Here is a 72,089-nt window from a genome sequence, read left to right as displayed (position 1 = left end):
CAGATGCTTAAGTATGGGCTTACATGTTTCAAGGCAAGAAAAACTAAGACTATTGCAATTTTTAAATACTGGGAAATATATCTAGTTTCATGTGGTTACAGGGTAAGTGGTGCTTGTATAAAGGTTTACGAGTCAGTGATATACGATTGTGTACGCAGTGTATGTTCTTGCTAAATTGCTCCCAAAATGTATAATTATTATATCATAATAGTAGAATAAGTACCCCTTAGTTCTATAAAACACTCAGTATAAATCATTTTTAAATTATCCTGGTTGTTACCCCTTTATTCCCCAAACTTAAAATATTGTTCCCTTATATTGTAAGTACGTTATACTCAACTCAACTCAACTTTATTTATATAGCACTTTCAACACCACAAGTGGAACCAAAGTGCTGTACAGAAGGTATAAAAAATTAAATAAAAACAAAGACATAAAAACAATGCAAACATGACATACACCACTAACAAAGCATAATACACTATAATTACCGACGGTTACGGTGTAAAATCGCTTTAATTATGCAGTACTTTCCGGGCTGTAATCTAAAGCGTTACCGAACTCTGTATATTCGTGGCATTAATTTCTTATATTTTTAAATAATTTCTTTATAATTATTTTATTAACACTTTACAGTAAGGTTAATTAGTTAACATTAACTAATAATGAACAATACTTTATAGCATGTATTAATCTTAGTTAACATTAATTCAGCATTTACTAATACATTATTAAAATCAAAAGTTGCATTTGTTAACATTCGTCAATGCACTGTGAACTAACATGAACAAACAATGAACAGCTGGATTTTTATTAACTAACATTAACAAAGATTAGTTCATGCGGTTTCAAATGTATTGCTCAATGTTAGTTAATACATTAACTAATGATCCTTATTGTAAAGTGTTACCATTATTTTAAATGCATGCTCTATACTTGAAAAATCCTGTCTTTAGCTTAAGGTCACAATGTAAAACTGTCAAAGTGTTTAAAATGCAACAAATTCCAAAATATAGCCTATATTTAAATTGAAGGGCAGAGAAAAGTAATGTCGAACTACACTACCGTTCAAAAGTTTGGGGTCAGTGAGAATTTTATTTTTATTTTTTGGAGGAAAGAAATCAATACTTAATTTGATCGAAAGTGACAGTAAAGACATTTATAATGTTACAAAAGATTCTATTTCAAACAAATGCTGTTCTTTTGAACTTCCTATTCATCAAAGAATAAAAAAAAATAAAAAAAACTGTACAACTGACAGACCAACAACTGTTTCAACATTGATAATAATAATAAATGTTTCTTGAGCATCAAATCCTCATATTATACTGATTTGTGAAGGATCATTTGACACTGAAGACACTGACACTGGTGATGCTGAAAATTCAGCTTTGATCACAGGAATAAATTACACTTTACTATATATTCACACAGAAAACAGCTGATTTACACTGGAATAATATTTAATACTATAACTGATTTTTGTTGTATTTTTAATCAAATAAGCGCAGCCATGGTTAGCAGAAGAGAATTCTTTTAAAAGTATTTAAAATCGTACCGACCCCAAACTTTTGAACGGTAGTGTATATAAAAAGTAAATCTTGAAGTGCCTTTCAAAGTTGTGTCCTCACTTTGCATCAACTCCATCAGGATTTGTATCATCCTGAATAAATCAATGTCATGGGTATCTTTAACTCTGAGGACCTCTTTCCTATTTCCCGATCATGTGTTGATGCAACTGTAGGACACAGTCCTGGAAGTTTTATATATATTTTTATATTTTAAACAAACAATGTTGAAGTCTCTGAAGGCACAGCTTTAAAAAGTCAACTCCGTCACCCAGTGTAATAGTTTCTGTAAATAGTTGTGGGATAAATTTTGGCAGTTTTGTTTATTAAGGCAGCCACAACAGGAAAAAATAGCTATACTTTACAACACATGGATCAGAAAATATTACGTTTTGTGAACTCCATCAGACTTGTAAGCTGCTGAAGTTGACAAGTGCTCACAAAAGCTCTTTATAACATAATGCATATATATATTTGACCTTATATACATAACATATTTACTTCTACTGCACACACAAACACACACACACACTAGGTTTCGGTATCTTTGTGAGGACTCTCCATAGACATAATTATTTGTATACTGTACAAACTGTATTTTCTATCCTATAACCCTAAACCTACGCATAACAGAAACCTTTTTCCACTTTTATATTTTCAAATAATATGTTTATTAATCAATTTCCCTCATGGGGACCTCTGGCTGGTCCCCACAAAGTACTTTATTAGATACAGACTTTACACTTTTGTTGGATTGATCAAATTAAATTAACATGCTTTTTAGTGCATCTGACGTAGTCGAGACAAATTAAGTTATGAAGTGAATGAATGTACATTTTTAGAAAAAAACAAACATTTCTATACAAATTTGTTCCCTTACATGGTCCATTATCTGAGACCTTTTTCTACAAAATATCCATTTCTAATAATGTGGTATTAAACAAATAAAAACTAACATGTAAAACATGTTTTGTCCCTTATCTTAAGAATCAGTGTATGATATTCATATAACCACGTATCTATATGGGGTTGGGGTAAGATGACCCTCCACCTCATTCATTTATTATCCATTAATCACATACATCTCCATGGATGACACAATCTCATATCATCACTTTTGATGAATGGCTACACTATTTTTAATTTTGTCATTTCAACATTTGTGAGATTTAGTCAGTTGAAACCGTTTTCAGATGTTAATTGATGTCATTTTGTGTCTCGGCAATATAGTGATCTATGACATTGTACCATGTTGAATATCATTTATAAAGTTGGATGAAATTATTTGTGTCTATCTGTAAACGGCGGATTTGTGGAAACATTAATATCTTTGGATTTGTGGAGTACAAGTTATAGTTTTCATTTTGAAGTAAAAAGATCAAACTATATTTATATCCTTGATTTACATACGCATGTTAATTATACGCATTTTAAACTGGGGAGTTAGTTTTAAGATATGAAACTTGCAGTATGTTTTTATGTGAGGGTAACCGCTATATTGAACTTGTAGTATGTATTTGTTACCTCTTATACTTCTGTGTAAATATCTAAAACATTTTAATAATAATAAACAATACATCTCTGGTCGCAAATATAACAGATTTTGCTGCTGTAATCCAGGCTGATTGTTTGCCGGTGCAAGACACATAAATATTGATATGGTTATCACTAAGTGAGCAATCAGATATTTGATTCCTGTATCCGGTTGTCCCAAAACGTTGCAGTGTGTTCGTGTCCTATAGTGTCAGATTCCTGGTTTCCTCTTGTCAGTCAGTGGAGGGTATACAGTAGCGTTATGAATCACTGTGGTATATCTCTCCATTCTGGAGAACCAGTACATTATGTACAAGGGAATAAATACATACATGATATATCACTCTCTCACTCACTCACCCATATTGTTCGGTTTTGTCTCTGGTGCAATGTCAACCTACACAATAAGTGCAGAGTAGTATTTCTTAAGTCTCTAGTAAACTATTTTCTATCTATCTTTGACTCTAGAGAAAATGCATACAGTATATGAGTGGGAGTAAATTGTTGGTATTCTTAGATGTCAAATGAACCTGGTTCTTCAACTGTAGTGTTTGAAAACATGTCTACTTGTCAGCACTGTAGCTATGTTGAAAAAAAATGGTAAGAAGGACTTTTGATTGTCATGGATTTGTGATCTCTGTTCGCAATATGCTGGGAAATGGAAGGGATTTCTTCTCATTCTTGGATGGAAAGGCCACATGCACTATTACACAAGTGGTTTATGGGGATTTACTCTACATATGCTGCATGACAGATAACCTCTGCCTCTGCATCACAATGTATCATTTCAAAATACACACTGTTAACCAAATTGAACAACTGCGAACGGCGTTCCATGAGCAGACCCATTTGAATAGGAATTACCCTTCTAGAGTGTATTACTAGGGAAACAAAGTATTGTGCTAAAGCAATAGGCATTACATGCTAATATGAAATTCAACTCGAACAGTGCTCTAGATATTAGACGGAGGTGCTTATCGGTTGAAGAAACCAAGACTTAAGAGTTTGGCACTTTGCCAATGGTTATACTGTATGTCTCTGAGGGGAGAGGGCTGTTCTTTCTTAAGAAATGGTGGCAAAATTAGCCAAGGAAACAACGCAGATGCATATGCTGACTGAGCAGGAATAAATTGCAGTTGGTTATTATGGGACTTGCCAATGCCAATGCATACACAAAATGTGCTGTGTGCAAGTAAGACATGATGTTTCTGTACAAGCATAAAATAATCGCCTCGTAGAAGATTCATACAAGTGGAGCTGGGGAAGGTGGAGGGTTTCTCAAAACATGTAAGCAACAGCAAACGATAGGCAAGTATCAGCTGTACCCTATAGAAAACTATATGATTGTACGTAGATTGTGTTAAGACCCCAAGATTGGGTAAGCCTGCGCCATATGAAAATCCTCTCTCTCAATGTTTATTCAGTGAATGGATAAACATGAAGGCTTCAGTGAATGAATAATCATTGAGAGAGATGATTTTCAAATGGTGAACTTGTTCTTTAAAAATGTATGTGATGAAACAACTATTGGATGCTAAGATTACCCTGGGAACAATGTAGGGGAAATATCATATTCTCCCACTGTAATTCTAACAACCATTGTGCTGCTAATTCCATTGAGAATGTAAGAGACATTGTGTGCAAAACAGTACCATTAAAAATGTATTAGAAAAATATTGTTTTTGTGAGGTAATGAGTGCCCAAATCATTTGTGTTTTTAACAGCGTGAAGGATTGTGAAGTTAGCCAAATTACTGAACCTATTAATCAATTTAATTAAACATCAAGTTGTTTTATGTTATAATACCAGATTGGTTAGATTAGTTTGTTAAATTAGCTGATTGAGTCACCTAGATTTCAAACATATTATTTCATGATACAAACAGAAGCTTAGCAATGCAAGACATTGAAGCTGAATCAACTCTTTAGCATCGGAAATGTGCTTTGAATTTAAGAACATGGTTAATGTTTTTAAAGAATTTGTTCATATTACATACATTTTCCAGAATTAGAAAAGCTGTTTAGTCATGACATACATTTGTAAGCCAAACTGGAAGACTAATTTACCTTGAGATCCCTAGTTACATTTATATTCATACATTTGTATTATAGCGTGAGGGAGGGTCATCAAACCTTTTTTCTTTGGTTATTATGATGAGTTGTGTGTAGTCCAAGACAGGAGACAGAAGATTAACATTTGAACCCCATGAAAAAAAAAGAAGAAAATTAACAAAGTGATGCTAAAGGAACTTGGCATCTCACAGTGTTGGGAACACATCCATTACGTCAGTTTAAGGCTTCAATTGACTGTGGGATCTAATTAAATATAAAAACGAGTCTCTCTAGCTTTAAAAGTGGCATCTTAATTTCTTCATTTTAATTGAATATCTCTTAGGAGCTCTTGTGTTTTGAACTCGATTCAGTCCAATACATTGACAAGCCGAGTCTCCAGATTCTCTGGGAACTTTGGCAGAGATTCAGACCTTCGCCTTCTGTTCAAGAAACATTAAATAAAAAAATCTTAGACTTTTGTTGGTGCAGACCCGAATTTGTTTGATGTCAGAGTTTGATTTGTTTGGTTGGTGTGAAAACGGGACCAAAGGTCGTCTCGGGTTCGGTTCGTGTGAACTCACAATTGGTATGAAAGCATCTTAAAAGCACCTATAAAGACCTTATATGCTTTTAAGGGTGTGAAAAGGGCAGTGTCGGTGTGAAATAGAGCGGGAATACAGTAAATAGAGCTGCTGCAATGCATCTGTGAAAGACAAAAACAAGTTTCATTTGTTATATAGCAGCATACAGCTGCATTTAAAATGAGAGACTGAGGATCCCCCGTATGCAAAATGTATTGTTTTTTAAGTGAGAATATATTTTGTTTAAACCTTTAAATGACTAAATGCATGACAAAATGCACCACTGTTCAAATGTGAGGGCATTTTTTTCTAAATACATAAAAACATATAAAATACCTGTTTAATAAAATGTTATTTGTTCTGTGATGGCAAAGCTACATTTTCAGCATCATTACTCCAGTCTTCAGAGTCACATGATCCTTCAGAAACCATTCTAATATGCTGCTCCAGAAACATTTCTTATTATTATTATTAATGTTAAAAACATGTTGCGCTGCTTAATGTCTGTGTGAAAACCGTGATAATGTTTAATTTTCTTTCTTTCTGGATCTTCTTTTTCAGGAATCTTTTATGAAAAGAGAGTTCAAAGGAACATGATTTATTTGAATTGGAAATTCAATATTATAACATTATACATGTATTTAATGTCAATTACACATAAATCAATTTAAAATGTATGTTTATTTCAGAAAAAAATACTGCCCCAAACTTTTGAATGGAAGTGTATTTATGAAAATCTATATCCATACTGTAACGGTGAGTTCAAAGAATACGATGATGAAGGTAATAGAATGTTTATTAGATGCATACAAAGATATTAGCCAATATGTGAAACAGCATAATGGCCCCATGTTAATTGCCCAGATGGATGTCATGCAGGATTGCATATGCCACTAGGTGGGACACAAGTGGGCAACATGCACAAGACCCATCTCGGTCCCAGCTTTATGCCGCAGTAGCATTACATGCTCACAGCAGCTTATGTGTGTATCTATTGGCAGTAGCAAGTCCATATAAGGGCCAGATTTAAAGCTGCCGTCGGCAACATTTTTTTGATCATATTCAGTGAAATCGACACTATAATCCGACAGAACAACATAAATAAAGTGGTTTTAGAAAAAAACCAGAGCTTTTAACTCCACCTGGAGCGTGTTATTTGTTTAGCAAAAATCCACAGCTCCCGGATCATTGGGTCCAATCAGCGAAAGGGGGGTGTGAGATCTGACTGTCAATCACAGATCGGGCACACGCCACCCCTCGCGCACTTTACAATCACATGCACACGCCTGAAGTTCGCGCAGTAACGAAGAGTGATGGCGGATGTATCTCGCTTTCAAAACACTAACAAATCAAGTAAGCTCATTTAGAGTATAAATGACGTTAGCAATTGCAATCTATCGGTAGATTAGCCAGGGCAGCATACCTCCAAATACTCCATGGTGTTGATGGATGCTGATGAGACGGGTGTGTTCACAGATAACCTGGTGCACACGCACTGACGAGCACGAACTCGGTGGGAGGGTATCCGTGAGCCGTTGAGGCTGGGGGAGGGGCATGAGAGTTAGTCAACTCAATCTGCCAGACTTGCCGACTGCTGCTTTAATAAACGGGACAAATTAGCGTGCGAGCGTAAATCCAAAATAGCGCTGATGGGATTGGAAAGTTCTGTGTGATCTACTGACGACACGCAAATAAAAGAACACAGACACAGCTGGATCATTTCTATAATGACCAACACGATCTAGAGAGAGCAGCGAAAATTAGAGTCTGGTTTAAGACATGCTTTTTTTGGGCGGTAAATAATGGCGCAAATATCAGTAAACCTTAGTAAATCACCTTGCGTGATTCATTTAAATACTCTCCTCCCATAAATTTTGCGTCTGAAAGGGAAACTCCTACTAATGCATCTTCAATAATGTCAGCAGCAAAAATAACCATGTTCACGCCTTATCAGCGCAATTTTTCCACTGACTATCTTAGGCTATGCTAGTAGGCTAAATCCTGACAGTAGTTTTTGACGCCAAAAGAGGGTTTGCGCTGGCGCAAGGTGTTAGTAAATCTGGCCTGAAACCATTATGATTTATATATATTATAAATTATGTACAGCGATGAAATCACACACATACTGTGGTTGAGACCAAAATGTTTAATGTGAAAAGAGACCTGCAGGGCCCAGGATACATAAACAATGTCATGGTGTTCCCAAGACAATTGTACAGTAATAATGTTTCTCAGCAGAATTCGAAAAACGTGTAATGTAAGTGAGGTTTTGGGGGGAAAAACCCCCACTGAAAGAAAATGCAACCCCTCCCCAAGCTAACTTCATCAAGGCTATTGAAATAGACTCGCTGTGAAACGTATACATGAACCCAGCATGAGTTGAAAGAGACCGTTAAATAACTCAGTGGTGAGGCGCGCATGCGGCCCATGCAAGCGAGTCAACATTTGGACCAGATTCCTTTTGTGAAGTTATAGTCAAAGAGGGGAAGCACTCTCCAAGGAAGGCTGCCAAATATGTTTTCTTTCATTACATTTTAAATGCCTCCTTAGTTTTAATTCTGAGCTCAGCTGACAGAAACAATACTGCCTGTAACTTTAGTGAATCCATTAGGCAACAATCGTCTCCATTTGTGCACGCTGCCATCATGCAGCATTCAATGACATGTGAACATGTCTTTTCCCCGAAGGTTAGCTTTTCTAAAGTGCTCTTGGGGGTGGATTATATTTTCATGAAATTCCACGGACTCCCTTTAAACGTTTGTCATTTGAACATCGCCTTTGTTGTCCCTTCTGAGGAATGTCAGTCAGTCCAAAACAGGGTGGGATCTAAATATAAAATATTGACTATATTTAAGAAGGTCCTGGTCATGCATTATTCAAATGTTTTGCACTCAGAGTATCCTTATGTGTCTGATCAGAAGTCAAATAACTGTGACAGAATCCTTCAGCCTGTGGTAACATGCTTCTTTCCAGATTAAAGAAGAGAATTTTAAAGATTAAACACTGTTTCAGGCATTAAAATAAAATGCGTTTGCATAAATTCTTAAGGTGCCTCCATTGGGGGTATTATTTTTTGTAAAAAAAAAAAAAAAACTCACACCTACAGTTTTGAAGAGGAAAATCATGTGGATAAAAGAGTTCTTGAGATGCAAAATGTATGCAGATCACTTCTGCCGTGGAGGATGAACTGAAGTTAGGCTGAGATATTTTGCACACAAAAATAACAAGTGCTGACTGGTATCGATAGCTCCAATCTGATTGCCTGGGATGGGTTGGGGTGCACCAGAGTCTTTACATGGTTGATACAATGAGTGCTTTAAGGTTCAACAAGGTAGAGATGCACTGATATTAAGATTCTGTACAAGATGACAACATTTAATGTCCCTGACACGCCTCTACAGTCTCATTTAGACACTTCTTAGCAATTGCCTTTCTATTCATGAAACTTCTATTCTATTATATTAAATTGCTGGGTATTGGCTTAAAATAAAATGCATCATCCTGCAGCACTATATTGTAGCAAATACTCTCTTGAGTAGGTACTTATTTGGAATAAGGTGGTTGCTAACCATGGTACTAATGGTTGCAGCCACAGTCACTGTTCGCCACAAACAGTAGCCACCTTTTTGAAGTTCCATCTGAACAGAAACAACAAGCTTATGCTGCGTTCACGCCATAACGTAATTACCGTAATTATGAGATGGCAACCCGTGACTTTGTACTGAGCTGTTCGCCCTCAGACTTCGATTTATGTGTTTCTATGGCAACACTATCAATGCCGAAATTAATCTGGAGCGGTCAGATGAATGAACTGAAAGAAAAGGCAATGAGAATCTTCTACATGATTAAAAAATACAAGTCAATATGAAATTCCAATTCAAACCTGGTTGAAATTCCTAAAAGCAACAATCTGGCCCAATCCAAATCGCATAATAACAGAAACAAAATGACGTTGCCTATTGGAAAGATGCCACTAAATTACAAAAGAAGATGGGACTCTATTTACACCTGAAAAGAAATTACAAATCAGCAGAATATGATTTTTGTGAACCCAGACAGCAACATAGTGTCGGCCCAGATCTGGTACATGTGGATTCCACACATAACAGATGTGGGCCGGATCTGGGCCGATACCATTGGTGCCACCACAATGTCGTAAATACCAGTGGGGAGCTTGGGATTTTCTTTAAGCCCCGATCTGTACGAGTTGGGGGCGTGTCAGTGAGAAACATGGCGGAATCAATGGATGCAACGTCTGTAGTTGATATATCACAATACTTACAGCCAGGTATTTAGCAGTGACGTAAAACTTTTTCATTTATAACAAAGTAAGCTCTCTGCACAAAATATGATATCATTGTAATATAACAATTATATATAATAATTATATAATGATACAGTTTACATTTAGCCTGGATGCCAGCCCGAACCCCGCCCACAACATTTCTTGGTTGGGAAGTTCGGTCTGGACTCGATCCATTGAGGAGTAATTATGATCGGTTCAGAATTAGTCGGGCCAATCAAATTGCCAGGGCGGGGTTTATATGATGATGGACAGATGATCTGCAGTTACGTAATCATCACGTTATCAAAGAACGCTTGGGTTGAACTGGTTTCCCTCAAAGATGACTGCAGCTGGAGAATTGAGATGTATAGATTCCGCTATCGTGTCTGTTGTAAAAGAAATCGACAGCGCGCTAATTTTAAAAGACGAACAGAGAACTGCAATCAAGGCATTTGTCGATCGGAAAGATGTGTTTGCCGTCCTTCCTACGGGATTCGGCAAAAGTTTAATTTATCAGCTGGCCCCGATGGTCGCTAAGAAGATGGGACGCAATGAAAACCCTGTGGTCGTTGTGGTTTCTCCTTTGGTCGGACACTCGCACTCATGGAGGACCAAGTAAAAGAAGCAACAATCATTATTTTACTACTTCCAGCGTGCGTGCAGTTGAGTTCTGTTGAAACTAGGGCTGCAACAACTAATCGATAAAATCGATAATAATAGATTATGAAAATCGTTGTCAACGAATGTCATTATCGATTAGTTGGTCTGCTTACGTCACGGGGAGCGTTTACTGGTGATTGGTTGAAACAGGCCAATCAGGATGCTCTCTGTCTTACACGCGCTTCATGAGGCACACACGCAAGGTCTCTCTCCCTCCGTTGCTCTGCCGCGCGCTCGCGCTACACGGTTTGGAGCACAGTCTCTTCTGTCTCGCATGCGCGCTCTTGCTTGCGCGCTCAAATCCCGAGAGTTTGAACTAATTTGCGAGCATCAGGGAGCCGCTATCAATATGCGGGTGACTCCCAGAACTTCCGGGAGACTTGGGATGTCTGTATTTTGCGTCTCGAGCATCAGGTTGCGCAATCAGTTCGCTCGCAACATAAGTGGTGGATTAAAATAGTGCTACCGCAGAAATATTAAATTAAAACGGACTTTACAAAGCGAAGCACTAAATATAAAGGCAGTTAATAACAGCAGCAGTAAAATATTGTTTTTTAGTCACTGTACTCAGTGGGTTTCAGCGAATGTTTTTGCACTAATGCATCATTTTTCCTGTCTTTTTAATCAAGCCTGTTAGCTTGCTGCGTACCTCCATTACGTTGTCTTTATATAGCATTTGTCTACTATTAAGTTTTAATTGTTATTCAAACGCGATCTACTGCGGCTCTGTTCACACGCTTGTTTTCAGTCTTTCTATATATATTTTTTTTTTTTACAAATTATCCTTATAATTCAATTAATTTTAAATAAAAATTAAATGAATTATATATTTTAGATGTTTTTAGTTTATATCTTCACATCTGAACAACATGTGTGTAAATTTGTTTTAACAAAAATTGTGTTAAAACAATATGTTGGATATAAATGTTTTTTTTTTTTTTTTTTACATTAATCATGGTTGTCAACTTGCCATCAGCAATTATCATTAAAAACAATGCAAATATTGATATTTGTAAAACTCAATGTGTGGCTTTTGCACTTTTTAAAGTACACTTTTACACATAAATATCCTAATTTAGAGTTTTAGGTAACACTTTATTTTACGGTGTCCTTGTTACATATGTTACATGTACTTACTGTAGTAATAACAGTAAATTATGCATAATTACATGCAACTAACCCTCAACCCAGGGCCGTGCACAGACCTTTTGAGGGGCATGTGCTGAAACTGAAAAAGGGCACCCCCTCCCTTTTTTTATATCAAGATTATTTAGTAAGCCTACATTAAAGGAGGAAATGGTCTCATCTTCATGTCAAATTCAATAAAAAAAAAGAGTCTCAAAAGCTTTAGATTTATTCACTATTAATAACCGTAATAATAATAATAATATAGATAATAGATATACAGGGTTTCAGGGCTTCTTTAAACCTAATTACAACAGCAACCTTTTGTGAGCCATGCTTGAAGATGTTTATGACTTCACTGTGATCCACTGGGATGTCCCTCTCTATGGCTATGAGGAGAAGGTCTGAGAGTCTCTCCTCTGAGCAAGGCTTCGGATTAACCTTGGTTCTTGATTAACCTCATTTTGGAAAAGGATCTCTCCACAGTTGCAGTTGATGGCAAAAACCTGATACTGTGGAGGACCAATGTTGGTCTCTTGAAGGTCTCTTATTCACTACACTTCCCATAAAATAAGCCAGCAATGAAAGAAATTATAAAATAGTGTGAAAAGTACAGTTGCAGTGAAAAGCATTTCTGAAGGATCATGTGACACTGCAGAGTACTGAACTAAAGATGCTGAAAATTCAGCTTTGACCACAGAAATAAATTACATTTTAAAAATATATTCAAATAGAAAACAGTTATTTTAAATTGTAAAAATATTTCACAATATTACTGTTTTTGCTTATTTTGGATCAAATAAATTAAGCCTTGGAATGAATTAAATCATGAATTAGATTCTGCATGATAAAATATAAAGATTTCACAGTGATCTTCTGTAGTTTTTTTTTTTTTTTTTTTTTTAGTTACTACTACAACATTACTGTAGTAAAACCATGTTTTACTACATTTATACATGTGATGACGACCGGAGAGTAGGTATAATTACTGTAGATTCAAAAATTAGATAGCGAATACGTGCATATTAACAGACTTGAATTAACCATAATTTAATATTATTACCATAACATTAAATGTTAAATGATTAAATGTTAATAAATTAAGTATATCAGCAATCATAAATCAAGGAACACATTTCTTACAAATATATGTTACCTAGGTGGCGAGGATCACTCGTGCTTTGTGTAGTTCCAGTACGAACAGCGCGGGGGCGCGCATGTGGTTATGATTTTCCGATGGAAACGGCACCGGCGGCATCATTACATTTTCATCAACAGCTTACCAACTAGATTGTTATAGCTTAGGCGCTCTGTTTTTCCGGTTGTAAAATACATTTGGTCAAAATCGCATTTTATAAAATAAATAAATACTACTGTATGCACAAGCTGTTTAAGTGTAGGCTATGTATTGGCTATGACTATGGCAAATGTTAGCATATAGTCCTCTCTCTCAGGTCCCACATATCTTAGTCAGACATCAAATAAATAAAATATGCGCTTTTATAGACAACGTGTTTAGTACTTATTCAAACAACAAGATCTTTGTTTACCCATGCAAAACTTCGTTCAGCTGCTGTCTGCTGTGCGGCCGCTTCGGAGCTTCAGTTCATTCAGTCACGATAGAGGGGTCGGAGTTATCAGCTTCACTGACAGTTTAAGATTGAACAAGATTTAAACAAGCTCTTTTTAAGATCTTTCATTGGCTAAATATTTTTAAAACAGACAGATAGACTTAAAGGGTGACCAATAGCATTCATTTATAAAAATAAATAAAAACACCACCACCAAAAAAAAAGGGCACTTCGGCAAAAAGGGCATGTGCTCTGCACAGGTTGAGCCCTACCTGTGCACGTGCCTGCCTCAACCTAATCCTACCCTATTCCTATAGTAAGTACATGTAGTTACTTAATATTACTCTGTACTTAAATATATAATTACACTGTAACAAGGACACCTTAAAATAAAGTGTAACCGGGTTTTATTTAGTCATAATAAACAAAAAATCGAATTGAATTTTTTTTCAGATTAATCGATTAATCGAAAAAATAATCGTCCGATTAATCGATTATCAAAATAATCGTTAGTTGCAGCCCTAGTTGAAACTATGCTATGCAACTATAGCTGACTTACTGCGTTGCTCTGATTGGTTGTAGGTCTATCCAATTGAGTGCAGAGTTTTTTTTTCCTGGTTCGGTTAAGACACGCCTCATAATCAAAGCCCTATGGAGCAGTATCAGACTCACATTCTGACTAGAATATGAGTATGACGAAGTCAGGCTAGTTTACATTGGCTTCATAAGTTAAAAACATTAAAAAAACAACACACCTGATGCACATTCTTTGTTCTTTATTTTCTATAAGCAGAGTTAACAAACCTTGCTGTATTTTCGTGTAATTCATTTAAAGAAGGTACACCGCCATCTTGCTCCGACAAAACTGACTTGAACGCACCTCATGTCGTAAACACGACTTCCCACCTCGAACGTACGAACTTCCAAGGAGGACTTGAATGCACAATATGTTGCTGGAAAGAGCATAAAGTGAGAAAGACACTAACCAAATACAGACTGAGGGATCACTATCTGGCAATTAGAGAGAGGGCGGCAAAGAAAGAGATGGCAGTCTGCGAGAGCAGAGACTGTGCTCATGTTCTCTCAGAGAGAGAAAACAGAAGCACTGTAGATTTGAAAATCATTTCATGTAGTGGCAATGTTATATTGTGTAATGTTTATCAAAATAAAACTGATAAAAAATGTAGACCCCACTTCAACGATATTATAGGCGTATGTCGAACTTTATTCTCGTACAAACAGATGCTGTATTAAGCAGTAAGCCTAGTATAGAATGAAAATGTCTCTGAAACATCTGTGTATTTGACAAATATTACATTTATTTCACTTCAGCTGTGGTAAAGTATGCAAACACAGTGCGAGCGTCACTACGGGAACTCTGTTTTCAGCTCCTGCACGCGGACACTCTCGCCGATCGTTTACATCCAGTCGCAGCCGATGTCAAACACACCTCTTATGGTCTCATTGGTTGTTTTTGGTCATGTGCTAATCAGTTCGGTTCTGTCATTGGTTCATTGTCTTGATCATGCTCAACTGTTTTGTGTTACTCATTAGTCATTGTGTATAAATAGCCCTCATGGTTCATGTTCCCTGTACTACTGTTGGTGAGTTTATGTTTCATGGTTATGTAATTTCAAGTTGTGCCGTATTGTGTCGAGGCTTCGAAACCACCCGATAGCCATTTCCACGGGGACCCCTAGTGGTCAGAATAGTGTAAATGCCACAAAACCCCGGGCCAAACATACACCTTTTACAAATCTATTGCACATTTTTTATTAAAAATAAAGTCTTTCAAATGCAATTATCTAATCATCTAATAAGATTATCAAGTGTCTCTATATTCTTTTATTAATTGTCAGGGTTTGTTTATTTGTTCTATGAATGGCTCAGCTAAACAGACTATAACTTCCATTATTCATTTTAATTATACTAATGTCTAATTAAAACGTCAACAAATGTATAAAACCAATGCTATCTCATGACCAATTTGTACGAATACGTACGAGTGAGTAAAAGGTGGCTAATTCGTACGACCTCAGTTGTATGAATTCGCACAATTTGTCTAAACCCACGTGATGGGTAGGTTTAGGGGCGGGTCAGGGGTAAGTCATTCATACGAATCGGGCAACTCGTAAAATCTGTACGATTTAGCAGAAGTCGTACGAGTGAGGTCGTATGAATTCATACGAATTCGCCACCTCGTAAAATTCGTAAGACAATTACAGGTAAAACCCACAGACACTTGTTCATTGTTTCTCAGTGACTCATGATTCATGAGTTGACAGATTATCACCCCCACCGTTGAACAATTGAAATTTTGAAGTGTTTCAAAACCGTTTAGAAGCCCTGTTTACTGAAATCACATAACTCTGGCAGTTTGATACACGCTCCGAACCATTGATTCGGAACAAAAGATTCGTTAAGGTTTCGAAATTGCCATCACTAGGAATAAACTGCTCTTGGGTTCACTTCAACTTATTATCTCTAACAGACTCAGGTTATCGCATACTCTGTCTTTATCTCCCAAAATAATCTCAATACTATTCTAGTAAACCAATAACTTCACTAACGCAGCCCAAGTCGTCTTTGCATGGTTAAAGTGACATTTTTAGAATTAGTAACGGAGGCTTGCGTCTGTTTAACTGCATGTCTATCATAAAACCGAGACCAGATAGTGCCGCTTAACCCATAGACCTTTCAAAAGATGTATAATATAATTTGTCAACATGTCCAGTTTGTGGACAGTTGTTTATATAGTGAGTCAGCGGGGACCAGTCGTGCCAACTATGTGGTTACTGGTACAAATGTCTGTTCTTGATATCAACAATTGAATTTTTACTAGTAAAAATTTTCATTTGATATCAATAATTTGATTGTCACTAGTGACAATGTTAATTTCTGATATCATGAATGTGATTCTTACTAAGAGCCTTTTTAGGATATCAGATATTAGATATTTTAGAAATTACTCTCCAAATTATTGATATCAGAAATACTTTTTCAGATATTAGAAATAACAAATGTAACATGTTGAAATACATTTAAAGATATCAAGAAGTAAGATTTCAGCTAGTGAAAATTGAGTTTTTGATACCAGGGATTTATATTTTTTACTAGTAACCATGTAATTGATATCAAATTATGATTTTCACTAGTAAGAATTGTTTTTCAACTAGTAAGAAATCAATTATTTATATCAACAATTGAATTTGAATAGCAGCCTATGGTGACATTTAACTAGTGAAAAATACAATTACAGATATTAGATATTATAGTTTTTAATAGTTGAAATTTATTTAGTGAAATCGAGAATTCGTATTTCGTGTTGACGTCATTGTGGATATCAAGCATCAACATTTTAACAAGTCAAAATTGAATTGTTGATATCAAGAATTCATATCCTGGGAATGAATTAATCAAAACAGCTTGCCATTCGCCACAGATAATTCTGATTGTTTTATTAACTTGTGATATTGCTTATATGCAACAGTTTGACGGCACAAATAAATCAAACTATAAAAGAGTATCTCAGAAATTATACAGTAAATAACAAAACAATACTCAAGTTTGTCCTATAGTATTTCCTTTCATTATTTACTCGTAAATAGTATATTCACAATAATGGTTACATATTCAGATTAGTTTTGAGTTATGACTGTGAAAATAATCAGTATTTAGCACTTTCGGAAAGGCTGTAATTCAGATTACGGAGTCTACATACATATGTCTACTGATGTTTTTATTTTATTTAATTTTTTATTGCTATAGCCCCCATGGGATAATTGTTATAGTTATTATTTAAAAAGTGCTGTTGTAACTATTATTAATATATCACACAATATTTGTAATAGATAAGATTACAATACTTTGTGATTGTATTAAAGGTCCTATGATCAGTACCATAAAAAAAAAAAAATACATTTTGGTACATTAATGTATCTTTTTCCTTTCTTATCTTTTAGAATAATCAAACTTAGTACTTTTATTTATTGTTTGTTTTGAAAATGAGTACATTTTCTGTGAAAGAGGAGGGTTGCTGAAAGTAAGGTTGGACATGTTGTGCCAGAGCAGCTCAAATTTCAAGGTCAGACGTTTCGATTCTGATGTGAGGCCCGTCATATTCAGCTGTCAAAACACAACTTAGCACTCCAATCTTACATACTTGTTTGCCCGAATTTGTCGTGCTTCACTGCGTTCTGGTCCACCTGTTTTTATTTATTTATTCACTCATTTCACCCAAACCATGCTCCACAGTAGGGACAAATCCCTTCCATAGTAAGGACAAATCTATGTGGGAAAATCAGAGACTGTTTTTTTTTTTTTTTTTATAACTACATCCAATCCATTTTAAATGCAAAATAAGGAAATTTCCTAATTTCAGATGTTGTTGCACATCAGCGTTAGCAGTGATGTGCAAAAACTGTCAATCAGACCTCATACACCTGCCATCTCCAACAATACGGATGTTCTCCGAGGAACCAGGTAGCATATGTTTGTGAAGGAATATAAAAACACCTCTGCGGAATCTCCGTAACCTCTAAAACGGTTTCTCTTCTACGAGTATTTTATTTTGAATTGTTGCAGTGCATCATTTGTTTGGAGTTAAGGGTGTTAAGTCTAACATAGAAACCGGGTCCATAGTCTCATCGGAGACTGCAAATTGCAAGATAAATTTTGATTATATACAATATATTAAGGATTACATACCGAATGACTGCATACTTGCATTAATATACTGTGCAGTGGGGTTCAAAGACTGAGAGCACATTAAAATATAGGATTCAAAATATTTTTTTTTATGATGGCCATTCTACAGAATTGGTTGCAAACATCTTGAGCAAAAAAAATATTTTCCACAATTTTGTATGTATGCAAATTGTATAATATCCAAGTACACACTTTTAGTAATTGTGCAGTTATTTCTCATATTGTATTTTGAGAAAGTTTTGGGATATTTTTCCTCTATCCAAATTTGTCATTACCGAAACACAATAATATATAATTTAATAAGAAGGGTTATATTGGCCAATTAAGGTTTTGTTTAGATCTACCTTGTAAATATATTTTTTGCTATTTTATTAAAACGTTTTCACCGGTAAATAAATAACAATTACAATTTGAACAATATTTCAAGTGTAATTTGAGATTTGTTGAATTTTAAAATCCAATCTTTTTTTTGGAAAATGCATGAAGTTAATAATGATTTCAAAGTTAAGGATTCATTAGTTTCAATATACTGTATGTTGAACCAAACAATATCATAACATCTTAGTTGATAATTCAATATACATTATTTTTGACAAAACATCCGTTTCGGTCGTTGCCGTCCATCAGCAGCTGTTGCTTAAAGTCCCTACTGTTTTGGTAGCAACCACATCACATTACAGAATTATAACTCAACTTAACATACTTAAATACTAATGATTTTCATAACCGTTTTAAAATTGTTTATTTCCCACAAATAATTTATTTTGTGTCCCATTTGTCACTACCAAAACAACGATGTCACAACCAAAACGTCACCACGTTTGTCATGACTGTTTCGGTAGTGACAATTTTAGATACTTTTAAGTCTAGCTCAAAGATGCTAATTAGCACAAGGTTAGCTAGCACAGTTCTGATCAGTTGTAAACGCATACAAACTAAATTGTATCACATAACACCCAAAAGACGATGTCACAACCGAAAATTTACCACATGTTTCAGTCGTGACCGTTTCGGTAGTGACAATTTTAGATACTTTTAAGCCTAGCTCAAATAATGCTAATCAGCACAAGGTTAGCTAGCACCGTTCCGATCAGTTGTAAACACTACAATAACTGAAATGTATGGAATAACACCCAAAAAAACAATTATTTCACACCCGAAACCACATGTTTTGGTTGTGACAATTTTAGATACTTTTGAGCCTAGCTCAAATATGCTAATCAGTACATGGTTACCTAGCATAGTTCTGGTGTTTGGTGTTGACGTTCCTTAAAGTTGCACACAGATTTTCTTTTGAACACATTTACCCCAAAATGATGGGACCTATCTACTCACCATGTAGCTATGAGAGAGAGGGACACAGGAATGTAGGGGTGTAGTTAAAATCAGTCTCAGCCAATGGATTAAAACAGAATCTATACTTTCTTACACAAAATATACTTTTTTTTTTTAACTTCACTTTTTTTTTTACAAATATCAAAAAAATATGTTTAAAAACAACAATGATTTCTATATATTTTCCATAAGTTTAAAAAAATGTTGGTTTAGGGACAGCCACCACCCAATTGAAAGTACTCAATAGTGATGATTTTATATATAGTAAGCTTACGGATATTTTAAATATGTTTGTGGGTTTCAATAGATAACAGAATCATCTTTGTAAACATCTAAGATTTGAATACTTGTGAATGCTTTTTAAATGTGTTTTTTGGTTGTGGGACCCCAGTTTGCACCAATTCTGTAGAATGGCCCATATATGCAGTTGCTTGTTTCCAGCCACTAGAGGCCATTCAGCTGGAGCCCATCCTATTTTAATCCTTGTATGTTAAAATGGCATAAGCAAATTCTTCTTCTATGCTGTTCCACAGATGTCGCATGGTTTTGTGGTGTTTATTTTAAAGGACACATCACATGTGTCTTTCGGTATAGCATGGCTATGTTTAGCTTCAAGTGAAAGGGAGGCAGAGATATAGAACAGTTTGACATCTATTACCATCTGTTCTTTGAGGCAAACTCATGAATGCATGAATTTGTCCCACTGGCACCATTCTCTTCATAAGGGAGTGATTTCATCTGTTGTGTCTTGACTTGAATTATATCAGATGCTTCAGTAGTTTTGTGAGCTCTCCAAAATAATATCCGTTATTGTCCGAAGACACTAGGGTCCCTCCATTTCCGAAGACGTAATATTGTATAATGCAGAGTTTTCTTCAAAATGGCCAGAAGCATGCTTGAGGGAATAACTATATGATTATTACTTTATATTATCTATGAGATCCTAAAACATTATCTTGGGGCAGCTTTCTTACAGTAAAATAAAGAAGTTCATACCATTTAGAGGGTAATTGTAAATGCATAATAGGTCAAATACATAGTAACTTATGAGCTCAGTAGTTTAACTGTTGTTAATGGAGGCTATCAAGAAAGCAAAATGCCTAATTTTGAAGATTGTATCACTGAAATGGAAATAGAAAGGATATAGTGTTTGAGGTTGCTGTGGCATGATCCAAATCCATTGCCATTTAAAACATTACCATAGATCGATGGCTTTTGCCGCCTTTCATGAATATTACATTCTAGAATTGTTTTATGTGGCTCAGCATGTGTCATCTAACATTCTTCAATTTTCAATGAAACCGCACACTATTACTCTAAGTAATGGCCCTATGTATTGAAGGGGGCATTCTGTGTGAGTAATATAAACAATTTATTAAACATTCTCATGTAAATACTGCCACAGAGAAGGCACTTGCAAACAATATTTTTGACCTAAGCTTTCAGAGCTTTATAACAAATACAAAAAATCCTTCCTCCACCTGATCAATTTGCATAAATAACAGAAGAAAATATAAATTCATACAGGAGATGATTTTTACTTTATATGTAGCCTTTTGACATCACGACGAAAGAGTGAAATTATGGAGCGAGTCGTGGGATAACGGCAGGCAGGGACATTTTCTAATACATCACGGTCGCGTAATAGAGATATACTGTTAAATGGTCACATATATGAACAGATGGTGCCGTCAACAACTCGGCTGACACTTGCAATAGAGGCCTGACCTTCGAGTTATGTGCATTAAGCAAAACACTTAATCTTGCATTCCATTTCCTTATTGAATCAAATTGATTGCAATCAGCATTATAGCTTTCCCAGAGTTTATAGCAAGAGACTTGGTGAGCTGGGTTATGGCTGTTAGTGTGTTTATGAGTGTAATAGAAGGGGCAGAAAGCGCAATAAAGAGTGCATAAAAAGTTTAAGATGTTTTCAGATTGCTTATGGTGTGTTTCTAATATTCTACTGCTAAGGGCAGATTTCTGAGTGTAAAATGTCAGTCTTTGCAGCAAAGGCCAAGCAACTGCTTTTGTCTTCACAGTATGACTTCATCAGAAAATGTGTGTTCCAGATTGAAATCATGATGAAATATAGCAAACATAAACGAGATCAAATGATACAGGCATTGTTAGCATACTCATGGACGCACAATATTTCTGTGTAGTATTCTTGAAATAGAGCTATACACCCATGATCCAGCTACACAAGCAATTTGATTTTCAAGAGCATTTCCAAAGTACAATAAGTGCCTTCAACATATGTGGCACAATTAACTGTACCTTTGAAAGGTTTAATTTATGCTACTAATGCCAGCAGCAAATGCCAAGTACATCCCTACAACATAAAAAAAAATTTGTTTAAGTGTGTTCTGAAGCAAGCAATGTGGCTTACATGTATAAATGATTTTTACTCTAGTGCCAAATATCTAGATGCCTAAACTGAGGAATATTTATGGTGTGGTGAGGAATATTGGATTGGTAACTGAAGGTTAAAAAAAAAATATATATATGGGGCTGTCAGTTAAACGTGTTATTAACGGCGTTAACGCAAACCCATTTTAACGTGATTAATTTTTTTATCGCGAGATTAACAGTCTTTTTAGCCAAGCAAACTTTGTAGTTTTTTTCACATGCTTTTGCAACAGGACGCGGCATGCGCAGCGCTGTGCTATAAAACCCATTCATTTCAATGGCTTTCAATGGCAGCGGCGCGCACACTGCGGTCAAAATTCAAAATAGTTCAACTTTTGGTGCTCTGACGATTACCAGCGCGGCCAACAGAAACTTTTTGGCACCAAAAAGTTTTGAAAACTGGCGTAGCGCCGCGCATTCCGCGCCCTGTCTGAAAGCACCGGCTCTAGCTAGACCGGAAACACACTTGTTGTGAGCCGGCCAAATAGGTTAACGTTACGTTTTGAGTGGATGACGAGTGCGAGACGGCGAAATGGATGCCAATAAGATAAGATTCTGAATTGAAAGTTTACTTATAAAAAGTTGCCGAATGATTTTTTTTGAGGTTGTGAACTGAGCTATCATTGCAGCACGTCCAGTTTAAAATACCACTTGATGGCCAAGCACACACACACAGCTGATGCAAATTCTCCGCCCCGCCCCTCGTCAATATCAGGACCTCGTCCGTATTTCTTTCACCCTTTTATTGATGGACAGTGTTACATTGTGTGAGAGATTATTTGCTCCAAGTGAGAATGTTTTAGTGTGAAATTGAACACAGTATTGTGAATGTTTTTTTCAATAAAAAACGTTTGCACAAAGCAAGCCGATCCACTTTTTCACGTTGATGAGCATTAAAATTAGAAAAAATAATGGGACAAAAAGAAATCAAGAGACATTTAGAATAGATAAAAATGTGCGATTAATTGTGATTAATCGCGAGTTAACTATGACAATGTGATTAATCGCGATTAAATATTTGAATCGTTTGACAGCACTAATATATATATATATATATATATATATATATATATATTAGGGGTGTAACGGTTCACAAAATTCACGGTTCGGTTCGATACGATACACTTGTGTCACGGTTCGGTTCGGTACGATTCGGTACGTTTCCGATACAGCAAAAAGAAAGAAATGCCAGAGAAATTTCCTTGATTTAATCTTTTTAATTATATTTTTATTAAAACTAACATCATAAAGTATGATATTTTTTAACTTTGAGCAATGATGGAGCTATACTTGACTTTTCTTAGGAGCTTATAAAACAAAACAGCTCCTTGGACAAAATTAAATGTAATATTGTAGTAGTTATAAACAAAGGTTTATTTTAGTTCAGATTAACATTTGAGGGCAGCAATTGTATTCATAATGTCAAAATAAAACCGACGTGATGTTACTTGAAAGCATTATAGCCTACTATTCCTGCCAAACTTCCATGGTTACAGTTAGTAGTGTTACTACAGTAAACCCATGGTGAATGTTGCTGATCTGTGGACACTGGATAGTTCATTCATGGCACAATGTTTCTTCCTGGTTTCCACGTCAGCGCTGTTTGATCCGTTAATAACCGAGAAATGCGAATGTTTCTCACTAGATCTTGCAGCGATGTTATTACTTCAGTGGCGAATTCAAATGCTTTCTTTACTGGATTTGGCTGTGTAGTAACGGTGCTGATGATTAAGATCGGCTCGCGCTGTATTTGTCCAAACTGATAAACGGTCCTTCAACCACACAATAACGAGTGGTTTCGTTCCGCTTACATTACATTTGCCATTTGATGTTGGGCAATGTTGTGGTCACGCACATTATGAGCGCGCTTGCCACGCGTGACGCGCCTTCATTTGAAATAACGAAATTTTGGTCGGCAGGAAAAATGGTCCAACGAACCGTTCGGTTCAAAAATGCGTACCGAAAACCGAACCGAAAGCCTCGTACCGAACGGTTCAATACGAATACGTGTATCGTTACACCCCTAATATATATATATATATATACACTCACCTAAAGGATTATTAGGAACACCATACTAATACTGTGTTTGACCGACTTTCGCCTTCAGAACTGCCTTAATTCTACGTGGCATTGATTCAACAATGTGCTGAAAGCATTCTTTAGAAATGTTGGCCCATATTGATAGGATAGCATCTTGCAGTTGATGGAGATTTGTGGGATGCACATCCAGGGCACGAAGCTCCAGTTCCACTACATCCCAAAGATGCTCTATTGGGTTGAGATATGGTGACTGTGGGGGCCATTTTAGTACAGTGAACTCATTGTCATGTTCAAGAAACCAATTTGAAATGATTCGAGCTTTGTGACATGGTGCATTATCCTGCTGGAAGTAGCCATCAGAGGATCGGTACATGGTGGCCATAAAGGGATGGACATGGTCAGAAACAATGCTCAGGTAGGCCGTGGCATTTAAACGATGCCCAATTGGCACTAAGGAGCCTAAAGTGTGCCAAGAAAACATCCCCCACACCATTACACCACCACCACCAGCCTGCACAGTGGTAACAAGGCATGATGGATCCATGTTCTCATTCTTTTTACGCCAAATTCTGACTCTACCATCTGAATGTCTCAACAGAAATCGAGACTCATCAGACCAGGCAACATTTTTCCAGTCTTCAACTGTCCAATTTTGGTGAGCTCTACAAATAAGAAAAAGAGGCTACAATTTGCAAGTGGAGATGAGTGGTACCCGGTGGGGTCTTCTGCTGTTGTAGCCCATCCGCCTCAAGGTTGTGCGTGTTGTGGCTTCACAAATGCTTTGCTGCATACCTCGGTTGTAACAAGTGGTTATTTCAAGTCAAGTCAAGTCGTCATCTTCATTTATATAGCGCTTTTAACAATGGAGATTGTTTCAAAGCAGCTTTACAGAGATAAACATACAATTTACGGTAACAGAGATTGTTTTGGCTTTATAGCGATTTTTGAATAAGGTTATTTCCAGCTAAAGTTGGTTTTGATTGATTCACTTCCCGCAAAATTATCATTTGTTTTTACATTAGGGCCACTAAGACGACGGCTTTCTCTCTAAACAGACTTTAAACGCGAACCTGTGACCTGATGGCGTTCACATGCGCATTAAAAATTGATTCTATAGTTAAATTCGTTTGAATATGTGTGCGCAGGTTTGTAATTTCCCAACAAACCATGCCTAAACAAACTACTTGTCTTGCGTATAAATTTGATACAGAATTTTATTTTATCACTTCGAGGTACGCGAACCGGATTTTCAACAACGCTTTATCTGTAGAGTGGGAAAGGGATCCTCCATAGGGAGAGGATAGTTGACACTTCAGCACTGCATTGTCATCGGGTCCAGGCGAATCTCCTTCGTCAGATCTGGATACGGCCTGGATCCGGCAGGCTGCAGGAAAACCTCGGGATAAACAAAGACACTAAAGTTAGCGTAGATGCCATTCTTCTTATGATGTAACGAGTACATCTGGATTTAAGGGAAGTGTTCCCAGTTCCAGCTGACCTAATCTATGCAGCCTAACATTGAATTATCAAAGTCTATAATGTATTATGTGTATGCTAGGTCAAAGAGATGTGTTTTTAGTCTAGCTTTGAACTGACAGAGTGTGTCTGCTTCCCGGACAATGGTAGGAAGACTATTCCAAAGTTTTGGTGCTAAATAAGAAAAGGATCTACCGCCAGCAGTCGATTTTGATATTCTAGGTATTATCAACTGGCCGGAATTTTGAGATCGCAATAGACGTGAAGGACTATAATGTTTTAAAAGCTCACTCAAGTACTGCGGAGCTAAGCCATTTAGTGCTTTGTAAGTAATCAACAATATTTTAAAATTTATACGATGTTTAATAGGCAGCCAATGCAGTGTTGACAGAACCGGGCTAATATGGGCTAATTTCCTGGTTCTGGTAAGAACTCGAGCTGCTGCGTTTTGAACTAGCTGTAGTTTATTTATTAAGCGTGCAGGGCAACCACCTAGTAGAGCATTACAATAATCTAGCCTTGATGTCATGAACGCATGAACTAAATTATGGCATAATTTAGATATGTTTTTAAGATGGAAAAATGTGGTTTTACAGATACTAGACACGTGACTTTCAAATGAGAGATTGGTATCAAAGAGCACACCCAGGTTCCTAACCGACGACGAAGATTTAACAGAGCAGCCATCAAGTGTTAGACAGTATTCTAGGTTATTACGTGTGGAAGTTTTTTGTCCAATAATTAGAATCTCTGTTTTTTCAGAATTTAGTAGTAGGAAATTACTAGTCATCCAATTTTTTTATATCGGCTATGCATTCCGTTAATTTTGTGAATTGGTAAGTTTCGTCGGGGCGTGAAGAAATATACAGCTGAGTATCATCGGCATAACAGTGAAAACTAATTCCATGTTCCCTAATGATATCTCCTAATGGTAGCATGTACAGAGTGAACAGCAACGGTCCTAGTACTGAGCCTTGTGGTACGCCATACTAAACTTGTGATCGATAAGACATATCTTCATTTACTGCTACAAACTGATAACGGTCAGATAAGTATGATTTAAACCATGCTAGTGCAACTCCACTAATGCCAACATAATTTTCGAGTCTATTTAAAAGCTTCTTCACAGCTTGAATCAGTCGGCCCATTCTCCTCTGACCTTTAGCATCAACAAGGCATTTTCGCCCACAGGACTGCCGCATACTGGATGTTTTTCCCTTTTCACACCATTCTTTGTAAATCCTAGAAATGGTTGTGCGTGAAAATCCCAGTAACTGAGCAGATTGTGAAATACTCAGATTGGCCCGTCTGGCACCAACAACCATGCCACGCTCAAAATTGCTTAAATCACCTTTCTTTCCCATTCTGACATTCAGTTTGGAGTTCAGGAGATTGTCTTGACCAGGACCACACCCCTAAATACATTGAAGCAACTGCCATGTGATTGGTTGATTAGATAATTGCATTAATGAGAAATTGAACAGGTGTTCCTAATAATCCTTTAGGTGAGTGTATATATAGACTCCATTGTTGTTCAGTGAAATAAAATAACTCAATTAATTTATTTCTCTTTCTCTTCAAGAAAGCACTACTCCCTTTGTGTGCCGCTGTGAGTGAGCACGCTGAGTGTGTTTCACCCGTTCTGTTCATGTTAAGATGAGCAGAAAGGGAAATAGCTCTGATCTTATACAACTCTTTTCTAGCACAATATTTTTACTTTAAAGCTTAAGATACATTTTTCCATGACAAATAAATAATAAAATCACCATTTCAAAATCATTATTATATAAAACCAATATCAGTACGCTATTTCCAGTAGTGCAGGTATAGAAGGGTTTTATTGTATAGAGATCACTGTCTACAGTAGGCAACTCTTGAGTTTTTGATTGAATGTGGATGTTATGTTATCTTTTTTATAGGAATGGGGTGTCAGTTTTTCCACTTGAATCGAGGAGCAAGAGTAGTAACCCTTCATGTGTTGGCCCTAACCAGTGTCTCACTGTATCAGCCTGGAGCTATATCTGGTGACATCTACTGTGTAACAATCCACTGAGATAAATAGATCTGTCGAGTTAAGGTAAGGGCTATTTAACTCATTCCATCAACAATAAGGTTAAGGTGATGGCTGGACAACCAGGTCAGTATTTCTGAGAAGCATGGATTGAACCTTGCTGGGATCACAGTGTAGAAACAGAAGGGGGGAAATGAGATGTAGATGTGATGTAAATGGAGAACAACAGGGGTCCCAGCACTGATCCCTGTGGTACTTCAGAGGTGAGGTTATGAGGTACAGACGAGGAAACTTTCCAGATCTGTCAGTTTGAAGATCCTTATTGCATGATTCACATACTTCATTTCAAAATCTAGTGAGCTGCCTATGAAGGCAACATTTTAAGGCATCACAAGCTCACTCCCAATGTAAAGACTATTCCAAGTAGACATATTAATCATGCCATTTTAGCTAAATTCTATGGAAGAATAAGAAATTCTAGAGATAACTCAGCACTAAATTATAATTACACTTTAACAGGGACATTAGCATAAATTTAAATTCACAATTATGGATTACAATTTATTTTACAGTATCTCAAAAATAAAGTTTAGTGTACAATATAACTAGGTCACCTTAAAATAAAGTGTAACCAAATCTACTCAAAGAACTGAGTAATAATAATCAACTACATGTACTTACTATAGAGTTAGGGTTATGGTTAGGGTTTGGTTTAGGGTTAGTAGCGTGTAATTATGCATTAGTTACTGTTAGTACTATAGTGCATGTAGTACTGTGTCACCTTAAAATAAAGTGTTGCAATAAATGATCTGCATAGTGATATTTGTTTTTGAGTAAGTTATACAAATGCAAATGGTTTAATAAAAAATATAACTTTGGAGGTGTACTGTATTTTAAAGTCTTTAAAACATTGTGTAGACAAAGGGAGAGAGATGCTCACAAGAAAAATGCAAATCATAAATAACTGCTTGTTAAAAAACAATGTATTTGAAATACTCAATTTCTTTTTAACATAAAGATATGATGTAAAATAAAAACAAATGTTAAAATAAGTACATGAGACATTGTTTTCTTATTTTTTATCTGTGGTCTTCTTAAAATTCCTGGTATTTAAGGCAGAGCCACTGCTGGCCAAATGGGTGCCCTAAGTTTGTATTGTGATTTAAAAAAAAAAACTTTAATGTAAAAAATAAAAATAAACAAATTGAAATTATTTTCAATTATAGGTCTACAGCATACAATATAAACTATACTTTATACATATTAAATAAAAAGGAATCATTGTTTTGATAATCGAGAATTCGGTTGATTAGTTTACCAATTAATCAAGTAAGTAATAAACAAAGCAGCCTTTAAAATGCATAATAACAACGAGACAAAAATAATGGGTTCAAATAAAATATCTAAAGCAAGTAATTGTATGGTTTTATTGAACAACACTGTTAAAATACATAACATAAACAATCAACTTGTGTGCATTTTGTATTATAACAAATGTCTGCAGAGGGCGCCAACGGCCTGGTGTTGTTACACTTTACAGCATGATCAAATCCTTGTTTTTGGCCAAACAGCATTTAATTAAAAAGTTAACTTAATTTTTAATATTTTTTAATATACATTTAAAATTTCTTGAATAATAACACATGGACATCAAAATATGCAAACTCAGAGCGAGCCATTTTAACTTATTTTGACACTTTTTTTTTTTTTATAACAATTTTTGCATTTTTAGAAACATAATGATGTACTCTCCTGTGTAAGCGTGGGTTTATAAATTATATTGTATATTATGATTTTAAATTGCTTTTATAAATCACCAAAGAAAACGGTCTAATAATAATGCGATTCATGGATTTCCGTCCGTGGAATTGTCCACTTGTGGTATTTTCCTGTTTAGTCGACACAGGTAAATTGCAATTGAAGATTATTATTATTATGTATTATTAATTAAATCGAGCACTCGATTTTAATCAAGAAATCGTGACAGCCCTACACTTATCTATACCATGGTTCAAAACGCAATTCATAGCACATTAAAATAATTGAAATTTTATGACATAAATTGCATTAGTATCAAATCTGGCAGATGGTGCTCAAATTATAAACGAGGCGTTAAACATGTATAATTAATTATTAATCTCACCCATTCACTTCATTAGCCAAAACTTTCACATGTTTGAGAACATACCCCTAAGTGATGCATGGGAGGCTAATATTTGGAAGACTTTACCACACGCAAAAAAGCCTCCTTTAAATATAGCCGTGTACAAAGACAATTTGCATGTGTGACTCTTTCTACAATTACTCTTACAAAATCACCCACAATACGCCTACAAAGCATGCTTGCGATTTATTGGATTTCACAAGCAAATGATACCCTTTATTTAGGATATTAGTAAATCGGGCCTCAGAGGTATTTAAAACTTTTTTTTTTTCTCCAAATTGGACAAAAGAACTTGGCACATTGTCCCATTGGGTCTTAATTGCTCTGGCATACTAAATTTGATATGCTTAGCGTCTGCATTTTTTTTTTTTTTTTTATGTGTGTGCACATGCACAGTGTCTCATGGCATTTATTATCATAGTATTCATCTCTTTGTAATCCATTTTGTCTCTTGCCTTCCCCCTCTCGATCATAACCATGGCTACCCTGGAGCGATGAACTACTGGAGTGAAGCAAATCAAATTGCAATCCCATATGCAAGACCCGCCTTCTATAACAGAGTTGCCAGAGCGAGTCATACTTTCCAGACAATGAAGTTGCAATGCAGACAATATCACAGCATTTCATGGGTCACAGAGGAAGTCTAAGTCAGGGGCCTTTGTATTATAATTAAGTAGCATCTTGTTGGAAATTGCTTGGAAGCTTTATAGTGACAGATGGGAGAGACTGGACAGTACGCGGATCCTCACAGCTCCAGTGTGAAAGAAGCCGCAGCGTGATTAATTCGAGAGTGTGTGGAGGAAGAGGTGAGGTGGGAGTTCTAGAGTTTCTCGGCCTTTATGTGCCCTCCTGCTGGCAAACACTTGTGGTGAGAGGAAACGATCACGAAGCGCTTGTGTGCCTTCAGATCAGTTAAAACATGAGATTCCTGCAACATGCTGTACATGCTAGAGAAATGTAAAGATTAATGTCTGGATAGAGATCACAGTTACCGAATAATTTGATTGACGTGACTTCTTGAGTTTATATTCTTGTAGCGTTCACGAGCATTGAAGTGTTCAAGAACCTGCTCGGCAAAACCCATATATCCTCTTGGCCAGCCTTTGTAAAATGTTAAGGATGATGCATTTTGTTTGAAGACACCTTTTCACAGATTAGTTCAGACAATATATATATGCATGATCAAAATATCTGATCCCAATGATTGCATACGCTATTCCTTGAGTAAATGGGATTCATATTTTGTCATGGCTCATAAAAAGCACAAGGTGTTTAAACTGTGTCTTGGAACATCATGTTTTTGAGTTCAAATGTTATGCACAAACTGACATGCTAACAGTTCATTTTTGCTAAATCTGACAGTGCAATTACTGTTGAAAGTTTAAGGAATTATTAAATTGTTAAAGTTTTATGAATTCAGTTGATTAGACATGCGTTTTGATGCGTCAAAATGAAATCCAGAAAAATTTAGACGGAAAACACAGAATTTGAGAAAAATAGGCCCAAATTTAACATTTAATACAGTCTTATCATAAAAAAGGGTGGTAATCAAATGAGTTTAAACCTTTAGCAAATAAAATAATCTTTTCAAAATATTGCATTATTATTACTTTCAAGAGGTACATTTTACTATACCATTATATATTGCTGTCATAATTTCTTAAAGTTAAATCAATCATTTATTTTGGTGGGTGTAAAGACCGTTGAGTTTCTAAATGTATGGGACTAACATTTATTGAATGAAATGGTGAAATTAAGTTCATTGTCTTCATTCACATTACAGTAATTTTCAGTTTTTCTGTGATTCCATCTGCGTTTCCTGCGTCACAAAAAAATGTTAGGGCCATAGAAAAGATATGCTGGTTTATAATGGAGGTGTGTGCATTTTAAAGAAGTAATATCCATTCTGTTCAGCATAACATTTCAGCAAAAAAACTAGTTTTATGCAAATGAGGCTCATAGAATGTCTTTTTCACAAAAGTCTGGCACAATTTACTTTGTGCTATTATCACATGTGGAAAGCTGGCGGTAAACATCATTTTATAAAAAAAAATAAAAAAATAAAAAAAAGATGCTTGTGCACCAGTTATTCAAGCCATAATAATCAAATGATAAAGAGAAGTTTTATAATCAAGTCGCAGTCTGTCTGAAGCTGATTCAGTGTCCTGGACTGCAGTGGTGGAGTGATGCTTTTCATTCCCAGTAAAGCATGCCGGATTTTTATAGTCTGCCGCTTCTTCTAAAGCCTAGCATTCATAATTGGCCATCAAATTGGGCAATTGTGGTGTGCAAATTGTGTTTAGCATAGTTTATTGGCCATTTTTATGTCGTTACCTGATTTGCATAAGTTCTTTTAGTGACTCGGTTGGTAAAATAATTCCGACAGCACATACAAATAAATGATGCTATCAGTGGACGCAATTCATTCTTCGTAAGCATGACTCATATTGGACAAAAAAAATAATATAATAAATGCATTTCTTTGAATGGTTTGGCAGAAGGCAAATGGTCATGTCTCTTCTCTTCATTAGCTGCACCCAGATACATTTCGAGAGTATTTTTTTATCTATTTAAATAGCTGGAATAATGACATGCCAAAGGCAACGGGGAGAACAATCATTCTGGAGCGGCTACTACATCATCTTTTTTATCCTAGGTCTGTAAAGTTTAAACCGAAAGAGAAGCACTTTAACTATCATTTAAACCAACTCTGTCACATCATTGCTAATGAACTCAGAATCACCATTGATTGTTTGAAGTGGGGGGAAAAATAGCTCATCTGAGTTTTGGCTGCTCTGAGTGGGCTTTTAATTCAACTCTTGAACATTTTGACATGGGAATAAGTGCTGGAGTGGACTGGTGTTCGTGGCAGCGCATGTAACCTTATATTGAATTTAATATACTGTTATATACATGCTCTTAAACGAACAGTATTTAGACTATTTTTAGCAAATTTACCAGTTCCACTTTATTTCGATAGTCCACTTTAGACATTCTACTAACTAAGTAACTTTGCAACTACATGTCAACTAACTCTCATTAGAGTATTAGTAGACTGTTATATTATGGTTAGGTGTGTTTCACACATAATCAGTTTGCAGTGCGTATTTTTTTCCGTACCCATGTTTATTAATTGATATATATATATATATATATATATATATATATATATATATATATAATTACACTCATCTAAACACCTTAAGGATTATTAGGAACTCTTGTTCAATTTCTCATTAATGCAATTATCTAATCAACCAATCACATGGCAGTTGCTTCAATGCATTTAGGGGTGTGGTCCTGATCAAGACAATCTCCTGAACTCCAAACTGAATGTCAGAATGGGAAAGAAAGGTGATTTAAGCAATTTTGAGCGTGGCATGGTTATTGGTGCCAGACGGGCCGGTCTGAGTATTTCACAATCTGCTTAGTTAATGGGATTTTCACGCTAAACCATTTCTAGGGTTTACAAAGAATGGGGTGGAAAGGGAAAAACTTCCAGTATGTGGCAGTCCCGTGGGCGAAAATGCCTTGTTGATGCTAGAGGTCAGAGGAGAATGGGTCGACTGATTCAAGCTGATAGAAGAGCAACTTTGACTGAAATAACCACTTGTTACAACCGAGGTATGCAGCAAAGCATTTGTGAAGCCACAACACGCACAACCTTGAGGCGGATGGGTTACAACAGCAGAAGACCCCACCGGGTACCACTCATCTCCACTTGCAAATTGTAGCCTCTTTTTCCTATTTGTAGAGCTCACCAAAATTGGACAGTTGAAGACTGGAAAAATGTTGCCTGGTCTGATGAGTCTCGATTTCTGTTGAGACATTCAGATGGTAGTCAGAATTTGGCGTAAACAGAATGAGAACATGGATCCATCATGCCTTGTTACCACTGTGCAGGCTGGTGGTGGTGGTGTAATGGTGTGGGGGATGCTTTCTTGGCACACTTTAGGCCCCTTAGTGCCAATTGGGCATCGTTTAAATGCCACGGCCTACCTGAGCATTGTTTCTGACCATGCCCATCCCTTTATGGCCACCATGTACCCATCATCTGATGGCTACTTCCAGCAGGATAATGCACCATGTCACAAAGCTCAAATCATTTCAAATTGGTTTCTTGAACATGACAATGAGTTCACTGTACTAAAATGGCCCCCACAGTCACCAGATCTCAACCCAATAGAGCATCTTTGGGATGTGGTGGAACGGGAGCTTCGTGCCCTGGATGTGCATCCCACAAATCTCCATCAACTGCAAGATGCTATCCTATCAATATGGGCCAACATTTCTAAATAATGCTTTCAGCACCTTGTTGAATCAATGCCAAATAGAGTTAAGGCATTTTTGAAGGCGAAAGGGGGTCAAACAAAGTATTAGTATGGTGTTCCTAATAATCCTTTAGGTGAGTGTGTGTGTGTGTATATATATATATATATATATATATATATACACTCACCGGCCACTTTATTAGGTACACCTGTCCAACTGCTCGTTAACACTTAATTTCTAAGCAGCCAATCACATGGCGGCAACTCAGTGCATTTAGGCATGTAGACATGGTCAAGACAATCTCCTGCAGTTCAAACCAAGCATCAGTATGGGGAAGAAAGTTAATTTGAGTGACTTTGAACGTGGCATGATTGTTGGTGCCAGAAGGGCTGGTCTGAGTATTTCAGAAACTGCTAATCTACTGGGATTTTCACGCACAACCATCTCTAGGGTTTACAGAGAATGGTCCGAAAAAGAAAAAACATCCAGTGAGCGGCAGTTCTGTGGGCGGAAATGCCTTGTTGATGCCAGAGGTCAGAGGAGAATGGCCAGACTGGTTCGAGCTGATAGAAGGGCAACAGTGACTGAAATAACCACTCGTTACAACCGAGGTATGCAGCAAAGCATTTGTGAAGCCACAACACGCACAACCTTGAGGCGGATGGGCTACAACAGCAGAAGACTCCACCGGGTACCACTCATCTCCACTACAAATAGGAAAAAGAGGCTACAATTTGCAAGAGCTCACCAAAATTGAACAGTTGAAGACTGGAAAAATGTTGCCTGGTCTGATGAGTCTCGATTTCTGTTGAGACATTCAGATGTTAGAGTCAGAATTTGGCGTAAACAGAATGAGAACATGGAACCATCATGCCTTGTTACCACTGTGCAGGCTGGTGGTGGTGGTGTAATGGTGTGGGGGATGTTTTCCTGGCACACTTTAGGCCCCTTAGTGCAAATTGGGCATTGTTTAAATGCCACGGCCTACCTGAGCATTGTTTCTGACCATGTCCATCCCTTCATGGCCACCATGTACCCATCCTCTGATGGCTACTTCCACCATGTCACAAAGCTCTAATCATTTCAAATTGGTTTCTTGAACATGACAATGAGTTCACTGTACTAAAATGGCCTCCACAGTCACCAGATCTCAATCCAATAGAGCATCTTTGGGATGTGGTGGAACGGGAGATTCGCATCATGGATGTGCAGCCGACAAATCTGCGGCAACTGTGTGATGCCATCATGTCAATATGGACCAAACTCCCTGAGGAATGCTTCCAGCACCTTGTTGAATCTATGCCACGAAGAATTGAGGCAGTTCTGAAGGCAAAAGGGGGTCCAACCCGTTACTAGCATGGGGTACCTAATAAAGTGGCCGGTGAGTGTATATACTGTATATATAACTATGCAAAACTCCCTAATGTGACCTATCACACTGATCTGTCTTATGCAAGCATGTACTTTCTTTCTTTTTATTGCTTTTGATGAAGGCCTGAAATACCATTTTTATGCAATATTTGCTGTGTGATCATGGCTTTTGATTACACCTGCACTAGTCTAATCTTCTATGCATGAGATGGAAAGTAAATGGTCTTTTTTTCACTCTTCTTTATTTATATCTTCATCTTTTCTAAACAGTAATGGACTTTTCTCAGCTTCCTTGTATGCTGAGGATAAAAGTGTCAAACAGCAATCCAGGGAAACAATGCCAAGAGGAAAAGTGTATTGTATTCAGAGCTAGTAACTGACCCTTGAAAAGCAATGGGCAAGCTGTGGTGAAATCAAGCATACGATATTTGGGTCGAGGGATATTGTCAAAATCGCATGTTCGTGCGTTTTTCAAAGAGGCTTTTGTGATCTCATCATCTCACCCCTGAGATCATCCCTTCATCTGTATTTAGATCAGATGTTCCCTTCATGCTTTGCAGTGTCTAAACCCTCTTATTGCAAGTCTGTCCTTTTCATATTCATTGTTTTAAAGTGATCCTACAACACAAGTCTTTTAGATATGATTTGAAGCTTTGATGAGACTCTCCCATTCACAATGACTGTTGCATCGACCCCTCACTGCTGAATCGCATGTGTCATAGAAGATTGCTCGAACACTCAATTTCTGTCAAGCTTTTTGCACTAGCAACATCAAAGACCAGTCTTGTAATCATACAAGGGATATCCTTGCAGAATGTTGAATCTTTGGGTGTTTTGTATTGGAAGATTCACTGAAAACAGCTTCATTATCTTGTTTGACCGCTGAGATAGTAATCAGTTGGCTGACTACAGGTACTTCATGAATGCTGCAAAATGTGGAATCTTTTCAGAGGCGAATAACTGGCACATGATCATGTACCAAAGGAAATGTGCTCCTGAAATGATTTTCAATGTTTAGTCACTATCCTGTTGGTTTCAGAAGTAATTTTACTGTGTGTGAGTCAACACTTAATTGTTGGGATGCTGGATTCTAAGAACTCATCATGGTTCTGTGTGTGTGTGTGTAGAAGAGTCGTGCATATCCTAACCTACATTTGTATGTCAAAATACCATTCTGATATAAAAACATATACTACACTACTGCAGTCATAATATAAAAGACTACTAAAAATAATATACTATCGAGTGTCAAGCATTCTTTTATTGAATATCTTGTTCTACAAAGCACTACTTGTATATAAACTGTTGTCAGAGTTGATATTGTGGCTTTATATCTGTTCAGATACTTGCATGTGTCCTTATATTATTATTACATTTGACCAAAATTAAGCTCAAATTGAGTTACAAGGTTTTTGACCAGCGAATTTCGGACATAAGCGTTTTGTCCATTATTTTGTCCATTATTTGTCAATGGAGAAGAGGCTTCACAACACTGAATAAACCGCTTTTGTGAGGAAAAACCTTATCATTTAATGGCTCGTTTCCACTGAGCGGTCTGGGACGGTAGAGTACAGTACGGTTCGGGTCGGTAAACCATGATCCGGCTAGCGTTTCCACCGCCAACAGTACCCTTACTTGATAGGCGTGGTGTTTGCCGGAAAGAAGCGATCGCCGTCATTTTCACGCGAAGAAGAAAGCGACATAGTAAACAACTATGGATGACATACTGCAGATCTTGTTCTTGCTTCGATTTCATTTAAATACATTTTAAACATTAAAAGCACACAAATGTGGTTCAGGCAACGCATATCCTATTGATTATATTCACTGCATGTATGTAGCCTATATTTATAACAAAACTAAATATAAAACACAACCCTGCATCTTTTCATTTAAATTTAAAAATATTAAACCTATTCCAGGCAATATGTGCTTTGGTACAAATGTTGCAATAAACAACATTAGAGATGGTCTTGTAATAAAATAAAAATGACAAAACTCAACCCTTTCTCTTTTTGTTAAATTTCAGTTTTATCAATAATAGCCATTATAAAAATATAAGGTACAAAAAGCTATACAGTAAAGCTTTAATAACATAAAGCAAACAATTCAGTCAAATATACAAATTCAGTCAAATATACAAATTCAGCGCTCAAATATATAAAACTTCCAAAACTATTGGCCAGGGAACGAATTATAGATTCACGAGACCAAAGATCGCCTGTTAGGTCTATACAAGACGAATTATATCTCATGTTTAACCACTACAGAGACGTAAGAGTCAGCGGCAAACATCAGAACGACTAGCTGAGGAAAGGCTGTTCCAGGCGGGGTACTTGAGCGCCGAGCGCCCGGTGATTGCTTGGAATGGATCTCAAATTATCATAAATCTATAAATAAACCACAGATTTGAGCTTTAAAAAACTACATTCTCGCCTGAAAAACTCTTAAAACTACATTTCGTGACACAATAACAGTAGTATTATATTTCAACTGTATATTAAAAAATGGTGCTTCTAATGCCCTTGTAGCACGCGCAAGTGACGATACTCTGTCAACCAATCACCGTTCTGCAGTGAGTCTAGCTCCACCTTTTAGTACCGTACCACTGTGCTAGGTACCCCAACAGAAGGGTACCCAAAAAGTGGTACGGTTCGGCTTTTTGGTCCCATTCACAACTTTTGACAGTGGAAACGCAAATAATTGCGTACCGAACCGTACCGTACCGCTCAGTAGAAACGAGCCATAAGTCAACGACAGCCTGTTAGCTAATCTTCAACATGTTTTACGCTAAACAATACTTTTCTTGGGAACGATATGAAGATTTTACCATGCCTTCTCTTATAAAATAACTTTTTATCAGAGTAGGGAATGTCATGACAGGTAAGACTCATTTGCGGCATTACCATAGTATTTAATCGTAATATTGAGTGATATTGTATATTCTCTAACGAAAGTAAAAAATACAGATGTTTTCTTTCTTTGGCTTTCAGGTTTTACCAGTTATACGACTTGAATTGTAATGACTATTATAACAATGCATGCATATGATGACACTGATATTCTGCATTTTAATTAATAAAGACAAAATTAATTATAAATAGTGTTATATTGTACTGTATGTTGTTTAATTAAAATAAAACATGGTGTTGTCAAATGCTGTGTGCCTAATGGTGGTGGTATATAATGCTTTTTAATGAATGATGGTAAAAAAAAAAACCATAATTTTAATTAAATATGTATTAAATTACAATTAACTTAGTGTAATCTTAAATAAACAAAAAAATGCGCCCTGCAGTGACTACTTTGGAGCTTATAGAGAGATTTACACTTTTTTTTCTGCAGTAAAGCACATTCCACAAACCATGCAGTCCTACTGTACCTTTACTAGCGATATAACACCAAACATAGAACATTTATTCACAAGACCATCGCGCTAATCCACAAGAAACTGTAACTGACTGTGATAAAACTTTGAACCGCGTGAACTGACGTCACTGCCATTACACGATAGGCTGATGTGTCTCACGTGATCCAAGTTAGCCGTTACACTTTCTCCAATGGGAAGAGATACAGATCCTCTCATCTCTCCCTATAAGCAACACATTCTCATCCCAAGGCGTCATCTAACTGACACTTTTGACCATGCGTCAACATGCCGCACATGGTACCCTTTAAGCGTCAATATGAGACGCTTATCCTCGGGCGTCATCTAACTGACGCTTTTGACCATGCGTCTAAATCCAACGCACATGGCACCCTTTAGCGTCAGTTAGATGACGCTTCCGTTATGGGTAGGTTTAGGTCTGGGGTAGGGTTAGGGTTAGACCACTAGGAGGCGCGTCTCATATTGACGCTTAAGGGGTACCATGTGCGTCGGCATGTTGACGCATGGTCAAAAGCGTCAGTTAGATGACGCCTAGGGATGAGAACGGGCTGCTATAAGACAATCTCTGTTACAACAGTCAGCCGCATCTGAGGCAGTAAGTACATCACATTATGTTTTCATCAGTTTACAACAAGTTTACTGTTTTTCTGTCATTTGGACAAAATGTCCTGTTATAAAAGATGAAGTGCTACGAACAGGCTATTCAAGACAGTCTATGACTCGACAGTCTATGACAAATGCTAGACTACACACACTTAGTAAAGAAAAAGCTGTACTATATATATATATATATATATATATATATATATATAAACAGTTCTTTATTTAGGCTACTCTTGCATTGCAAACAAGCAGAGACGGTCCAAAATTGTATGCATTTCATTCACGATAGATGCGGCTGGAGTTATGAGGGTTTACTGACAGTTTGAGGATCCAATGGAGTTACGAGATTAAATCACAATCTGTTTTTAATACTTTTCATTGGTTAAATAAAAGACAGACGTAAAGCGTGACTGTAATGATGTATGAAGTAAAATGAAGCTGTAATTCAGGTTAACTTTAAACAAATAGGCTAAACAATAATCAAATTAACAAAACATATGAAGAAATATTGGTCTCCTTTCTTAAAAAAATACTGTTTCAATCTTGCTTGTTGAAATAAGCTGCTTAAGGGACAAGATGGGGGGGGGGGGGGGGAACACACTGAAAAAAGCTTTTTTTTTTCCAGTTTTTCAAAGAGGTAATGGGCTATGGTGTTAATAAACCCCATCAATCATTTGCATTTAGCACTGCTCATGTTTTCAAGAGCTACCATTTGGGTCATGGTGCCCACAGCGATATTCATTGTTTTTGCAACAGAATTTGTGCTGGTGCTAATTGAAACTTGAACAAACAGACATGTTTTGTTGCTTTTAGGCGGAGAGGGTCTGTATCTCCGTTTCTGTCCTTTTAATCAAAACCGACAATAGAGAGTACATGGGATTACTGAGCCTTTTGAGATGTGTTATGAAAGCACAGAGTGCTCTCAAAAAGATAAACAGGTGTTATGAATCTCAGGCTATGAAATGTATACAAAACAAGATGGAGAATATGAAACAAAGATGAAAATAAGGATGTTACTGCATCATGGAATAATTAATGATTCAGTCACAGAGAGCGAGAAACAACATTGTAGTTTGGGGATCATATCTCACTAGTTGCTTATTAGCTTGCATATGACTGGCCAACCCGATCTCACCGCAATTTGTACGTATTTTACGAGGTGGCTAATTCTAACGAATTCATACGACCTCACTCGTACGAATTCATACAATTTTTGCTAAATCGCACCTATTTTACGAGTTGCCCAATTATGAATTCGTACGAATTACCTACCCCTGACTCCGCCCCTAAACCTATACCCATCACTGGGGTTTAGACAAATCAGGCAAATTCATACGAATTAGCAATCTCTTACTCAGTCGTACGAATTCATACAAATTGGTCGTGAGATAGCATTGGAATAGCATATTGGCTGTTTATTAGTAGAGTACAAACGGGGCAAAAGACGCACAAGGGTAAAAGGCACCTTTAATTGTATTTTCCTCTAAACCACTAGATGACACAAACTTGCCGCAGCACTTTCCAAAACATCAGCTTTTCAAGATGTACGTGGAAAATTTGGCTGATCGAATATAAAAAAGTATGTTTTTTTGGGTAAAAGGTGCCCCTGCTGTAACACGATAATAAACAGCTGGCTGACTTTTCTATTTGTTGACATGACATGTTTAGATTTAGTTGAGATAATCATCATATTTATAATGAAACCATCATATTTAACCCTCTATGGTACGCATTATGTTCTAACCATGGAATAATTTTTCAAATAAGTTTTTATTACACATGGGGCATCAGTGGCTCAGTGGTTCATGTAGGTTGTCTACAAACTGGAAGGTTGGTGGTTCCATCCCCGGTTCCACCTGACCAAGTGTCGAGGTGTCCATGAGCAAGACACCTAACCCCAGCTGCTCCCGACGAGCTGGATGGCACCTTGCATGGCTGACACCGCCGTTGGTGTATGAATGGGTGAATGTGAGGCATTATGTAAAGCGCTTTGGTGGCCATTGGGTCTGTGAAAGCGCTATATAAATGCAGTCCATTTACATGAAATAGCTTTAGTCATACAAATCAAATATATTTCTAAAAAAAATTTTTTTATGGGGGGGGGGAATTTAGGGAAATTTTGCATATGGCAACGCTGTACCATAATGGAAAATGGAAAAAAAGAAGTGTTTTCTTTTCTATTTAATTGCACATTTCTTTAAGAAATTGATAGATTTATATTCTTGGAACCCATGCAAAGCAAAAATAAGTAGATCCCTATCATTTAATCCCTATCATTCACAATCATTTGGCCTACATGAAAAAGCTAACTCTGCACTTTTTAACTATTGCCCTTTCCCTAAATGATTGCTGTTTTCGTTTTCTGAAATGAAGGAATCAATTTGTTATTTATACATAAATACAACTATAAATACAACAGTGGTACTTGTGATACAGTGAAGTACTCTGGTACAGCGTTGCCATATGGAAACATTGATATTTTCTCAATTTACAGTAAATCTATGTTAGACAAAGTATCAAAGTATGATAAAAATATCGAATTTACTTATCAAATATGTTGCAAAAAAATCTCACTTGAGAAGAGATAATTAGAAATTAGGTTAATAGAGCATTTTCTGGAGCACTTTAACAGGTGTCTTCCATGTGACGGTGACCGTTTTGGAGGGACATTCAAATGTCATGTGACTTAAAAACAGCACTCTACCTGGTGGCAAGACTGGAGCTACATCTGAGATCTACATCAATCTGCATGTTCCTAGTGTTCCTGGTCTTTCCTTCAGAGCTGCCTCTATTGCACTCAAGTCATCGCCATCTAGCTGACGGTCTCAGTGGTCATCCATCCTGCCTGTCGTTGTCGTCTGCCTTGCCCTACTGTTTTTACTGTGATTCACGCTTCACTCCCTGCTGTTTCAAGTCTTCAGTCCTGTTAATAAAAACCTTGTCTGCTCATTTGCGTCTGGGTCCCACATCTTGCAGAACAATAACAGAGAATCTTACTGTTTCAGAATCTTTACTTTTTAAAATAAAGTAAAATAAAGTTTGTTTTTCTATTTTAAAAATATAGTTTCATATTAACAATTTTTTTATTTACCAAATTAAACAGATAGTAACAGAAAAACAATAGTACAAACTTTGGGGAGTAGTGTAAAGGTAATTTTTCTTAAGGTGTACCGTTAGCCCCGTTGCACCCTACTTATAAAGCACATATGCCGTATTGCATATTATGCCTTATACACATATTAATGCCTAATTTACCATATTATACATCCCTTACTTCTACCCAATACCTAAACTTAACCACTACAACAACGATATGCTTAAAACGGAGAGGTTTTTCCTTTGAGTTTTCCACGTACAGACATTGTCAAAACGATCCCCATTCACACGGATCCATAAAAACGCTGGTAACACTTTACAATATGGTTGCACTAATAAGCATTAATTCATGTTTAACTAATGCACAGATAGTCATGAGTTATGACTCATGAAGAACTAAACCATTAATTATTACTACATCAGCAACTAATAAAGAGTATATTAATAGATTAAAAATACATGAATTGCTATTATTCAATGTGTCATTGTGTATTAATTCCTTAATAACATATTTTATTAACTAATAGTGTAAATGAATGTGTTAATTACCACAATTAATCAAAGCTATGCACTTCAACTTCCAGTTGTCTGCTTTAATGAATCATTAGCTAATGATTTGCAAAGGTGTCATTATGTTATGACTTAACAATTAGTTAATAGTCATGTGCCTCAGCAAGTAAAGTAATATGTAATTTTGGTTTTGACATCCACACTATGGATTTCAATTTCCCGCTTTCTACAACCGGGATTCCACTGTGCCAGATGAACCGCCGCATCCAACAGTTCATGGCACAGTGTGTCAGGTTAAGCTTGAGCTCTAGGATTTAAAGGAAGAACACTGAGAATATGCGGCCGGGCTCTGCTATTTCATAACACTGTGTCTAGACCGGACAAAGAAACTAGAACCCATTATAATCAGTGATACAACACTGGATGCGACACAATGCTACACGACTCAACAAAACCCCGTCAGTAAACTGATGCCTCACTCTATTTCTGACACGGTGTAACAGCGTCAGTATTTCAGATTCTGGTGTGCTGATATTTGTGTGCGGCCCAACTTACCCATCCTTCAAACACTCTCTGACAGTACACTCACTGCATGTGCAACTGCCCCACAGACCTTTAGTGGGGATGACAAAACCCATGACCATAATGACATATTACTTAACAATTAGTTAATAGTCATGTGCCTCAACAAGTAAAGTCATAACATAATGATACCTTTGCAAATCATTAGCTAATGATTCATTAAAGCAGACAACTAGAAGTTGAAGTGCATAGCTTTGACTAATTGTGGTAATTAACACATTAATTTACACTATTAGTTAATACAATATGTTATTAAGGAATTAATACATGATGACACGTTTAATTAATAGCAATTCATTTATTACTTAATCTATCAATCATATAGACTCTTTATTAGTTGCTGATGCAGTAATAATTAATTAATGGTTTAGTTCTTCATGAGTCATACATTAATTCATGATTATCTGTGCATTAGTTAAGTATGAATTAATGCATATTAGTGCACCCGTATTGTAAAGTGTTACCAAAACGCTTTATTCTGCTGCCAGGCCATTAGATTGCGATTAAACACTATAGACTGAACACGTAGTATGCATGAGCATGATGTCATCGTCTTCAGAGATTCACGTTTTGTTGTTTAAACGGAGACCGTTTTCAAAAACATGCACTTTGAACATGCAAGTTCGTACGCATCGATTTACGGCGAAAGACTAACCCTTGACCCTGACTCAAGACTTAATGATGAACGGGTTGCCGAACCCTGTTTGTTTGAACCGCGAGAGGCGTCAAAGCTTACGCTACTCCTACATCCTACGTCATACATTGTTAAGTGTTATTCTTTTGAAAAAAAAAATATGGATTTTTTTTTACACGAATGCATCACTTCTATTCTGCTCTTGCTTTGACAGGTTAGCGTAGCAGATAGCTAACATAAGACCCATTAAATAAAGACCCAGGAAACCGGAGTAGAGAGAGGCCTTTAGTAAGGATCTTTCCAATTTTGTAAAACTGTGAAAACATAATAATATGGCATTACAAACTGCCCATATATACATATACATGAATATGCAACTCAAGTCTAACATATATTTATAGCTATTCCATAAGAAAAATTAGCCATATAATGAGATCTGCAGGACTAATAAGAATTTAAGCTAACATTGACATGGATGTCTATGGAGAAATGCTAATCGCGATTAGCATCTATTAATACAACATACATATTATGCTAAAACGGACAATACACAAAGAATATAGCAAAGTAGATATACTTTCTACAGAAATACTTACAGACTTAGACCTTCAAAAACTACCCAAGGCAAAGAGAAAAGAGTAACTGCTGCATGACCTCTCAGTAGACCAGAATCAGAAGCAAACAGGAAAAAACAACGGCAAGAGAGGAGGGACTAAATATGAAAACTCACTAGATGTCTCTAATGCAACACAAAGTGGGGGCAGAACACTCCCCGCCTGGTATTAAATAATACCACTATGTCCCTTTACTGAGAAGCAGCACAACATCTGAAACAGGTCTTGAATACACCTTGGGAGTACCCTGTCTCATGATCTTCACATTGACTTTCCGAATCCTGCCATCACGGCTGGGGATGGTTTTCTGCAATAACACCTGTGGGCCACTCATTCCTTTTAACTTGAGTGTTTTTAAGGAGTACCACGTCTCCAACTTGCAGGTTCGGTCTTTCTGATTTCCACTTCTTGCGGGGTTGGAGCGTCTCCAAGTACTCTTGCTTCCAGCGTCTCCAGAAAGTTTCAGCGAGGCTTTGGACTTGCCTCCATTGCTTGCTATAGAGATCTTTGAGATCCATGTTCCCCAGAGGAGCAGATACTGGGTCAATCTTATGAGTGAGCAGCATTGCTGGTGTGAGAACAGATGGCATCGCTGGATCAGAGGAAACTGGAACTAGAGGTCTTGCGTTCATGATTGCCATGACTTCAGCCATGAGGGTCACAAGTACTTCATGAGAGAGGCGACAGTTCTCCTTCAACAACATGGCATCCAAAATGTGGCGTGCAACACCGATCATCCTCTCCCACACTCCACCCATGTGAGAGGAATGTGGAGGATTGAATGTCCAGGTGCAACTTTTTTCTTGCAGGTGAGCTTTCAACTCTGGATCTTCTGAGTTTATTTGCAGTTCTTTGCAAGCTCCAACAAAGTTTGTGCCCCTATCAGAACGGAGCAGTCTTACAGGACCTCTGATAGCGGTAAATCTCCTCAAAGCATTGATGAAGCTGGAGGTTGATATGGTCTCTACGACCTCAATATGCACCGCTCGTGTACTCAGACAGGTGAACATAACTGCCCAGCGTTTGTTTTCTACCTGACCACCTCTGGTCCTGCGCGACGAGATGGTCCAAGGTCCGAAAACGTCAAGTCCAACATTCGTGAACGGAGGATCCATGGTGAATCTGTCCAGAGGTAAGTCAGACATTTTTTGTTCTTCCAACTTTCCTCTTAATCTTTTGCAGATCACACATTTGTGAATCACACTTGACACCAATCACTTACTTCCTGTTATCCACAGTCCAGCTGTTCGAACTGCACCTTCAGTGAAGTGTCGTCCTTGGTGAGCAACTTGTTCATGATAATGTCTTACCAGCAGAGTAGAGACATGATGGTTTTTTGGTAGAAGGATTGGATGCTTTTCTTCCCAGGACATGTCTGCTGGCGATATTCGACCTCCAACTCACAGCAAACCATTATCATCCATGATCGGATCCAAACTTCTTATTGAACTGTCTTGAGACTTCTTCACCCTTAGAGATGTTTTTAATTACCTCTTTAAATAAGTCCTGTTGTACGCTTCTCATTATTATGAGTTTTGCTTGAGGAAGCTCACCCATTTTCTGTTTATGGTCTGTATTTTTGGAGTAGGCTCTGGCCTTTTGGATGAGCCTGACTGTTGCACGGGTAAGTGCTTTCCAACTGGAGAATCTACTAAACCGATAAGAGCCGATACCTCCACCTGTAGTTTTTGTAGCATAGGTTGAAACTTGAGGGCGAATTTCTGCATCAGACTCTGGATGTAAAAGGTCAAATATCTCTGGCTGAGGAGAATCATCCGACTCAGGTTTTGTCAGAAAGGCTGGACCTGAAAACCAGTTGGTGTCTTTTAGGAGAGCGGCTGGGACCGACCTGGATCCATGATCTGCCGGATTATGGCTGGTGCTGATATAGTGCCACTGATTAGGGTGCGATGATTTCCTGATTCTTGTCACTCTGTTTGCGACATATACATAGAACTTCCTGGATGTGTTATGAATGTAGCCAAGTACAATCCTGCTATCTGTGTAGAACTTGACTGTGTGAATCTCCACATCGATTTCATCCATTATCAGGTCTGCAAGCTCTGTTGCCAAGACAGCTGCACACAGGTCCAAACGAGGAACAGTGTGCGCAGGACGTGGAGCCAGCTTGGACTTCCCCATGATGAACCCGACATGACTGCGTCCTTCTGTATCAACTCCCTTAAGGTAGGCTACAGCTGATATAGCTAGAGTTGATGCATCTATCTCTAAATGTTAAGAAAACAGTCTCCATGTGTTTCTCTATAGGAAATAGGCCGGTTAGCGATATGTTTGAGGTACAAATAAAAAATGAAGCAATAGAAGCAGTCAATGAAGTCAAGTACCTTGGGATTATTCTGGATAAAACATTAAAATTTGATAATCATGTTAAGTACATCTGCAAGAAGGTCAGACCAAATATAAATTGTTTTCGGTTTATAAGAAGGGATTTGTCCTGTCACACTGCAAAACTATATATGCATGCAATGATATTCTCACACCTATCATATTGCGTCACATCATGGTCACAAATCTCTTCAAATAAATTAATACCGATTCTCTCTCTCTACAAACAGGCAATAAAAATCATGGACCGGAAACCCATGAGATGGCATCATTGTGATGTTCTAAGAAAGCATAAGCTTCTTGGTTTTGACAGTTTTATTAATTTTAATTATATTAAATTGGTTTTCAAATGTCTAAATAATCATGTTTCACCGCAGTTTTCTATATTAATCAGTAGACGCCAAAGCTCTCAGGGGGCGAACACACGAGCCACTTTAAGAGGTGACTGTTTAGTCCCAAAATGTAAGACCTCCTTTGGTCAGTCTGCCTTCTCAGTAAAGGGGCCAAAACTCTGGAATGCTTTGCCTACTGATTTAAAACTAGAGACCGATGGCAAAGCTTTTAACAGAGAACTTAAACAATGGCTAAAAACTAAACAGCAGTGCTCGCATGAATAACAAATGATATTCTCTGACTCTGATGCTTCTGCTTTATAATTTATGTATGCAATTTGTTTTTTCTTTTCTCTGTAATTATATGGTATATTTTAGCTATCCTTTTCTGTTAGTATTTTTAGTATTATTTTGCTTACTAGTTTTGTTATTGTATTTTATTTCCAAAAGCCTCCCGTGGACAGGTGTTGAAAATTAGCATTTGTGCTAAAACACTTAAACAAATGCATATGGTTCGTCCAATGTAATTGTATGTCCATGTTAAATAAATAAATCTGCGAAGACACAAATTTCTCTGTGTACAGTGGCAAGCAGAGAAACAGAAAGGTAGGTCCTCTGGATCTGGAGTAGCTTAAGTTCCATCAGGGAATCTTTCCAGGCTTTCCACTGGATTATTTTGACGTCTGGTAGTTTAGTGTCCCAATCGTACTCTTCTATGGAGATATCTCTCACCAGAGCCTTTCCCTGAATCGTGATTGGTGCCACAAACCCCAAGGGATCGTAGACACTGTTGACCGTCGAAAGGATGCCCCTTCTAGTGAATGGTTTTTCCTCATCAGACACGCAGAAGGAGAAGCTGTCTGTTTGCAGGTCCCATCTGAGGCCTAGCCTAGGCAAAGGATCAGATGACAGATCCAGATCCTTAAGATCTTTGGCATGATCTTCAGATGGGAAAGCGTTCATAACAGTGCTGCTATTTGATGCTATCTTGTGCAACTTGATGCTTGACTCAGCTAACATCTCCCTTGTTCTTTTCAGAATGTCGATGGCTTCTACTGCAGTGGAGAATGAGGCGAGTCCATCATCCACATAAAAGTTCCGCATGACGAACTGCTTAGCATCTTGGCCATGTTCTTTTTGTCCTTCTTGCGCTGCCCGTCTCAAGCCATAAATGGCCACAGCTGGTGAAGGGCTGTTACCGAATACATGTACCGTCATTCGGTATTCAGTCACTGGTTTTGTGAAGTCGTTATCTTCAAACCACAAGAACCTTAGGAAATCACGGTGTTCCTCACAGACTGTGAAACAATAAAACATCTGTTGCTCAGCTGCTGTGATTGCAAAAGGCTCCCTGCGGAAACGAAGAAGGACACCAAGAAGAGTATTATTGAGGTCTGGTCCCTTTAAGAGGATGTCGTTGAGGGAGACACCTTCGTGGCTGGCACTAGAGTCAAACACCACCCGTATTTGGTCTGGCTTCTTAGGGTGGTAGACACCAAATGTTGGTAGATACCAGCACTCTTGATTCTCTTTCAATGGCGGAGCTAGTTCTGCCTGGTTTGACTCGAAGATTTTCTGCATGAAATCCATAAATTGCTTTTTCATGTCTGGCTTTCTTTCCAAAGTGCGACACAGAGATGAGAGACGTTTGGCTGCTTGCTCTCTATTATTTGGGAGACGGCGCCTTGTGGAATGGAATGGTAAGGGAGCTACCCAACTGTTTGCATCATTCATGTGGACGTTTTTGTCCATGATCTCAAGGAAGGCTTGATCTTCGATAGACAAAGCAATTTTCTCATCCTCTTTTGTTCTTTTGAATACCGTGCTTCCAAGATCATCAATGTCATCTGCCAGTATGTCTATCTCTTTCAAGGTTTGTATACTGTGACTTGATCTCCTCTTGTCAAACTTTTCCTGGATGTGAATAACACTATGACATGGTCTAAGGAAAGACGTACGTCCAGTAGGTAGGACATCGGTCCTGTAAACATTAATGCTGCTAGGCTTGTGGGCTCCTCTGAGACATACTTCTCCAACAATGACCCAGCCGAGGTCAAGTTGTTGGGCATATGGAGCATTTTTGGGTCCATTATACTGTTTACGTACTTTGTGTACGCACAGTATGTCTCTGCCGAGAAGAAGAAGAATGGCTGCATCTGGATCAATGGCTGGGATTTTATCCGCCACTGGCTTGAGGTGGGAATAATGCTGTGCTATTTCTGCTGAGGGGATCTCTGAACGGTCATCTGGCATCATGTCACACTCTATGAGTGATGGAAGCGATATCTGTACATTTCCATCTATTGACTCAACTATGAGGTTGTTTGCACGTCGTCCTGATGTTTCCACAATCCCTGAGCATGTTTTAAGGGTGTATGGTGCAGCATTTGCTCCAATGCCCAAAAGGTCGAATAGCTCGGTCTTGGCCAGGGACTTATTACTCTGCTCATCAAGGACAGCATATGCTTTAACAGCTTTCTCTCTTTGGCCTGCAGGGTAGACTCGGACCAAGCATATTTTGGAGCATGATCGGGAACCGAATGAGTCCCCGCAGACTTCTGTGCACTTTGACATAACCTCTGGAGTCTCATCCTCCTGCTGCTCCCCGCCGTGATCCTCCTTCACGGCAGAGCTGAAAGACTTCCATGGCACTGGCCCTGGGTGAAGCGCAGCTAAGTGTTTGTTGCTGTTGCACTCTTTGCACTGCACAGATTTGTCACAGTTCTTAGCGAGGTGACTTGTTGAGGCACAACACTTGAAACAAATATGTTTCTCTTTGAGGTAAGCTTTTTGTTCATCTACGGTCTTGCTGCGAAAGCCACGGCATTTTCTTAGAGGATGGGGCTTATTATGTAACGGACATAATCTATCTGGATCCTCAACCTTTTTCTCCCTAATGTTTTGCTTATCACCACTTTCTGAAGAAACCTCGGTCTTCCTGGTGAACACATATGATTTGGTGGGTTTCAGAGGTTTATCCGTCTTGACTGAACCACTCATGGTCAGTTCGGCACGTTGGGGTCATTTCTTGTCTTTGCTTGGTCTCTGATAAACTTTTCAAAAACACAAAAGGGGGGATATTGAACCTGATGTTCGTCTTTATATTTAGAGCCAACTGAGATCCATTTCTCCAGAAGGTTATAGGGAAGCTTCTGTGCAATGGGATTGACTCCCCGTGGTGTGTTGAGGTAAGATAGTCCAGGTAAGAATCCATCTTTCCTGGCTGCCTCCAGCTCTAGCAACAGGTCCCCTAGCTCCCACAGCTTCTCATTGTCCCTGTTTGATATTTTTGGAAACTGCTCTAACTTCTTAAGCAGAGCGTTTTCTATAATTTCTGCTGATCCATAGCATTCTTCCAATCTCTGCCACACCATTTTGAGTCCTGCGCTGGCATTATTGATGTGAACTGCACGGATGCGTTTAGCCTGCTCTGTAGACTGTGGTCCCAGCCATTTAGTCAGTAAATCTAGCTCTTCCCTGGGGGTTAAGTTCAGATCACTGGTGGAGTTGACAAAGGAAGCTTTCCAGGCCCAGTAGTTCTCTGGTTTATCGTCAAACTTTAAGAGCCCAGAGCTAATTATTTCTTTGCGAATCAGGTATCTGGCTAAGTCTGTTGTGTCTGACTGATCATGCAGGGGTGCTCTAGAGGGCATGAAGTAGGTTTTACCTTTTGATTGTGTGACGTGAGTCTGTAGAGGGCTGCGTTCATCTTCGTAGAACTTCAAAGGGGTTGCATGGCTTTGCTGAGCGTAGGCTGTGCTCGTGCTCTGGCGTTGTGCTGTTAATTCTTGGAACATGCCATCGCTAATTTCTTCCCAACTGTGTGTTTGGATTCCACGATTATCTGTATCACCGTTGTCCATGTTTGGCTGGTGCTGTGGTGGAAAGATGGGTTGTGGTTCCATGAGTTGAGACTGTTGCTCTCCATGCTCCTGAGAATGTTGTTGCACATACTCACTAGTGCGTTGATGTGAGTGATACAGAGCTAATTTGGTCACATTCTGCTGTGTTGGTTTTCCAACTTCTTCCTCATAAGCTGCTTCAAGGATTTCAGCCTCTGTAATAGCTGCTTCAGCAGCGCCCTGTATTTTCAGTGCTTTGAGGTTGGCCTGTAACTCAGTTGTCCTACGTTTCAGTTCCACTTCAAGCTCAGTTTTTCTCTTAAATTCTTCTGCTTCTAACCGTGCCTGCTTTATTAGCATGTCTGCTTCTCTTTGTGCATATGAAGCTTTGACTTTTGCAGCTTCCACTTTAGCTCTAGCTCTTGTGGCAGCAGAACCGTGTGATGAGGCACGACTAGAATGGGTTGAGCGTCTGGTATGGAAGGAGTGTTGAGACTGTCCATCTTCTAGCAGAGGTTTTTCTTCACTTTTTTCCTCCATGATAGATTGTTGAATCTATGCTGAACTTCTGGGCTGCAGTGTTGATAACTTACGCTTCTTATGATAGCGGACTGAATTTTAAGTCTTTTTACTATTCTGCTCTTGCTTTGACAGGTTAGCGTAGCAGATAGCTAACATAAGACCCATTAAATAAAGACCCAGGAAACCGGAGTAGAGAGAGGCCTTTAGTAAGGATCTTTCCAATTTTGTAAAACTGTGAAAACATTATAATATGGCATTACAAACTGCCCATATATACATATACATGAATATGCAACTCAATTCTAACATATATAGCTATTCCATAAGAAAAATTAGCCATATAATGAGATCTGCAGGACTAATAAGCATTTAAGCTAACATTATTAACATGGATGTCTATGGAGAAATGCTAATGGCGATTAGCATCTATTAATACAACATACATATTATGCTAAAACGGACAATACACAAAGAATTTGGCAAAGTAGATATACTTTCTACAGAAATACTTACAGACTTAGACCTTCAAAAACTACCCAAGGCAAAGAGAAAAGAGTAACTGCTGCATGACCTCTCAGTAGACCAGAGTCAGAAGCAAACAGGAAAAAACAACGGCAAGAGAGGAGGGACTAAATATGAGAACTCAAATGCAATACAACTTTTACACCACTAGATGTCTCTAATGCAACACAAAGTGGGGGCAGAACAACTTCACTTCAGATTTTTAATCCGCCAGAGCCGTGTGGAGCACTTTTATAATGGATGGATGCACGTTGATGGACCTCCAAAAAAATATACCTTTTCACTCCCATTATAAAGTTTGGAAGAGCCAGGACATTTTTTAAACCCCCGATTGTATTCGTCTGAAAGAAGAATGTCATATACACCGAGGATGGCTTCAGGGTGATTCAATCATGGGCTAATTTCTTTTTTTTGGGTGAACTATCCCTTTAAGAGATATAACCAGTTTAGATGGAAAGGATCTCAAGCTGTGCTGAAGATGTTACTGTAGCTTTATCCATTAATAGACACTGTACTTCCTTGAAAAACAACCCATAATGAAACGACCCTTCACAATAGATAAACAGGGTTCTCAAGTTTTATCAAAAGCTTGGAGTGAGATCACATTTGGTTAGGGGAGGAGCCCAAGGGGAGGAGCCCCAGTGGAGCCCCGCCCCCCAATTTTACCCATTGTTCATAATTAACCAGCACAAATTAAAATTATAACAATTGGTAAATCTGATAAATGACAGAGCAATTCATCACATCAAATATACTCTTTAATGTTGTATTTCAAAATTACTAAAATATAACAAATTGCTCCAAACAATTTGGAAAAACAAATCTTTTTGCATTTTTTCCTGACTTGAAAAATACAAATACAATGGCAATGATTAATGTATGTTTTGACAGGATATAAAATATTACCCAGAGCACTCTGCCTTAATACATGTAGCCTTAATGTAACTAGAAAGACTATTAATACAGTATAATATATAATTTAAAATAAAATTCAATTCTTCAATAAACTTCATTCCTTCCCATACCCACTAACATTTACCTTAGCAAAAGCTTCTGGCTTGGTTGCAAAGTAGTTGTAGAGTTTTTGACTGCATCAATAATAATGTTTACGATTGGCTATATATTAAATGTTCTAGCCTAAAAATTTTAGACGAGCTTTCTTCCAACTTACCTTCTCCATCACGACCTATGATCACGACGTGTGTTCGCGCGATATTGTTGGTTACCTAACGAACGTACGGTGGCCGAGAATGTGTGTGCGTATACGTTCGCGCCATCTATGCGTTCGCGCGATGACCGAGAATGTTCCGTCAACTTCCGTGTGTTCGCGCATCTATGTTGCCTAGTAACGAACGCAATCTGGCCGAGATACGGACGCGCTGGCGGCAGGAAACTTCACTTTGTGTGCCTGCGCCTCGTATACAACGTTATATAAAGCTTGCAGGACAACTTGGTTGGCATTGCCTTTTCAGCGTGAGAAATACATGGTGTGGCGTGTGAGCGTGTGAACTGGTTGAATTGCGTGTGTCTCACGGCCAATGCGTGAGACTTGAGAACCCTGGATAAAGCTCTACAATGAACTCTGTTAGAGAGTTATATGTGGCAATTTATCTGCTGATCAATAAAATGCCTTACTCACCTGTTGAGTAATAAAAACGCAATCTCCACGTTCGTCACTTTTACAACACATTTCACATTTCAAATCCCTCAGTTCCCGCTATCTCCGAGAAGCCAAGCCATTGTTTTATTTTTGCCAGCGAACTCTCCTCTTTTTAAACGGGTGATTTCACTGGAGGTTGGATATTTAGCGGGCTTCATGTTAACCTTTCCTGCTCATTGTGACAACTAACTTATGCAACTCCCACACCATACACACGTCAGTAGCCAGAGCAAACTTTTTTCTATTTACAGATATGACGAGATGCGTATGTATGCAATTCCCCATGAAAACTATCCCGTCAGGTCTAAAATATAAACAATTATAACAGGCTTACCATAGCAAATCAAGGTAATACAAAAACAGGTTTTTGAAGAAGGAATTCTGATGTATTGACTGATTGTTTAAAAGTTTCTACATATTATTTAAATATACGTGTACCTTTTAACAAATATATAAAAATATAATGCTCATTGTCAATACATTAACAAATAAGACCTGGTTGTAAAGTTGCCAAAATAGCTATGCTTCATCACTACTGATACAGTAACATTTGACTATTTTTTTATTTTAAAAAAATGTGAACCTTGTCTTTTTTAAATGTCTTTTTTTTTATTGACATTGAACATTTAATTTAGTCAATGTTATTTAAAAACAGAAAAGTTTAGAAAATAAAACAGTATCACACATGCTTTTATATGAATACTGAAAATCTGGGGCTGTATTATAGAAACCTCCAAATCGTATCCTGTATACTTAGAAAACATAGTACGGTATTTCAATATAGAAATGAAACTCATCAAATCTTAAGTCAAAAATTAAGATAAGAAGCTTCTGTAATACAGGCCTTGATTCCAAAAGGTCACCTTTACTCAGTGACCCCATGGAGTCATTGGGTTTCTGTTAGTGGTCAGCCACATGGTGTCTTGGACAGCGCTATGCATTACTTACAGTGTCCGGAATGACCGGCTCCTCTGGTTGCAGATTCCAGGCTCTGACATTTCTAGAGGTGTTGGCTTACCTCCATCCTGCCAGTCACTAAAACATGCCTCTATAATGTATGCCTTGTTTGTTTTCTGAAACTAATAACCAGAAAGTTAATAACTTTTCTAACAAGCTCTATGATTAAAGTGAAGTATTTCATGAAAAAAAGTGTGATTGACAAAAGGGGAGTGGTGCTTTGTCCTTTAATGCACAACTAAAATTAGCTGTCATTCGTTTTCCATCCAAATGACAGTGACCTTTAGCAAAAGAGCCATTCAGAATAATTCCTCTGAGACGGAGATGACCAGAAATAGATTGGATTGGGGGGAGAAAAAGGAAGTGCGATGAAAAGATAAAGTTAGATTATGTGATGTGAAATGGAAGCAAGCAGGGACACAATCTGAATGAGAGCAGAAGTTTGAACGGGTGTCTACATTTTTCAGTAGTGACTGTATCAGATCAGCTGTTTTCAAACTATTGCCAAATGCCATTGAAACAAACTGATGTTAATGGAAAACATTCTCCAGGTATTAAAGGGGACATAATATGCATCTTTACAAAGTCTTAATTTTGTTTTGGGGGTCTACTAAAATAGTTTTCATGACAGAATGTTTAAAAGTTATATATTTTTCACATATTTCACATTGTTGCCACAGCTCTCTGTCTGTTGCAGTCTGTCAGTAATCACTCCGAGTTTCGTTTTCCAAAAGCATCGTTAGCTAACTATGGTCGCAAGTTCCGTCGTTATCAGAATAGTTTGACAAGTCGACCTGTGGTTGGAAGCATAGTTTCTTGTTTGCATGACATGGACTCAAAAAAAAAAGCTTGCTTATTTTCCTCAAGATAAGGATGTATTATTTAGAATACATACAAATGTTATTTACGTCTTTTAGTTTGTCAAGAGATTTAAAGCGTTATTTTTTGAAGAGTGCGGATGTGCGAACGTGCTCCAGAATGCAAGAACGAGCCTATGATTGAATCTGGAAATAAAGCAAAATAACTGAGAAAAATGAGAAATAGTCCTCAGATCTGTCTGTAATTTATAGCAAAACATCTAGTATTATGTCGATAAAACAGATTAATTAAAAGTAGTTATTACTCAGCCACCTGCATGACATTATTAACCAATGTGGTTGAATGAGCAATTTGCGACAATATGGTTTTGGGAAACAGTCGTGACTAGCTAGTTGATTTCTTCAACGATGCATCGTACTATTAGCCTGGGAAAACCCAGACAACTTCCGGCAAATTTAGATTTGCTCTGAAAGTTAGTCTGGCAAAGAGCTCATTCAAACAAAGATGGATGCCGTCGTCGGAAATCACTCGTTCGAATCAGCTATCACGTCTGTTTTAAGCGATTTGAACGTTTCCTTTTTGTTAAAAACCGAGCAAAGAACAACACTCAGAGATGTTTCTCCGCCGCTCTGCATACGTCATCTCCTTCTTCGCTCTGATTGGTTTTAGGTCTATCCGCGACGTCCGTTGATGACACCCCTCTGGAAATGATTTGTCTATGACGCTTTGCCAGACCATAACTCAGTTACAACTGATAATGGTCTGGTTTTAAACAGGCTATCGTACTATGTTAGTCAAGCAGGGAGTTACGTCGTCGTACGGGAAACGCACTCCTGTTTAGTTTCTGTCTCTGTGAAGCCCCTCCTTCCAAACTGCTCAATGTGCTCTGATTGGTTGGCTGGACCGGTGTGTTATGATTTGTCAACTGCTTTGTGCGTGTTTCGGAAATGTCAAACCCCTTACCATAACCGCGAGTTTACATACTTTTAATAACCATAATATTTACATAACATACTACTAACGCAACTCAACCAGGCATCACCGCTTTATTTTTCATATGCCTTGGCCGGGAATTATTTAAATGAGGAATATTGTGACACATATGTCCCAGGGAAAAACAAACAAACACAAAAAAACAAAACAAAAAAAACTTTAAGACTACAATATCAGGGACTTCAAAAACAGTGCTTACTGATATGGAGAATAACTCCCCCTGGAGTGACTTTGTGCTTTTTAACTTTGCAATTCAATTCACATTTATTTGTATAGTGCTTTTCACAATGCATATTAGTAGGGGTGTGCATTGGCACTGCCCTCACAATTCGATTCGATTACGATTCACCAGGTAACGATTCGATTCAATTCGATTCTATGTTGCATTGCGATGCATCAAAATTCTACTGCACACAACAAGGCAAATTTTTCATCAGCTGGGATGTGTCGACTTTTTGTGTTGTTGTTGTTGAAGCCAACTCAGGATGCCAACGATCAACATGGTTCGTGAAGTTGTATTGCCAACGTGCTTGATTTTAGTGTGGCAGGTTTTACACACTGCATAAGTCTTATCTAGTTTCCCATTAACTTCGTAGAATCCGAAATGTGCCCAGATGTCCGCTTTCCAAGCTTTGGGTGCGTTTTTGATTACCCGTCTATCGCGGTCATCTCCCTCCGCCTCAGCCATCTTTATTGTTGTTATTATGCCCCTGAAAGTAATTGAAACTTCAAAACTTTATTGTCCAAGGCCAGAAAATAAACACTGACATAATCGATTATGGCACTTTGTCGCATCGATGCTGAATCGTGCATTTCCCACATTGAAACGATTATTGTTGACACCACTACATATTAGAAAGCATATGGAATATAATTCGCGTAGCTGCTGTTCTTAACATTTCAAGCAATAGATAGTCAGGCCTTGTTCATGCTCAAATAGCAAGATTACACTAAAGAAAGTTAAAAATGTAAAAAAGCAGGTTTGATTTTTAAAGGTTCAGTTTCAATATTTAAAGGTCGGTGCATATTGTCAAGTAAGGTGCATTAAAAAGTCGCTGAAACGCACTTGAACCAAACTGTGCTCACATTGTGTGGCATTACTTTTAAGACTCTAAGATGCTCCACCAATAAAGATCCAGAAAAAATAAATGAAAATTTTCCCCTATTTTCATACAAATATTTTCAGTAGCTCATTTATCACGTTGACAGCTGTACATTCATCCTTGTGACTCAGATGGTGGGAGAGCATCTGTGCCTTCCCGTCAGGACATGAATAGCCTGAAAAAAGAGCTTGTACCTTATTCACCAACCTTGATAAATAAATAAAGATTGAGCCTCTCTGAGTCCTGCACACCTTCATGTTCTGTCATCGCCGGTGATTTACACTCAAATGTTGAATTGGACCTGACATGTGACATCAAATTTTTAAGGCCTTGTAAGCGATCCCACTGTACACAACCCCCGTTTTATTGACACGATTAAAATTGCATGGCCCACTCGTTGAAATATGTGCTGTGCTGAAATCTGATCTTGATGGACACTGTGGCACCATATCTATAACCTCATTGTGTCCATGATGTATGCACTTGCCTGGCAGAATCAAAGAGACGATTTGTTTACCTGTCATTCTGCCATGATCCAACATATAAGCACTATTCATTTGGGCTATACAGTAAAAAAAAAAAAAAAGAAAAAAAAAAAGGGGCCATCATTCTCTATTGTTAAGAGCACACTGAAGCAGAAAAAAAGATTTGGGCTGTAAGTCTTGCAAAGAGCCATGCATTATTTCCTGGTGCTATTAAAATAATATTAATAACAACAGCATACACATTGACAATAAAACAAATCAATTCATGGAAAAGAAGAACTGACAAAAGTGAAAAATTTGGTGTAAAGGGGTCGAGGCTCCGCAAGGGTGCGTTTCCCGAAAGCATCGTTAGCCAACCATGGTCGCAAGTTTCGTCGTTATCAGCCTAGTTCAAAGAGTTTCCCAAAAAGATCGTTGCAAAGAACATTCGCAAACTGCATCGCAAAGTTGTGTGGTTGGAACAACAGCTCTCGACCTGTAGATAGAAGCATAGTTTTTCGTTTGCATGACGTGGACTCAATACATCCTTATCTAGAGCAAAATAAGCAAGCTTTTTTTATTTAGAATACATACAAATACATTTCCCCTGTGGGGATGAATAAAGGTTTTAACTAACTAACTACAAATGTCATTTACGTCTTTTAGTTTGTCAAGAGATTTAATGCGTCGTTATTGAAGAGTGCGCATGTGCATACGTGCTGTACTACGTAAGAACGAGCCTAAATTGAATCTGGAAATAAAGCAAAATATCTGAAACAAATGAGAAATAGCCCGCAGATGCCATGTCTGTAATTTATAGCAAAACATCTAGCATTATTTCAATCTCAAACAGATTATTTAAAAGTAGTTATTACTATTACACCATGTTGATGACGTCCATCAACCAACGCGGTTGAACGACCAATTTGCGACAATACGGTTTCGGGAAACAGTCGTGACTAGCTAGTTGATTTCTTCAACGATGCATCGTACTATGATAGTGATCAGCGAGTTACGTCGTACGGGAAACACACTCCTGTTTAGAATGGAGGTTTGCCCCTGCTGGTAGTCGTTGTAACTACATCATCAGGGTATAAAAAGTCTGCAAGAATAGTGACACCATGATCAATAATGTAAACGATGATCGGTCATGATTGTGCGTGACTTTTTGCTGATATCGAAATTCAGTTACAACTCCAATAGGGATCTCATTTTTTTTATTTTAGAATAGATACAGCATCATTTTCAGGGGCATTCAGTACATATGAGTGTGGTCATAAAGAAAGAAGGAAAGCAAATGAGTGCAGACTGCTTGAGGCTCTTTAAAATTAACTATTTAAAACACACAGCACATTAAAAACTCAACACCGAATGCTGAAATCCTGTCAAGCCAGTCTTAACAAAAATAGTGTGCATGCTTATGATCATTATTACGGTAATATTTTCATTGAGTTGATCAACAGGTCTTCAGGGAGACCTGTCATTAAAAAAAGAAAATTGTTTCGAGAAATTCAAAATTTTTCAAAAGTTGCACTTTTGCATTCTTACAAAATTCTTTGAAGAAGTTTACCTTATTTCTCAAGAATATTTTTGAAATAATTCATTATATCATAGTAGATGTGTTTTTTGGAGGCTCTAATTCTAATTAATATATAAAAATGTTTGAATATTTGGTTTAATTTTCAAAATATTCTTTCCAAAATATAGGCTAAATTTGAAGAATATTTCCATAAAAAAAAAAAAAAAAAAAAGCCTTCTAAACCACATTGATAAGGATTTAGGAAACCCGCAAGGCTTTCCAGTTGTGGCCAATTCACACTGCACGGACAGACACAGTCAAATGTGGACAATCATCAGATTACAGTATGTCAGTACGTCACATCCCATGACCTGACAAACCAGCAGGCGCCGACAAGCATAACGCACTGATCCGAAAAAAACCAACAAAGAGTGTGTTGCCGCAGGTCTTTGTCTGTCTGTGCAGTGTGAATGGCCTTTAATTCTCTGCATTCGCACCTTCAAAACGCATCTTACACTATCAAACAATCCATCAGCGCTTTTGGTGTGTAGGCACGACCACACCGGCCAGACAATGGCGTGTGAACACAATAAAATGTACTGTAGTGTAAAATAGATTAAGTACAGCACAATGGGTACATTTACATAAGAGGAACTGGATCCCACTCATGCTTTGATTTGCCAATGCCTAGTGAACAATGAAAGGTTCTGTAGCTGATGGGCCATTTCCTGCTATATCTTCTCTTTAACCTTCCGAACGCCTTCTTTTCTAGCCCAATACCACCACAACCAGACAGTTACTCATGACACGTTTCAGTACAATGGAGTGTGCGGAACAAATGGGAACAGATTGTATGCCATGCATGGCCAATTAAAAGATTCACACCAAATATGTTGCCCATAGCACCAGCAGTAGATGGGAGATTGTAACTATTGCCTCATTTATACTGATGCACAAATGGTTTGAGGCTAGCTGTGCCTTGCATTGACAGTAATGGCTGCTTATGTCTAGTTGGCATTCAGCGGGATGTTGTTGTCATGTCACCACTTTGATCACATTCACGTTCTCTTTTCTGTATGATGTACCGTCATTGTAGTTGATTAATCCCATTACTCTAGTGTCAGCAGGAAACATGTTGATGTGGATTTTGTAGTGTATCACAAAATGGGATGTTGATTAAAACAAGGTAAAGTGTTTAGCACAACAAATATAATCGTTTGTGAAAGGTTTTCTACATTTCAGGTATTAATGTGCGCTGTCCGTGGCACTGAATCGCCTTTATTCTGTAAATGCGTGCATAATGAGACACTGTTTAGAGGTGCTAAAGGACGCATTGTAAATATAAATATATAGATGTGCAGACACACTCTCTGTCTCTTGCTTTCCATCACTCACTTTCTCTGCACACACACATTTCGGTAAACCATTTAAAGCATGTTCAAGGGTGTTTGACCGGTTGAAAACAGTGAGTGTGCAGACAACAGTACAACATGTAGTCTAACAGTTTTATTAAAGGTGTGTGTGTGGCATTTTTGAGTAGCAGCTTAACTAGCTTTCAAATTGATTTGGTGCAGAGCTCCATTAGAGTCAAGGGCGAGCTCTGGAAAATAAATAAATAATGAATTAACAGAGGCAAACAGCGCCATAAATTTTCACTCTAATAATGCTCTACTCCACTGGGCATCATGCCAAAGGGTAACATATATTCTTTTGCTGAGCGAACTCCCTTCATATCGCTTTATTGTACCTGTACACAGAGACACTGGCCAAACTCTGACTTGCAGTTTTTAAGCCCATTCCTCAGTAAAATGCTTAGCCTGAATTTGGACTCTTTCAGGCTTAGTGAGCATATATAGTGACCATTTAGAAATGTGCATATCTGTAACATTTATTTATTATTATCAGAAACGGCACAGCTTGGATTATTTCAAATTAAATTTATTTTAATTAAATTCAATTGCACATACAGTAAGTGTCAAATACACAATCTGCATTTTCACTTAATCCTGTAAACTTTTATTGATATATATATATATGGTGCTTACATCAAATTAAATCTATTTAGATATTCAAGAACCATTTAAAGAAACAGAAAACCCATAATAATAAAATGTAAACTGTTCCAGCTGTGTTCTTTACACTCACAGTTCAGTTTGTTTTGTTTTCATTCAGTCACGTGTTTCCTTTGTCTAGTTTCCCGCCACTTATGAGTTGTCATGGTTACTGATATGATTAGTCCTCTTAGTTCAGCTGTGTCTTCTTATTAACCTTGTTTGTACCACTACTTAAGTTCCTTTGGTCCCTCAGTTCATTGTTGGTTGTTGTCTGTGCACTAGCTAGCACACTGTTTCGTATGTTGGCTTGTTATTCTGAGTTCATAATGAATCTTTTTTGTTTATTTTTATAATCATCTTCGTCTTCTGTGGGTCTAAGCGTTACATACACAGTACCATCTAAATTAAATGGTTTCATTTTTATCAATGATATTATCAACTGGATTACATTGGGTTATACTAATTAATAATTTGTAAGAGTCAGATCAGGCAGAAGAAGACATTAAGGCTGTTTTCACATTTTACGGTGTGCGGTGCAAAAAAGTCAAAACTAAGTACACAGCATATATGTCCACTAGAGGATAAATAGACATTAGGAAGGGAAGTTAGGAAAGCAAAGTTAAATTACAAAATAAAAAAGTAGGAATAATGTAGGATCTGTTTGGAAGGGGATGATGGTCATAACTGAATCCAAAGGGTGTTGGAACAAGAACGTATTTCTGTCAGGACCACTATCGTCAAATACAATTGACAATTAGCATACAGTTTGGATTGGCGGTATGGTTCGGTTCTGGGCGAGAACTTCCTGTGCATTCATGCAGCCTAGCATGGATAAGAGCAGGGAGAGCAGCAATAACCCCCTTTAGGGTAACAGAACAGAACCAACATGAATGTATGCAGATATCATTAATTCAAGATTTTAAAGTACAACATAATTCGAGAATTTATTCTGATTCAAGGGGCATCAGAATGTCAAATCCTGACTGACGAGAGAGAAGGAGCTGGGGATGGAGGAGGGTAATTAGCTCCTGAGAAACGCGCTAGCTGCTGAAAATACTGAAGGAGCTTAGATATGTTGTGCTTAGGGCTGCCTCCTAATAGAAGAGGCTTGGTTGACCACAATTTTATTAGTCAGTTAGAAAAGGCGAAGTCTTGCAGTCCGTGATTTTTATCATTATTTGTATAGCGCTTTATACAATACAGATTATTTTCAAAGCAGTGATAACAGATAAAATTATGCATTTTGGCTGTTGTTCAGCTGAAGTCAGTTCAGTGTTTCAGTTCCATTGGAAATATCAATTATTAAATTAGTTCTATAAAGCAGTTCTGCAAAAAAAATATTTAATTGTCCAGCTCAGTTCAGTTCTCATACAGCAGCATAAACACAGTCAGATTATTGCTGAATAATTAATACTATTGCCAACTAAGCAAGCCAGAGGTGATAGAGGCAAGGAACCCAAACTCCATCAGGTGACAGAATGGAGAAAAAAAAGAAAAAAAACTTGGGAGAAACCAGGCCCAGTCGGGGGGCAGTTCTCCTCCGGCCAACGAATAAACACGATGGCAGGCTGCATCACAAATCAAAATTCAGATTGGGATTGGGAGCATTCAAATATCCATCCAGTTCATTTTGATTGAAGAGCGATTCATAATGCCGGTACGGAGCCGAAGATTGTGTAAAAAACGACAGCAGTGCCTATACTGTCTAAGAATATGAAAATAATTTAAGACAAGACTTTGATGGAACTGTTCAATAAGATATTATTAAGATACTATTCTTACACAGAGTCAATGTTGTCTTTTTCCATAAGTTGCTGGTTTGGTAATCTTAATGTGAAATATAAAAATGCATTAAACAGAATTGTCATAAATAGTGGGAAGATTATAGGAGCTGATCAAAGAAGCCCATCTTGTTTAACAAAAATGTCTTAAACCGAGCTCAACCTATGCTTCTAGACAGTGACAAGTCTTCTTGAACCCAGAGTTCTCTATTTTGACTTCTGGCTTTCACTATAGATACCAAAGATGAAGAAAAACTGATTCAAATATTTGTTTGTTTCTTGTGCAGTCATATCATATTGATAAAATTATAATTTAAAAAATATATATATTACGCTGCATCCAAATTGCCCATAAGGGATCTTAATATAGCTTATAAAATACTTAGTATTTTAATGTACAGTTATATTTTAATCTGTAGGGTAATGCATTACAACTGTGATTTAATAATTATAGTGGCTTTTACTTCTTATGCAGATATTAATTAATAGAAGAGTGTAGTCTCCAGAGGGCCTGACCGTAGCTTGTATTCCTAAATTGGTGATGGGAGCCATGGGAAATGAACTATATTTTACAGCATCCTCCCAGCTGGATGTGCTACCGTGATGGTATTTATGGTGCAGTAATGCTGTAAAGCTGAAAAATGGGAACATTTACGAAGTGATGGTAGAAAGGGTTTTCATCCATCTCCTGCTGTGCTCAGTATGTTTAATTTATATGATTGACAGTAACAACCCTTTTTTGGCCTTTACTGACAGCGTCAGTCAGTTTTATGATCTTTGCCTACAAAGGACTGTTAAGATGATATGACAGGTTCAGGCACTTCTTGAAAGAATCATCAAACTTTAAAACACTTCAATTTCAAGTAAACTAAATAAATGTTAGAACATAATGATTAATGTTTTTAAAAAAATAGACAGCTAAAACACCTGGAAAAGCTTCGACTGTTTTAAAAGCTTATAAGGATTTTACAGACTGATTGTGACATTAAGCAAATAAGAAAGTAAACAAAAATATGTATATATTATGTTATATACATATATATATATAAAAAATATCCTGTGTCTGTAAAGTCAGAAACGACTTCTTGTAAAAGGAGCAATATACCAGCAGCTTCGATGACCTCACACAGACAAGCACTAAAATGTCAGAAACTGTTCTGCTTTTTATGTTTAAACTGGAGTCGGACAATGATGGATAGACTAAAGAAGAACTGACAACATGTAGAATGCAACAGGACGTTTCTGAATGGTTAGTTGATGAATTTATGTTGCTGATGTGGAGGTAAACATCTTCAAGTCTTTGATTAGCATATTCTGTCATGATAATCTATAAAATCGCTCTTATGGGAACTGTTGTAAGACGCCTACAGAGTGACATGCTATTGCATTTGTGTTAAGTACTGTATTGCATGTGAAAAGACGGATGCAACAGCTTGGAGCAGACTTACAAACGTGCTCTACCACAACAACTCGTCCTCTTCTTAACATGGACTGCGTGTTCCCGGGGCGGGGTTTATGTCAATTTTAGGGTTAGTGATGTCACTAACCGGGAGGAATGTCGTGTTGTCCCAACCAGCTGTTTGTTGTAGTCCTTAAAAAATGATTTCTTTAAAAGCAAATATATTCCTTTGCTTTGAACGTTGAGCGTTGTAACATTGCAGATGTTGTTTATGCTCAAACAGCAACATTACACTCTAACTAAAGTTAGAAAAGTGAAATCATAATCAACCACCCCTTTAAGTGAATTTAAAAGTGATTCAAAAGAGAAATTTTGAGCGGAAAATCTGTTAGAGGAAACGGCTTATGGAAAGTTACAAAGAGCATCGGAGACAGCCAAAGAGAAACGAAAGAGAAGAGAGCTTGTGGCGAGCGCATGCTGGAAGCTGTGTTCTTGCAAAAGAGCATAGAAAGCACTTGTCTTAAAAGATTAACGACACAGTGAGTGTCCAATTGCATAAGTGTCTTGTGAGGAAAAGGGTTACCGTCACTAAAGAGAGTTACGAGTGACTAGTTAACCCGAGACGCTGATGGTAGGATGAGAGTTAAATGCTGACTTCTATTCAGATAAATGCCATCTCGTGTGTTAATGAGACAATTTGGACTGTGTGGCAAGCAGGCCCAGGGCGAGAGCCGTGATAACGGAGCGAGGCTGGTTGTGTGATTGTTAATATTGTGTATACTTGTTAATGCTTAAGTATGTGACTTTAATTTATATTGTGTTCAGTTTTATTTAACCCTCTGGGGACCAAGGTGTTTTTGGGGTCCTTGATGTTTTGACATGCTCTGACATTCGTGCTTTTTTCAGTTGCTTATAAACATATTAATGGCACAGGTGAAATTACACTCTATTTAGCACAAACAGGGCTACCATAATATGTGAGCAACATGTTTGTTGCAACATGTTTGTTTGTACATGTTTGTATTTTTGAGAGAATATTCTTTATGCATGGTTATTGAAAAAAACTAAAAATGAAAGTTTCTGAAATAAAGCCACAAAACACATACTAAATATGTGTCCACAATACTTTTGACTAATGGAAGTTGTGGCCTAGAGTTTTTTGCAAATCAACCTGTCTAATCATTCACATAACACAATAGATTATTTTAAATTGTGAAAAACATTTTTAGTTAGCCAAGGCAATATGCGAATGGGCGTGAACGGCCCAACCCCATTGTGAATAATTAGGTGGTTGAGAAAACAAAGAGTAAGACCCGCATATTAATGAGCCTTTCATTCAGGTGTGTCACACAAGAAAGAATGCAAGGACAATATATGAAGAGTTCAGATGCAAAAGCCTCTAAACGCCACCTCCGTCAAAAATGAGATAATGACATTGAGTGAAAGCTATCTGAACACAGTACACGTTCAACAAATATATTTGCTTCAAATCCTCGAAATCTCAGCCTCAGCCCATTCAGAAATATCAGTTTGTCGGCAAAAGCCTCTAGACGCCACTTCCCTTTGGCAGCAAAAGCCACTACATCCCGAGAACCAATCAGAAGGCGCGAGCCGCGCGAATCAGTACAGGCTGTTTCAATAGAGCGGTGCGCTGAGGAGACGGATTTTTTGAGACGGCTGAGGAGATTGTTTTGTTTTTGGATTCAGATTTTTTACATTTTTAAGATGGAGTACGATGAAATGGAGGAGCCTGTCCTACTGACATCAAAAGGCAGAAGAGAACGTGGTTTATCTACCTCAAAACTCTTCCCGTTAATTTACAAGGCAAAAGAAAATCGGTAACTTTACAGTGAAATTAGCTTGGTCGCAAGTGTAGCATGCACTCATAACAGTTATTGGTGCAGTGCTGTAACTTTGAAGGAATTTGATTTATTATACTTGAGATATACATTATAATATTACTTTACATTATTTAAGTCTTATAAGCTTCTCATACAAAATGCACAGATATTGATGTTTAAGAATGTTGCTCTGTTCTACTTGATTATACAAACTAAAACTATTAAACTATTTTAATCGCCAATTCTTTTTGCCAATGTGGTTGTACTGTGTGAATCGGGGGGGCTTTTGTCTTTATTCAGACAGGGCAGAAAGGTGACTGCAGAGAAATGGGGTGGGATTTGCAAATAATCGCAGATCTCATTCAGCCCCCCTGTAAAGAGGTGTGTCTACTGTTTAGTTTTGAAATGAATGTGCTCTAATCTTTTTCAGTGTTTCTAGTTACATTTTTATTGATTTTTCAGCTATTTACTATGTCTTGTCCCAAAGAGGTGGATTTAGAGGTTTTTGCGAAAAAAGCACAAGTGGATTTAGCTGTTTTTGACGCAAAAGAAAATCGAATTTGTTAAAAATCACTGAATTGACTCAAGTGACATTTTTGAAAAAAAGTTATTTTATTCAATGACTAATAACCTTATCAGTACCTTTAAAATGAAACTACTGGACGTGAACATAGGAGCCTGATAAAAAATGCTCATTTAAAGAAAATAAGTCTGACGGATTTAGAGGGTTTTGCATCTGAACTCTTCATATACACACACACACACACACGATTCAAATTTAAACAGTAGGATATTTTTGCGTTTACAGACACTAACGTTATTATATATCGCGATTAGAACAAAGCACAAGAATAAAAACACTTACAGCCCAGCTCGCTCCTCGAAGTGAAAATAAACCAGCACTTGTTCTGAGGTAGGTAAATGTCCCAGGATTATTCCTCACAATAAGGAAATTTCTTATTTGTAAAAAAAAAAAAATCCTTACACAATAAGGATTATTCCTCACAAATGTCCCAGGATTATTCCGCAAGACGACAGTACATTAATCTGACTAAATATAGTGTGTTTACCGAGTTGATATGTGGGCGTTTACACGTCTCAATGTGTTCCTTCAGATCATTAGCGTTTGAATAGCGCGCGCTCTCCGTGGGCGTGTCACATTAGCGGAATAATGAGATGCGAGAACGGTAATGAGAACGGCTGACACCTCTCTCTTTTTATAGTTTATATTTATATAGATTTTGGACCATGGCAAGCAGACTTTGAGACAAAAAGAGGACTAGAACGAAGATCAACATCTTTCGAGATGCCGAGAGCTCCACGTCCACGACTAACTTCGACTTGACAGAGTGTTCCATGTACTTTATTAGACAGGTGAGCAAATGTACATAAAACTAATCAATGTTATTTAGTTCAATATGATGAAATGTTAGAATATGATCTGTATGTTATTCTAATGTTGATTAGCTTACTGCTAGTCTCATACAGCCAACAAACAATCTAACTAACAACATTCAACACACTCGAATGTCGTTTAGTGTGATAGTGTAACTGTTAGAGCAAGTGAAACAGAGCTGCGTTACCTCAAGTTTAATTCGTCTAATAAACTGACCTGTGAGTAACTTATTAATTCAGCACTTGCGTGTAGTTCGGTAGAATGAAATGTCCTTATTCCTTTATATCCGCGGGACTCCCGTTGCGTGTGGCGCGGGTATACGTCTCTCATTAGCAATGGAGCCCTGCTTCATACCACAGTCATGTTAAAAACATCACTGTATTCACTCATCCATAAAAGATCCATTAGCTTGATGACAAGATCCATAATTCCGCTTGATGCTTTGCGTCATCGATATACGCCTTTGTTATTGTAAGAGATTAGCGACCCCTGGTGGCCAAAAATTACATACTGTACGTTTAAAGTCCCCCTTGTGGTAAAAATCAAGCTTTTAATGTTGTTTATATGTCTATGTGGTGTTTTTAATATGCTTTAAGACACACCATGTGTAAATTCATGTCAACACCATTGCTGAGTATTTTCTCTTTAAAACTGCAGTGAACCAAAGACAGTGTCAAAAACGTGGTTTGAAATCACTGGTGTTTCTTACGTCATAAAGTACCTTGTAACCAATCACGTCAACGCGTGATCGTCAATGAGTGAATCTCTTAACTGGTGTAAGTGAGTGGAGGCGGGGCTAATTTGCATATAGAACCACATATACTAAATGAGGCAAGGGTGTATAGTTACATTGAAGCTATTTTAAGGCATTAATATTTTTTTAAATATCTTTTAAATATATTTAACATTTAAATATCTAATTTTGGTGATCAAAGATGAGTTTTAAGTGATAAAATTATTGACTACAGGGGGACTTTAAAATAAAGTGTTACCAACTATTAATAACAAATCCCTGGTCAGAAAATTAGCAAGAACTGGACAAATACTGTAGATAAAGTAACTTAGCGCATACTAGCCTCCCCCAACTTGCAGATAGCTTTTTACAGGGAAAAGAGTGTTGTTCCGCTCAATTAAAGGCGTCAAATAGTTTGAGTAATTGAAAAAAAGCATAGTTGACAATCGCACCAGGGCATGGTGCAAGACAACCGTACCTAGTGTGGGTACACCCTTAATTTGAGACCAAATATTCACTATAGGGTTAAAATCTGGACTCTGACAGGGCCAAAACATGGACTTGTTTTCAAGCCACTTCCTGGTTGTCTTTGCAATTTGGGCAGGAGCATTGTCTAGTTGAAAAATAACATCTGAGCATTCCTCTTTAGATTGCATTTATTTTTGCATTTGTTTATCTTAACGGCCGAGATACCTTTCACTTTCATTATATGGGAAAAGAGCGGCCAGTTCATTCTTCAGCATTACATTCTGCTGTGTTCCACATCATACATATTTAAAACAACATGAGGGTGAGTAAATGATGACAGTATTTTCATATTAAATTAAACACTCCAAAAATCCTTCCTTCACATTTGACCAGTGAAGTGTTTGCAGTGCATCTTGAATTCAATTTGTTTAAAGAGGTAAATCTCTAGTTATTTGCTCAGTTTTCCACAAGGATGCTTCTGCCATCCACATGTGAAGTGCTCAGGAACGAGGTGTGCGTTTGCATTCCCTTCAGCATACCTCACTCCCTCTAAACTCACGCTTTCACCCGATTACAGCGTATCGCTCATCCAAACCTCTGAATGCAGAGCGCCAAGTAACGTGTTGCGATTCTCATATAGTATTCAGACAGGCGTTTCATAATTTATGATGCCGTTTCTGCAATCGACATCGTTTTCAAAGACACAGTGGAGGGCGGTACGTACAGGCCAACATTCCAGTCTCAATTTAAGAGCCGAGGGAAAAAGACTTAATCAAAGATGGCATGTAGATTATGGTACAATAAGTGTGTCAAGCCTATCCTCTAGCATTCCTGTGGCAAACGAACTCTGACTCTGTGATGTAGTGAAAGTGCTGTCAGCCTCCTCTGCTCCTCTTAATGCTTGTTGTTTAGGCGAGATGCTCACTTAGGCAATTTGTTGTGCTTTGAAGTATGAGAGACATAGACTTGAGTTTTAAATTCAATCTGTTCTCATAGACGAATGACAACGGGAAGCATCTTTTAAGTGTATATTGAGTGTCTGCGCTTCTGCCTTGTAATAAAATCTTTGAAAATGAGTTAGCAACTTGACTGTTTAGTTGTCTCATCTTGCCTGTAGCTAATTCTCTATTTTAAAGTGTATTTTTTTTTCAGTGTTAAAATACCTTCTTCTATCCCAGTTTAATATACAGAGACAACAAGTAAAACATTTGTAGGTTGATTTCTCAAGAAATGTAAACACTCTTACGAGCAATACTCGGTTTATTTAAAGTGGTGTCCTATATTTTGTGCCATACACAATATAAACGGTGTTAAAGGTGCAAATGTTTGTCTATAGCAGTGCTTCTCAAACCTGTCCGCACCACTGCACATTTTGTATGTCTCCCTCATCTAAAACACTTGAAATCATCAATTCATTAGTAAAAACTGCAAGACTTGAATTGGGTGTGACCGATGAGGGAGACATAGGGTGCATCTCAATCAGCTCCCTAATTCAGCAGTCAGGACACTGATGAGGGTTTCGGCCATTTTAAGGGCTGTCTCAATCGCAAAATCCTTCCAGTGCACTGAAATGTTTTCTCCCTGAAACGTCCCACAATGCACATATAATGTAAATAACTAAAGCAATGTACATGTCAGGACAATTCTTGCTAGTGTTTAAGTTTAAGCCATAATCCCGCAAAAAAAAAAGTTATAGAATGAAAAAATAAATAAAAGCTTATTTCAGAATTATTTGACTTTTTTTCCAGTAGTAAATCATATATTTTAATATAATTTTTTTTTTGTCTAAAAAATAAATAAATATATCCACAAATACAAAGGCTATTATTCCAAAGCATCTTTATAGAGAACAAAATCCCTTAGAGACCAGATCAAATATCAGTACTTTTAATATTTTTATTAGATATTTTTGGAATTCGCTTTAAATACATTATATTCAGCAACAGTGACAGTACGACAAAATATTCTGTTCTATAAAAATAAAATGTTCTTTTGAACTTTCTATTCATCAAAGAAATGTATCCACAAACAAAATATTAAGCAGTTTTCAACATTGATAATAATAAGAAATGTCAGAAAATCAGCATATTTCAGATTTCTGACGCATCATGTGACACTGAAGACTGGGATAATGATAATGGGATAATTTTTTTTTTTTATCAAAAAATGCAGCATTGTTGAGAATAAAATACTTATTTTTTTAAAAAAAACACATCAGATTAGCATAATTAGTGTCTCCCTTTATAAGTATACTAACAATCACTCTGAACTGCTGTTCTATTTATAAGTGAGCCAGCGGGAATGGACCAACACAAGAAAAAAACTAAAGGAATCTCACTGTGCCATTATCATGGCATTCATCAGGCCTTTTCAGAAACACTGAATTGATTCACTGGTTGCAAATGATATGAAACACACTTGATCATGGTATGTGCTGCTTCAGTTTCTCTATAGAAAATATGCTTTACATAAAGTGGGACCAAATATTTAAACATTTAAGTGTCTTTAACTATGTACTAACATTTACATGAATAATTTGATACAATGCACTTATCGTGTACATACATGTTTTTAGATTGTTCGGTAACACTTTATTTTACAGTGTCATTGTTACATACTGTATGTTAAGTGTAGTTCCTATAGTAATAACTATAACTTATGCATAATTACATACAACCCTAAACCCCAAGCCAAACCCTAATCCTAACCCTATAGTAAGTACATGTAGGTACTTAATGTTACTCAG

The 72,089-nt window shown here is 37.4% G+C and overlaps 1 protein-coding gene and 1 long non-coding RNA gene across 2 annotated transcripts; both read right to left on the bottom strand.

The window, feature by feature from the left end:
- Positions 1–44,250: 44,250 nt before the first annotated feature.
- On the bottom strand, positions 44,251–44,690 carry LOC130085434 (uncharacterized). Its single transcript, XR_008807148.1, has 2 exons — positions 44,575–44,690; positions 44,251–44,292 (listed from the first exon to the last, which is right to left on the bottom strand). It is a non-coding gene; the product is annotated as an uncharacterized LOC130085434 (long non-coding RNA).
- Positions 44,691–47,810: 3,120 nt separating this feature from the next.
- LOC130085444 (uncharacterized) lies at positions 47,811–52,328 on the bottom strand. The gene is made up of 2 exons (XM_056251205.1): positions 52,148–52,328; positions 47,811–51,866 (listed from the first exon to the last, which is right to left on the bottom strand). Exon 2 carries the CDS (start codon positions 50,268–50,270, stop codon positions 47,811–47,813), a length of 2,460 nt encoding a protein of 819 aa, XP_056107180.1. The 5' UTR covers positions 50,271–51,866; positions 52,148–52,328.
- Between the last annotated feature and the right edge of the window lie 19,761 nt (positions 52,329–72,089).

Source organism: Rhinichthys klamathensis, unplaced genomic scaffold, assembly GCF_029890125.1.
Source record: "Rhinichthys klamathensis goyatoka isolate OS25496 unplaced genomic scaffold, OSU_Roscu_1.1 h1tg000079l_1, whole genome shotgun sequence".
NCBI classification, from domain to species: domain Eukaryota; kingdom Metazoa; phylum Chordata; class Actinopteri; order Cypriniformes; family Leuciscidae; genus Rhinichthys; species Rhinichthys klamathensis.
The sequence above is the reverse complement of the archived record's forward strand: the minus strand, read 5'-3'. Positions and strand labels throughout refer to the sequence as shown.

What these genes read in the sequence shown, in the direction of transcription:
- LOC130085444 (XM_056251205.1), bottom strand. Translation starts at nt 50,270, where the DNA reads ATGAGTGGTTCAGTCAAGACGGATAAACCTCTGAAACCCACCAAATCA.